Raw genomic sequence first — 70,458 nt, forward strand, 5'->3', positions numbered from 1 at the left:
GGCCGTCAATGGTAAATACCAATTACCTAGATAAAGAAGCCCAAAAGGAGCTGGCAAAGGGACCAACCTATTCCTGCAATTATAGCAGTACAAAATATCAGTTTTCTGATCACCAAACTTTCGAATTGCAGCAATGACTTCAAAACTTGAGAGGAAGTGAAGGATATTCTTTCATGTGCACTGCTTAAGAACAAACATCGAAATTCATTAAAACTTTATCAATAGCCAGGAAAACTTGGAGAATCCATGAACGAAGGGTATAGTACCCCGGTGAAACGGGGGCACCCACACATTTTATAAGGGGACCGTAGGCTTGCATTGTCGAGCCAGAATACAAAACACACACCAACAGCAACCTGTGTTCATCAATCACCAGTCTTTAATGCTACGAACATATTAACCGAGAGAAGATATTACATTTCAAACTCCTTTATGATTCACATTAAGACAAATGTATGATGTCATACTGGTACATTAAATTTCAAAAGACAAACTTCCATTACAATGACAATCGAAGAATGATGATTACCTGCAATAAAAACTTCAATGATCCTCGCATGCCGTAGTTGTGCTTCCGCAAAAGCACAAACCAATCATCTAAAAATCCAATTGCTGCAAAAGCCAGTGTTGCGACACACACTCCCCACAGCTCTGTGGACCAATATCCAGTAACCAGTCTTGCGACCCCTACACCTATCGGAACAAAATACAAACCCCCCATGGTTGGGGTGCCAACTTTGCTCTGATGAGCGGCAGGACCCTCTATCCGGAACACTTGGTGAGCTTTTAATCTTTCCAACAATGGCACACAGATGGTACCGAAATATGCTGACGCAGCTGCTGCTACACAGAAGGGAACCGTGAGAAAATAATGTGCCAGGGGCTTCCGTATAACTTTCCATATGTACGAGTCTATAATAAGCACAGTCCCAGTTAAAGCCACGGACAAAACAGTAGTTACGAGAAGTCCTTTCCCAATCCTGCAGTGGCCAAAACAGTCACCAAAACGTTGCAAATCAGAATGATGAGCACTTTACGTAGCAACCAAAATCATGCAATTAGCATGTGGAAGCTAAACGCTCCTCAATGTACAAAAATGTTACGTCATTTCATTCGCACCTTCTAGGAAAGTCGTGGTTTTTAAGAGAAGATGACTTGATTAAAGGCGCAACTACGTCAATTTTTTTTGTGTCAAATTTGTCGCTGTCATCAAATAAGTCAAAATACACATCCCGTTCCGATTCAGATCCAGATCCTGAACTGTACCCGCTGCGTGTTTCACGAGGTGATCCACCGGATGATGCCTCTCCATCGGAATACGAATACTGCTCTCCTGATGAAAAATAATCTCCGCCGTAATCCCCTCCATAATCTCCACCCTGAGAGGTAAGCATCACAGACGTGAATGAACGCTGCCAATGAAAGACCTGGTAGGTAAATCTATAATTGCTGGTTGACAAAACTATGTATCTCACTTGCATGCTTGGGAACAGTTTATTAGCTCACATCATCAGTACAGGAGACGTCGATTGACAAGCGCGTCCTCCTTTGAATACCACATTCAACAAACTTGCAGCAATGTGAAAACATCGGCAGATTTGAAGGACATCTTTTCTGCAAAATACACAGGATTAGTCCAACTTAAAGCCTACCAAGACCATGACTAATCCTGAATTATACCTGGATTACAGTATTTAAAGCCAATAGATTCAACTTGGGTTTCTATGATCTGAACAACATCGATTGCTACTGAATTGATAATCAACAGCAGGGTGGAGATTAAAATTCCATCAAAGCCAGTGGTAAGGATAAACCTTCAGTAGAGAATTTTGTGACGACCACGGCAGCAAACATTTGTAACCAGAGCTTGTAGCACTGGCTTTAGTCCTCAAAACTAGAAGATGTTTATCCATGTCACATTTGCTTCGGTCTAGTACCTGATGCATGAGAAACGAAGCCATCTTGAGCAGTGTTCACGAAGGTAATTTTTGCAAGCCTCTGTCCAACGACTAGTCGCCTACCAGCCAGAACAGCACGTAAACAAGAACACCAAAGAAAATTCGGAGAGAGTGTCAAACAAATAGTACCTGACATTGAGCTCCACCTCTTACAACTGGGCCATGACATGGCTCAACAGCGAAATCCCCATGGCTACGACCTGCGATGCACAAAACACCTTGCAAGGCATTAACAATCGTAATTCCGCAGAGAACCCAACAACCAAAACCCTATTCTTGAACGCGATTTTACAGCACACAATGAGAGCAAACAAAACTGCGCCAAGGAAATAACAAAAACAAATTGAGCAATCCGGGAAAAAAAAGAATAAGATAATTGAAAATGTTGCGAGAAATACCCACCAGGGTGAGAGCAGACAAGTTGTGGGGAGGCATGAAATTGGCCATGTCCTCTAGAGGTGGAACAGGGATCAATAGAGGTGCGAAAAACAAGCGTCTCCATCACATTTCTAGGCAATCACCCTCTCCCTTGTCTCAGAACAATATAGGTTTAGTCACTCATGGTGCGGCTCATTGAACCTCGATCTGTGCTACCATCCCAAGCCCGATTGGAGTATAAGTGAATTTAATCAACTGATGAGTGAGCACAACTCGAAGATTGTGTCAAGTCACAGTGGGCTTGTTTGTCGCTCGAGGTTGAGCGCAACACTCGTAAAAATCGAAAAAGATGCTGCTCTTTCCGTTTTTCGTTACAACTATCCCCGCTTCAACTGACCACGCTTCATCGACCTTTCTAAATTCTGAAACAAACTTCTAATCCGGAGGTGAGAATATTCCATCCTCAAGGCCGACTTCAATACACTTCATGAAGGATCAATGCTCGTTTTCTGGTTCTTTTCATTACAGAATAATAACACAAAATTACTGTTTAACTACAATTAGTGTCCGTAAGAAAAGTTTTACTCTTAGTTAAGATTTGATTACCGTCTGGAGTAGGTGAACAATCTGGCAACATTCAAACACGGGTGTCGTAATTGACCTTGGCCGCATGGCGTATTGATTGAGTCGCAGGGTGCTGTCAAATGTCCATTTAGTTTCAGCATCTTCACACAGAACTCATGACATAATTTTTTTGAGGATTGGAGCTTGTAAACTGGCCACTGTGCAAAGCTCATTAGGTCATCTGGCGTGAAGCAAACAAAGAAACGGCGAAGACGTGGTCCAATCCTGCCGTGACTGCCACTCACGTCTTTCAAGGTTGCGGCAATTCGAACTTGGAGAGAGGGAGGACCAAGGAGTTGATTTCATGACCTGGTTTGAGTAACTAATTGATGGAGACAATCCTCCTCCGCACCTCCACCTCTCTTCTTTGCCATGGCCCTTCTCTCGCCTCTCATCGATTTGCAACCTCTCACTCTTGCTGCTCTGGTTCTGGTGGGTTCTACTTAATTCTTTTGTTCTCTGCGTGTGTCTCTTCTGGGGAGGTTTTCTTTTACAATGTGGCACGGTTATGGTTTTCTCGTTTTGAAACTAATTTTTTTGTTTCAAGAAATAGGGTTATGTTACTGGGTCACTAGTTTGTTATCGAAACAGAATTGTTGGTTGTGGTGGATATGCATGCCTAGTGCTCAAAGCTTTTTTTTCATTTCGCAGGTCGTAGCTGTGGGGATCTGGCTGTTGAGCTATGTCGTGGACTGGTTGCACGAACTGGAGCTCGGCGCCGGGTATGCACTGTTGCTGTGTTATGCTTTTCTAATTTGAGTTGGTTCCGGTTTTGCTTGTAGCTCTAGCTGGGAGCAATGTAGTCGTGGGAAGAAGGCTAACAACCGATGGCTGCCTAAAGCAATTACGTAAACCTAAGCCTCGCTTCCTCATCAACTATGTATCAAGAGAAGATGTTTTATTTGGGTCCGATCGGATCCCACGAAATTCCTCTTACAAGAGCATTGGGGGATTTGAATTGCATTGCATTAGCGATCGACCTAATTGTAGGTATAGAAGATCCAAAAGCTTTTAGTCTGGCGGTAAAATTGATATGATTTAAGATAATTTGGAGTTGCTGATGTGACCCTGATACACTTGCATTGTTTGCTTTCAGCAGTATTGGATATGTTCCTTTCATGGAGGACCCATCTTCGTTAGACCGGGTAAGTTGGACAAAATGCAAGCTCATAAACAAAATCGCATTTTAATTCTAACTAATGGAATATCTTGAAATGTGCTCCCTACGACTTCACCATATCTCTTTATTGATATGTCTTCGCTGCAGGCGCAATTTCCATCGGTGTTTGATAAATCTACCAAGTACCTATCTTTGATCATGCCTGCTTTCAATGAGCAAAACAGAATTCGTAGCACGCTTGATGAAACCTTCAGGTACAGAAAATTCTGTCAATTCGAAACGAACGACAGTGTCCTCTTGAATTTTCTCATTCTTCTGTTCTGAATCTACACCCTTTATCACATCTCTTGTGGTTAATAATTTTTTTCATATGTTGAGTTCTTTGACCGGCTCTGTATGTCATCATCTTGTAATAATTCCACCATCACTTGCTCAAAGTGCAACATCCTTGATTTGTTAGCATTGATTAGTCAACTATTGACAGAGACTTGAGCTAGAGTTTGTTCTTCACCTGCTAATTTGGTCCATTTTATGAGCGTGGGACTTGCTTAATTGAATAAGCCCGAGCTTTGGTTTACCGTCGTCACACAACTACAGCTTCATGTTCATTCTGGACAGCATTTTTCCCTTGTTTTCACACCCCCCTCCCCACTTTTCTTGAACTTGAATTTATCCTCGTCGATGCAGTTATTTACAAGAGCGTGTAAAGAAAGATAAGTCCTTTACATATGAGGTGAGACTTGCTTCTCCGTGTTGGAATTTACAGGTGCAGGTGATTCTGGTTTGCAATTTGAATTGGACATGAAGTGGATGAGACCTTGGACATGATATAGAGACTGTTTAAGTTTAAGATCATTTGCTTGACAGGGGAGATCAATTTTTGGGGGATGTTTGTAGATTATAATAGTGGACGATGGCAGCAAAGACAACACTACAAAGATTGGGTTTGAGTACATTAACAAGTATGGGCTGGATGTGATTCGCATACTGAAGCAAGGTGTAAACCAGGGTAAAGGGGCTGCTGTTCGCAAGGTGATGCCTTGTGCGAGCGTTTTACTAATACTCAAAAGCCTACGGAAAAAATATAGCGTTGTCATGGTTTACCTTAGCGATTCACATTTAACGATTGGAACTGATGTTAAATTAGGACTTAGTCTGATTTATCATTCATACCCTTCAAAGATGAGAAGAAATTTTAGCGATTTCATGTGTTCATTTCAATTTTGTGTCGAATGAATCTAGCACCTTTTCGTCTCAAGCTTTCTGCCATCTACGCAACACCCTTTGGAAGTCGAGCTCGGAATGTGTAGAAAAAGCATATGACAGGGGTACAGGGCTGGTGTTACCAGCTTAACTATTTTATCTTGTTTTGTTTTATTTCATTTGGTCTTGTTGGGTGGTTGCAGGGAATGTTATGCTCGCGAGGGCAACTGCTTCTGATGCTGGACGCTGATGGGGCTAGCAGGATAACTGATCTTGAAAAGCTAGAAGCGCAAGTGAGTTGTCATGGTGATTTGTGTAATGCTTACGCCGCCGTTTGTGGAGACTGGACTCACCTGCAATTTAGCGCTTCATATGACACTGGTTGTTAGGTTGTGCGAATTGAATACCTCTCGAACCACAATGCAAACTTACTGCAAACCCTAATTTGTTGCTTGATAATGTGGAACAGATAGCGAATGGTGTGCAAAAGCATCAAGCTTCGTCGAAGCAAAACTTAACTTCCAAGCTTGATGTTGGAAGTGTTCCTGTAGTTGCCTTTGGTTCCCGCGCTCATCTGGAAAAGCAGGCCCTGGCCACTGTAAGTTATAAATATGATCATGTATGCCTCATAAGAGTGTTTTTTTTCTTAGACCATTGGGTTTCTTAAGGGTAGTCTGCTTCTGTGATGTTTTCATTTCTGAAGTTGGGTTTTCTCTGCTTCGAATGGTTGCTATTTTAGGAGTACATGAAACTCAAAATAGTGCATTCTAGCTAGGCAGCTGAATTTATGGTTCCGACTGTGTTGTTGATTAGCGCAAGTGGTATCGGAATCTGCTGATGAAGGCTTTTCACCTATGCGTACTTCTCGTTGCTGGCCCTGGGGTTAGAGATACTCAGGTTGCTCAAAACCTAATCCCACAACTTTCCGGAATTTAATATTTTTCAGCGAATGATTTTGATTATTGTTGAAGCTTGGCATTTGGTTACATCTAGTAAGCCAGGCAAGCTGAGATTATTATTTGAGTGTATATTTTGATCTGTCCTCACGGTTTGATTGGGGTGGTGTGATCAGTGTGGATTCAAGATGTTTACTCGATCTGCAGCTCAGCAGTTGTTCCCTAATCTCCGTTTGAAAAGGTGCTTGTTTGTTTCTGCTGTTATGAACGCAGGATGTTTTTACAGTTGGTCGGTAGAATATTAATATTTAGGGTTTTTTCTGATTTTCGTAACTGAAACACATCCGCTGATAGTGAGGTGTTGTTGCAGATGGTGCTTCGATGTGGAACTTGTCTACTTGTGCAAGAGGTTGCGTATTCCAGTGTCTGAAGTATCTATTACTTGGGCTGAGATTCCAGGATCAAAAGTTCGATTTTACAGCTTTGTACACATGCTTCTGGAGCTCGTTCTTGTACGTTTGGGTTATGGCTTTCACATATGGAAAATTCATACAAATTCTTCTAAATCCACGTAAAAAGAGCTTTGTCCACGTATTGCAGCCTCGATGACCAGCAGGTATTGCTATGACCTTGATAATTAATTATGTAGAGAATGATTATTCTTATTCTGGTCATGTTAATCACAAGCTGGTTATCTTGCATGTGATTATTTCTGCTTTGAGAAACTGTTGATTAGAAAATCTAGAGACAGTTTAGACTGAGCCTGCTTGCTTTTGGTTTATTCTTCTGTCATAACATGTAAGAAGGATATATCAACAGTACTTTGAAGATTTTGTAATAGAGCAACTTAGATTTGCTTGTCTAAGATTCTGGTTGCACTGGTACGGTGTTTCAGAACCACTCTTTTGACACTGCTTAGGTTGATCCAAGTTGTAGGCTCATTTGGATCAAAGCCCAGGTGCAAGTCTTAGAGTGACCTGGAGTGGTGGGTGTACATTAGAAGTTGCAGATTGGGCACGAAGTCCATCATTTTTATTTTTTTGAGATTTTTTCCTATTTGTATGTTGAACGTGATAATAAAAGGCTTGTTAAACTAAAAAAATTGAAGCATGATTCACGAGAGGATAGGTCATTGTGATCATTTGTAGATTTTGCTATTGAAATGAAATAGGTAGAAATTATATATAATGTTACAAAATTGTTATGCTAGAAAGGTAATAATATCAAAATTGTTAAATAATTGACTAAATATCGTAGATGTTTTGTGAGAAGAAATATAACCAATATTGTTTAAGAAAAGATTAGGGCAGTATAAAGTTAAATTATGTAAACAATATTTTCAAATAATTCTATTCATTTCTTAATTTATGTCATCAATGTGCAATGCCAAAAATCAAAAATTATTTGTTTATTTTAAACTTTATGAAGAAACCCTTGTAACATTTTGTTCTCCCTCTCCTTCTATTGTCCACACTTGTGCTCCTCAAAGGATTTCCATAAGCTTTTTTTTTAGTGCCTCCCATGGCTTTACAATCACAGCGGCTTTGCCGACATGGGCTCAATTTGTTCATTGATAACGCTGATCACTCTTGCTTTCTCCTCCAACTGCAGTTTATAAGATATTGAGGTGTTTGGTCATCTCACCACAATATTTTGCTACTTCCATCACAACTTATTCTTATTAACTTTTTACTTATTATATTATTAAATTCTACAATTTTTTAAGAAAAACTGTGTTAGAAATAGTATTATATATTAATTAATTTTAAAAATATGTTGAATGGGTGGTGAGTTCTTATGGCAATAACAAGAAATGTGATATGTGGTGAATGGTAAATTGTGGTAGCAATAGCAAAAAATATGGTGGCATTAGCAATACCCTATATATGTCTAAAATTCACATGACCCTTAATTCCAAAACCTATCTAGACATAACCATGATCTACCTTGAATTTGATTCCAAGTAAATGTTCTTTAGTATATAAAAGCTTTACTTTGTAATGAATCTCTGCAAAAAAATAAAAATTAATAGACATTATAATTCTTCATTTGTAGAGAAGAAATTTGGAGCAAGGAGGGAACATGACAAACCCAAAGGAGCTCCTCATTTTGCAACAAATAATACAATGAGTGTTTGTGAAATAATATATATTTGTATATATATACATGGAATTGTTAAATTGACCCAAGCATTTACAAACTGACCCACCCATCATCACTTATAGAGGATCCAACTATTTTTTCATTGATTTTTGGTCAATGCAGATCCAACAGTGGAGATTTTTTTTGTTGATGATAGACAAGATGGGTGGGTCAATTTAACAATTCTATATATATATATATATATATATATATATTATATTCATAAAATGGTATTTATGATAGTATGTATACATCATTAATGATAGAATAGCAGCCATTACATGAGCCAAAATGTAATGAACGTTGAGGTGACGTGGCACAGTGTGGGTGTGCGCGTGATGATGGAAAGGGTCGAAATGTACGAACCAGATCCAAGCACGTGTCGACCTGAGATAGAGCACACTATCTCGGCAGAATGACATGCTGGATGTCAGATGTGCCACATGGCCCACGTGGCCGCTGACTGGTCGCCACATAGGATCATTAATTTAGGGTTCCAATCAAATCACCACGTGCTTGCCGTCCAGGACTGCGTCGTCCTCGCCGACGTGGCACTTAGAATCTGGACATACTGTGGACCGAGCTGTGGGTGTGGATCTTCTTTGGTGATCCAGTCTCGACCCTGGCCCATTAACCCTACAAATTCCCATTCCACTCAACAAACTTGTCGCAATATTTCATGGATTCCGATCCCCGAATGCGCGACCCAACACCCGCCGAGGTTCTAGGAAAAAAAAAAAAAAAAAAAAAAAAAAAAACTAACTAACTAACTAACTAATTAACTAAATACAATACAAAACTAACACTTACACCCACGCGCACGGGCGCTTCGTTTGCGCGATCAGAAGTCGTGTTTATTCCGATAAACTTTAAGCTGGATCGGACAATGGTTCTTTTTTCCTCCAGGCTCGTCGCAGCAAACTGAATATACCGTAGTTAGGATTTTGAGTCTTTGCAAACCCTGGTGTTGCGGCAGCAGTGGCGCCCTCTGCTACGAAAGATTGCCGTGAGCAACGTGGCCAGCGGAACGAATAATCCACCGATCTTCGGCACCTTGTTTGACGACTGGAAGTGTACTACAGTCGTCCTGGAACCGCAGTGGAGAGAGAGAGAGAGAGAGAGAGAGAGAGGTTGCTTTGGTGGGAGTAGGCGTTTGCAAGTTGCGGTTGGAATGAGAAGCCTGTAACTTGTACAATCTTGGTCCATCGCATTTGGAAGCACCAGCTGGACTGACGGTAGAAGATTGTTCCAGCGTTTCGAGGTCGGAGAGCAGTAAATTGTAGGCTCATCGCCCGTCACTCTGGTCCAAATGTTCACCGACCATGTCATGTACTTTGTTTTAATGGCTGATTCGCAGCATGCTCATGGAAGATTGCCTTGAATTTCCGCTTCCTTTGTAAAATCCTCAATAAAGATCCTAAAAAATCACCAGATTCTAGTGCCTTAACTCTTGGTAGTTGAGGTAGAAGGTTATGGAAAAGGATTATAGATTCTGGAGAAAGGATTGTCATAGAAAGAATAAATAAACAAACAAATAATGAGCATAAGATGGAACACCAAAGTGATGCTAATCTTTACTGATTCACTATGTAAATGGAATGGAAGAGCTGGAGCGGAAGTCATGTCTAATTATTCATAAATGATTTTTTTTTGTGCCTCTTTTTTTTTAAACCCTAAATTCTTAACCTTGCGCCCCTCCTACCAATATTTTAGGGACTTCCATCAATCGGATGTCAAACAATAACTGCTCTCAAAATGTGAGGCAAGTACCCAACATTTTAGTGCAAAGATATGCATGGATGACAAATCAATGAAGTTAAAAAGGTCAGTGTGCAAGTTGGGTACATGTTTTGAAAAAAGAAAAAATTGGAATACAAGGAAGCTTAGGTATAAAAAAAACGTAGATATGGAACAAAGAGACAAAGAAGTCCTCTAATTGGCCAAACATAAAAACAAGGTAACATAAATGAACAAGAGAATAGATGGATGTTAGTGCATGATATTACACATATTTCTGCTTGTCTATGCTAAAGTTGTAAATCCATATATTGTAATATGATTCAAATTTTGCTCCACAAAAGTAACTGCAAAAACTGCATGTGCATGAGTGCATTTACATATTTTGTTTAAAAATGTTATCATTACAATTGTGAATATTTTTTTGGATGAAGTATTATGACTTTGTAGTATACCAGTTTCTCCATTGGGTGTTGTTCTGGTTTAAAATAACAGACACTGTTCACTTACACTGAAATTAGGATTGTATACTTATTTGTCAAACATGTTCAATAAATTTCAGTAATGATTTTTTAGCATGTTTTTGGGTTGAATAAGCCATTTGTAATTCACTCGTACAATAAAAACAATGTGAATGTTGCTAGTGAATGAGGAAGCAAACTGTGTTAAAACAAAATTGTAAATCTATGTGTGTTTGTAATGAAAAACAAGGTAGATGGATGTGGTTATTTATTTATTCAATTTTAGACGATACATTTAACATTTCAAAACATTTAGAATATTCTTTGTGCAAGTGAATATGTGCATGTTAACCTGACATTCATTCACTCTATTTCATTATTAGTTCATTTCCAATTTTAATAAATTTGATGATTTATTAAGACACCTTAATCCAACACTACACATTCAAATTCAAACAATAACTCATATATTTCTATCTCTCTCTCTCTCTCTCTCTCTCTATATATATATATATATATATATATATTATGCATATTGGATTTGTTCCAAGTTCACTGTCATTGCCTTAAGTTCAACAAATCGTAAAAACTTCTTGATGTTGATGTAATCAATAAAATGTTCTGACTTTTCACAATGTGCATAAACTCAGTAAGTGCTTTATATCCAACCACAAGTTTGGAATTATTTTTTTGTTGAAAATGCCACTTGCTTTTCCTTTTCTTTCTGACACCATGTATACATAAAATCCAGAGCATCTATTGTTTGATCCAATCATTGACAATAACAAGTATGATCAGTATCTCATATCATCTTCATAGTTCTATTTTTTTATATTTTATTTCTGTTGTATTATCTTCATATCATTATATTTTTATAATTTGTGTTTATTTCTGTTGTAACAAATATAACAGAAATAAAAAATAACAATTACAAAAATTGGAATTCGAATAGGTAAACTCCATAGTGTGACTTTGTTGACTTCAATAAAACAGAAACAAAACAAACATACATCTATATTAAAAAGAAAAAAGAACCCAATCATTCATGTTATTCACAATTTGATTAATGTATGGATTTAAAACATATAGTAACAATAGAAGGTGCTATCTATCTATGTATCCAAAAGGAATTTTCAAACCCACAAAGCATAAGTTCGTCCATGACTTGGAATAATCAACTAAAATAAAATAAATCAAAAAGGCATACCATCAGGTTGAGTACAAAGCAGGTCAGTCATGAAGCGAGATAGAATGTCATGGACGTTTGGGCGTGCTCCATAGGCTTCCATGGCTGCCCTCCTTGGGTTCACTTCAGGTCCCAAAGGTTCTTCATCTTCTTCCTCCATATTATAACACAGCCCTCTGCTCAACAAATTATGCAAAACCCTAATTTCTATGATATGCTCCAGTTATTATCACATGTGCTACTTCAACATTTCAATGGTTGAATAGTGCATATTTGGAGCTCAATCCTCATCACCCACTAAGGAATACTGCTTTTTTACACACAAAAAAAGCCCTATCTTAATGTAAAGAATTGGCCTTTCCCAACGGAAAGAAGTGTAACAATAAATTTGCACCGTGAATGGCACTGTCTTGGGGAAGTTGTATTTCAATGACGAGAAATCATCCACTTAAAAAGGTCTGTTCATTCATTGTTTGACACATGTAAAGCTCAGAATCTACGCTTCCTCCTCGTCGGGCACGCTTTACGTGTGCCCTAATTTATTGCCCTCTTCTTCACCACTTCAACATCGTAATGTTGTGACCGAAACTCAGAAGGCTCATGTTCTCCTGTTACCGGTTCGTTGAGTTGAGGTGAAACGGGTGTATTTCGGACACTGTTTTGCATTTGCGAATCGACTCCTGTCGCTGCGTTTGAATTTGTAAGCGGACACTTTGGGCGTTGCGTCTGGCAGGCTGTGCTTGCGTCCTTGCGAGTGTGAAGGGGTTCGTTGTCAACGAAGGGGGTTGAAAAACAGAACAGGGGCTGTCCTCTGTTGCTGCATGCGTGAACTCGCAATTGCAGAAGAGTCGAGCCAGGATTGTGGAAGTGTGACGTTGTGCTCTTGATACGCTGTGGTTTCATCTTACAGAGCATTGCTACTCTGATTTGTCTGTGTTCCTTTCGCACTCAAATTTGTGATGGCGTACATTTGAACCATCATTCTTGTGGTCGGAAATTCTCGAGTATCTGAAGCTGTGCATCGTCGACTGCAGCCCGGGGAACTTTCCATGGTAATCGTGAGGTATTCACTCTACACAAAGTCCTCGTGCCCTATCTCGTTAGATGTGTCTTAAACCACAAGAATGAGGAATTTGTGTCCGTACTTATTGCAAATTCAAAGAACCGATTGCCGAAGTACATCCCGGGATTCATCGTTTTCTGCTATAGCTCATTAAATAGTCAGCAAATGTAACCCAGTTATATTTCGCTGGACCCCGGCAAGCTTTTGGACACTGGTGGTTGCTAGAGGGGTTCGTAGAATTTTAGATGACCCCATTCTCTTTGCTAGTTAATTATATAAAGCTGTACTACCTTTGCCATTCCATGGGCACTTGGTCTAGTGGTATGATTCTCGCTTTGGGTGCGAGAGGTCGCGAGTTCGATTCTCGCAGTGCCCCTCCGGAGTTGGGAGATCGATGTGAGGACAGTCGCTTAAGAGTGTAGTACCCTGGTTTCTAACGTCCCGTCTCTCCTTCGCAGAGAACACTCTGCGCAACATGTACTTTACGGAGTCACAGCGCTCAGATGCTGTTAACAGCTGCCTTTTGCAGTGTGACTTGACTGCCTAAGATTTTTTTTCTTATGAGAGGGCTAAAACTGATCTCTTATTCGCAGTCCATATCACACACAAACAGAGTCCCAACCATGCACAATCCCAGCTACTTGGTGACAGAGTACCAGGACATGAGTGTTCATATTTTGTAAATATTGCAATTCAGTCTGGCGTGCCTGTTGAGTGTAAGTGAATTCTCTTAGTTATTTGCCTGTCATATTCTCCAATGGGTGTCAGCTTCGGTAAGTTAAATACGCCTTCATGGTTCCATTTCTGCTAGTATCTGAACAGAAATGTGGAATGGAATTTAGATCTGAGGATTTAGGGTTGGAATCACCAACTTTTGCACCTACTAGTGATGCAGCTTTGTGGTAGCTGATGACCTTCTGGTGATGCAGCTTTGTGGTAGATGATGACCCTCTGGAAGCTTAGAAAATGGTGCCTTTTGACCTAGTTTAGCTGATGTGTTGGTACCTGGTTTGGGTGCTTCATGGACCCATCACATCCTAAAGTAATGAATCCTGGTGGCAGTGTCTGCAGTGTATTGTTCTGTAAGTTATTTGTACTTGCTTGCTGACAATTGGAGGTAGTAGCCATCTTTGAACCTGGAAATTTTGTTGCACAAAATCTGTGGTGATGGAACTTGTCCACAGTACATAGATTTGTTCACATAATTCCTTCCTGAGTGGCAAATCCAATCTTCAATATAGATACTCCAGAAATGTGACAGACCCACTTGAGTCTTGTGTACTGAAAAGGTATTATATATATATATATATATATTATTATTATTATTATTATTATTTCCAAATCTACACTTTGATTGATTAGTGTGGGGATGGCAGTTTGGAGAGGAAATGATGAAATGCATAGATAAGCCTGGCAGGAAACTATTATGATCCTTACAACCAACATGGGACATAGCTTCTTCAAAATGCAATGATGTCCTGAAACAAAGTTTTACATTTAATTGGAAGGACATAAGGTTCTGTTTGAAAATTTGATCTTCATTCCAGATTGATTCATATGGTTGATGTGTTGATAAGCAAATATTGTGTGTGTGTGTGTGTGCATTTTGTCATGCAGTATTTGAATTTTATGCTGGTTAGGCACAATCACAACATTAATACAATGTGAGTTATTGTACTATTAATTCCAAATTTCTTATTTCAATTTGTGTTTCATTGATAATAGTTGACTCTATGGGAATTCAGGTCTGTGCATAACAAAATGAGTTGTTGTCTTGTATAGTAAAGAAGTAACTTTATGTTTGTCCTTTTTGACAAAATAGTCCCAATTTTGCTTGCAATATCTCAATTGCCATCTATTTTTTAAGTTCATTATGTGAATTTTTGCAATATTGCAGTAGAGAAGAAGGTATATTTCTTCCTTGCCAACAAATGTTATGATCAACTCCTACTTGATCCTTTTATGCAAATGGATAAGAAAAGTTGCAATTTTAAGGAAATGTTCAGCAATCAAATGGATCAGAATTATTATTCAAAAAAAAGAAGAACAAGGAATTCTCTTCTAATTATGGAAATAACAGTTGAAATAACTTTTCATATTGGTTTTCAGTTTACAATAACTTGTTCTAATTGTGATGGCATACTTAAATTCTTGATTATTTTTAAAAACAATTAATGAAATAATAATTCAACAAAACCTTCAGATTGAAAAATTATTATTCACATTTAAGAAATAGAAAGAATATCATAAACCAAGATATTGAGATTAATTTTTTTTTATTTTTTTATTTTTTCTTCTGCATTTTAGCACTTGCATGGGCTTGTTTGTTTATTAGTTTATTTTTCATATTTGTGTGCATGTGTTTTCCATTATTTTAAATATTTATTGTGCAGTAGTATGTTTATGTAAATCTTAGTTACACTGTGATTTATTATTACATTCTATAATATCATTTATCAATAACTGGCTTTAACATATCACACTTAGTGCAAAAATAAGAACCCAATGTTAGTTGTTCTCATTGTAAAGTGGCTATGATATTCAATTACTTAAGGTTAGGTAATGATTCAATATGTATGTATATATATACATATATATATATATATATATACATTCACACAACCACATACATACAACAATGATTCATGTACAGCATCAACTTGCAATGGTTGACAAAACTAGATATCAATATATTGCAATCAATTTCAACACCTTGTATTATTGCTGAGATCAATGCCATTCAGAGTAGGGTAGTGATGGAAAAAAAAATCCCTGCATAAAATAAATAAATAAACAACTAAAACCCAAAATCTAACCATGGTTCATTGAAACCTTCAAAACCAAATCCCAAAAAACTCCTCTCAACTACGACTCCACACACACACACACACATGCTAAATAATATAAATAAATAAATTGAGAGAGATTGAGAGAGAAAGAGGTGGTGGTGCTACTTTTTTCTTTTACTTTTTTCTTTTGTAAAGAAAGTTTGTTGCCGAAAGGGAACCTGGCCAACCACATCCACAATGACATATGGTATGACATATAGTCACCACCACACCACCCAAATGTCCACGAAGTCAAAATGCTTTAAACCATGTCATGCCCTTGAACCAACCCATAGACCTTACTAAACCTGCGCTTGCACAAACCTAAAACTGCCTGTTTTTCCTTTGAAAGATTCCAAATACATTCAAAACCCACCAGTGATCAGCAAACTTTACAAGGATGAAGGGTGTGGTCAGTGTGATGAAAGTGCATGGTTTTGCTCAATCTCTATGACTCGATTGAGAGGTAAAACACAAGAATGCAAAAATTGCTTTGATTTTTTTGATTTCTGATTTTATTTTCTTAATCAATTCAACCATTGCAGCAATTCAAATTTTCTCTTCTCAAGCACATCAGAACCTTATTTCTCCACCCTAAAGAATTTATTTCCATAAAACCCCCCCAAGATAGCTGTAAAAACCTTAAGTTGACAGTTTAAGGCATTCTGAGGTTATGAATGTCCCTAATCTCTTCTCATCTCATCTCACACTGTGCCTTGCTTTACCAGCAATACAAGTTGAAAGTAAGTATGGTGTTGTGGATGGATTAAGGAAGCTGGGGTTCTGATCTGTCCCATTCTTTTTACTCTTATTCTTATTTATTGCTATTATAATATATATATATATATATATATATATATTTGCCTCTCTTCATGGCAGTGCAGTGGTGTTTGAAGGTATTGATTGACACACATCCATCCAAATTGTGTAAAACCTGTAAGTTATACCACATGCAGCAAAAGTGGGTGAGAGATAAAATGCCATTTAATAGATGACAGGGAAGGGACTCTCACTCACTCCCATAGAGCCTGGTTGGCATTTATAGTGGATGCGGAAAGGAGTGCTTCCAAATTCTTCATTCAATTCCATGGCATTCATCCATTCAAACATTCCCAAGCAATAGTTAAATGTGTTTCTAGCATGGAAAAATGGAAAGTTAAGCCTTACTTTGAGATCATCAACGTCATTTTTTTGTGATTCTTATTAATGTTTTCAAAAACCTGTAATATAACCCAAATTTTGGGTTTGTAAATATTCAAATTCTTCAAGTATTTTGAATAAGATGTTGCACAATTTTCATCATTTTAGACTTTCTTTTCTCTGTTGTTTTTTTTTTGGGTTACAAGATTTTCATAATCCACAGTTTACAGGATGTTGCATGACAAGGTCTATATATCCTCGGAAACATATCTATGCAGCAAGAATTTAATATTGTGCCAGATTTCATTGTGGTAAAAGAAGAAATTTTTAAATTTGTAAATTTTATATCTAAAAATATCAATAAAACCATTTCAAACTCATCAGTGTTCAGAATGCTTTTACATACAATGAATTACATGTTTCATGAAGACACCAAATATCACACCCCATCAAATGCACTTAAAGGTTCTACAAGGTCCCAAATGCACTGTTATGCAAGAAATTTCATTGAAAAGAATATTTTCTATCAATTTCATTACAATGTTGTGAATGAAACAATTGACACACACACACTTATATATATACATATATATACACATACATAGAGAGAACTCTCTTCACTTAATAAAGAGGTAATGCAACAAACAAGTTGGTATATGCAGCATAAAACTTTACAGCTTTGTAATAAGAATGTTAAGATTTGTCTTCTAATAAGACCAAGTAAAATTCTGAAATGATAAAATAATTTTAATTTTGATGTATTGGGCTTCATAGAATCACAGATAATAATAGAAAAAATCATGTATTTTTTGATTAGATATATTATTCATCTTCTTATTTCATAACATTTTTTTAACATTTTAATTCTTATTTGAATCATATATTGGAAACTTGCCTTGCAAGTTAGACAGTTGTCAATGATAAATATATATATATATATATATACACACACAAAAAAAAACTTAAATATTTAAATTAACATTTCTTATATAATTATCATTTATAAAATTTTATTTCACTTAAATTATAAATATTATATAGAAAAAAAATTCTATTGTTAGATTACATTAGCATCTTAGAAATATCAATTTAAATTTTACAAGTAATAATGTCAAATTATAAAATGAGAAACAGAATTTGTTGCTAATACTATATTATTCTATTTTGATTTTCTATTATTTGAGAATTTTATTAATACTTCTTTGAATAAAAAGAATGCAATAGAGCTCGTAAAGATTAATACTATTGTCTTATGTATTGAGATTAAAAAAAGGATCATAGAATAAGACTTTTAATGTTAAAGAATTATATAAAAGAATAAAAAAACTAAATCATAGGCACAATTGGAAACAAATTAAGGTTAAAATCTAAAGTCTTATTCAATAAGTCAAACTTTTAGTGCTATAGATGTAGAGAATTGAGACATTTTAAGAATGGAATGTAATTTAAAAAGAAATAAAATCATTGATAAATCTAAATTATTATTATTTTTTATTAGTTTAAATGAAAATATTAGAAATATCTTTGCAGCAGCTGTTAAAGGTGATAAGTTTTGGAATAGATATATTCTTGATTTTAATAATTTACATTTCATGTATCTTTAAGAAAAACTTAGTTTTATACTTATATTACATATAATAATAAAATTGACCTAATGAATATGATATGTAAGATTGTAAAGATTAACACAATATGTTTAAAACATATAATTAAATTGTACAAAATTAACTTTTATTTGGAATAACTATTAAAGAAATTATATTATATCAAATATTCTGGATATAAATTGACATAAATGAATTAAAAATTTAAAGGTTTACAAGAGAATTTGTGTGGTAACAAAGAAAAAATGGAAAAAGACATTGCTCTATATTATATGAGCTTTTGAAAGACATAGTTTCAAGAAGAGTTGTTTTTGGTACTACATGGAAAGAAAATTCAGCAGACATGATTAAAGTTTAACTTACAAAATTTGATTACATAAATTAGTACAAACTTGTAGAACCATGTAAGCGTGAGTTCTTAAACAAACTTTATTCTTATAAGGTAAAATTTTGTAAACAATGGATGTTTGGAAAACAATGTAGTATGCAATTTATTATTATTACATTTGATATAAGCTACACTATGTTCAATAAAATATAAATAATTTGCATTAGTTCTTTATAAGCAGAAGTATAATATATATATATATATATATATATGTGTGTGTGTGTGTATTCTTTTATAAAGAACTATTTAGAAAAAATGTAGATCTAAGTAACACAACAAAAATCTAAGATGTTTTGCATTTTTATTAATAGAAATGGAAGAAAAGTGAGATACTGAAGATTTAATAACAAAAGATTATAAATAGGTGAAAGATAATAGAAATTACATATATAAAAATATTTTTTTATTAATATATTTTCTTAAATATTTTTTTGGTTAAATTAAACATCGTTGGAAAAAATATAAAATGCACTAAATAGTATTCAGTTAAAAATGAATTTGAAAACTAGAATTGTCAATATTGATGGGGTTTTGGTAAATCTTTCTTTGTCTATTGCTATTGACAAATATATATCTAAAAAGAAATAGTGTAGTTGATATAAAAATTATTCTAAGTTTAGAATTTCAGATGTCTAATTTAAATATCTATTTTTAAAATATCAAAGTTTTATTATATGTTATAAAATATAAATTTATAAATTATAAAAAATATATATAAATATAGAAATTGTGGATTCTAAGTATATGTTAAAATATTGTAAGTGACTATGTAAAAAATTATTAAATTTTGATGTTGATAAATTATAATGTAAAAAAAAAAAAAAAAGAAAAAAAAGAAGAAGGAGATTTATACTGTATTTATTTTATTTATTATAGCGATTTATATTTCTAAACACTCATATTATTTAAAAGGGATTTTGAAATTTAATATTTTTTGGGTAAATAATAGTAAAGATAGATCAAACTTTAAACCACAAATATAAAAAGAAGAAATATATTATTAAAACATTTAATTAATTAAGTACAATAGTAATTTTTTAAATCATATAAAATGGTGAGTTTACTATTGTTAAGTAATCTATTTAATTTTTTTACAAAAATATTTAAAAAGTTAAAAATAAGATATAAATGGATGAAGAAAACATGTTTTTAAATAAAAATTACACATAATTTAGTACAATTACTTGAAAGAAGGAAAATATAGTTATAAGTAGGCTTTTACAAGGTAAAAAATTTCCAAAAAAAATGGAATAATATGTTGGGCCAAATTGATAGCAAAAAAATTGTTAAAAAATTAAATATTTTTTTTATTAAATTAAAATTCAATAATTTAAAAACATGAATAAAACACTTTGTTATATATTTTGGCAATAAATGTTCAACATAATGTGGGATTGGAGCAATTAGTGTTGTTATTGCTTTTTACATATAGAACTAGAAAATGATATCTATATAGATTAGACTAAAAGTATAGAAAGATATCAAATAATAAACTTGTATGAAAGTTTAAAAAATTACCAAATATATTGAAAAAAATTCTATATAATAAGATAGAAAATTTGGTGTCTTTATAGTAAAGCAAGAATAAAATTGAAGTAAATTTTAATGTTGTGTGTACTTTAAAAAACTACAAAAACTAACTCATATAATTATATTATACTTATATTTTATATTAGAGATAAAATATTTCGTAATAACTAATAATAATAGTATTATTAATAAAGATATATTAAATATAATTTTGAATAAATAGAGAGATATAAAGTACATATAATCTAGTAAAAAGTTTTAGATATTGATATTTGAAGACATTTTAGAAGATAAAGATTTTAGATATCAATATATATATATATATATATATATATATATATAAGAAATAAGATATAAAAGAAATCATATTAGGAAAAAAATTTATTTGTTGAGACATAATTCAAGTCAAAATAAAACTATTGTAGTTTTGTCTCAAGTTTTTATTCAACATAATTAGAACATGGAGAGCTTGCTTACTATTGATATCTTTATTTGTAAAATTTTAATAAATAAGTAGAAATAACAACCTTGTAATAAAATTTTCATATTATTTAGTAGGTATTTAGAAATTTCTTATACTAAATATTGACAAGATTTAGTAATTCTATTATTTAACTAAATAGAAAAATAATTTATGTGTCTTTTTAAATTAAATTAAATTTATTTTTTAATTTTTTCTATTATCAAATCTTAGTAAAAAAGAAATCTTCTATATATTGAAATCTTTGCTCATTTATATACTATGGTATATTGATACAAAAATACTAATGTATATCTTTTATTTTTTTAATAATATGTAAATCTTATTTGTATACACATTGCTACTATTTTCATCAAATAGTAGCAATGTGTAATTTTTTAGTACTAGTGATTAAGGCCCTCTACCAAACATGAGAACAAACTATTTTGGTATAAGTTATTGGACTTCTAAAGTGTCACATCCCTGTGAAAACTCCATGTTTTGGACAAATAAAACTTTGATGCAACATTTCATTGAAAAAGTACCACTTACTTACTTACTATACATTTCATCTGAATGGCTAATGTATAGGAGAATGTACATCCAAAACTATAATTAAGCTATAAAATATTATTTCTGATAATGTCTACATACACATGTATATACAATTTTAAAATTACACTCCAAGCATAAGACACAAGATATTGTATTTACTACCAAGCATGCATCTGTAAATAAATAAATAAATGAATGAATGAGGTCTAGTGAATGTGAAGAAGCTTTTTGAAATTTTTGAAAGTACATTTATATATAAATATGTACACACATACACACATACATACATACATATCAACATCCAAATTGGATGATTAAGTCCAACTATGATTTGTCTTCACGCCTATTAAAAAGAAGAGTGCACTAAAGATAATATGACAATGGTGATGATATTACATTCCCCAAATCAATTCATTTTTTTTAATTGTGTACAAAAACAACATGAACAATAAAACAAGCAAACAAACAAGAAAACTTGTATATTGAAGAGCTTACCAGTAGTATTGAGGATGAAGAATGGTCTTCATACAGAGTTCACAAAGTTCAATTGCATTCCCAGAAAGAGTTTCAACTGGGTGTGAAAGAGTTTCACAAGATCCCCATCTTCCAAAATGGACCCAGAATGTTACTATCCCATCGTCAATTATTTGTTTGTTGCCCTACAAAAATCTTCTAATGTTGAATTTACATTTACACAACCCCTGGAAAATTCCTTGACAGCACATAACAAATCAGAGAACTATATTTTGGATGTGCTGGAAATCAAAGGCTCTTGAAGGCAAAAGGAAGGAGCCCATGCAACAACAAGAGGGAAGTTGGTAAGGAAAAGGATATGTCTCTGTCTGTGGTTTCCTCATCTCATCCAGATGCCAATCTCCACGTGTGTGTTTGTTTGTCTGTGTGCGAGTGAGAGTATGTGAGTGTGTGTGTGAGTGTGTATTCAGGCTCATCATGGATTCCTTCCACAGAGCCAAAGGCAAGCAGCCAAAACTCTGCATTGCACAGCACTGCCTTAAAACCAATCACATTCCCATTTCATTATGTTGTATGCATGACTACCCAGTGAGGTTGCCAGCACCCCACCTCCATCTAGACAGGAAAATAAGATGAAAAATGAATGAATCATGATTTATACTCACACAGCAAGAGAGAGAGAGAGAGAGAGAGAGAGAGAACAAAGATACAGTGTTCTGTATAGAAAATTCTCTTGCAGTGTATAGAAAGGTGTGTGGAGTATTATACTCATGAGGGTAAGAATATATATATATATATATATAAAAATGAGACATAAATAAACAAAACAAGACCTGACCAGAATTAACTGTGACAATTAGGCTGACTCCCATGCTTTGTACTCCCTTTTTCTGTTCTCCACCTGGGACAGAAAGGGGAGGGGGGGAGTGATTTTTCCATGGGGGTTGAATTTGCCTCCCTCTACACACAATGACAGCCCCCTATTAACTCCAAATCAATCAAATCCATCAGACCATCCCATCACCCTGAGGAGAGTGTGCAAACCAACTTGCCTCCATTTGTACATGAGAGAGCTCCCAACCCACCCTCTCTCTCTCACACACACACACACTCTCTTTCTGTCTGTGTGTGTGTGTGCCATTGAGTGTGGCACCTGAATGCTCCATCAAATTCGACAAAGAATTGAACACATCCATCTGTGTTAATATGCTGATTTTTTGGGCATGGCTATGGCTCTAAACCATTCACAGGTATACCTCATGGCATACCTTGGTTGCAACCTGAATGAAAAAAAAAAATATATAATAATAATATCCATACATATGTATATATATATATATATATATATATATTTGACAAGATACTTGGCAATCAGCTTTAAATAATATAGCCCACCAGGGATAATTCCATGCCTATGTAGATAATACTCTCTCCTCTTCACTCCCCTGGATGGTGACTTCACAGTTTCTTCTTTTTAAAGGAATTTATGAAGAAAATCAATTATGGTGCCAGAGTGCTCTGATTATTTATCACCAAGAAATTTCTCACCAATTTGTAATAATCCACGAATTCACTAATGAACATCCGTTTCATTCTTTCTTTCTTTAGAAATAAATAAATGAATGTGTGTATGGATACAAAATGTCAATCACTTCCTTGAAATTGCCAATAGCCCTAACTCTTGAATAGGTTACTAAACCCCTAGTCACCTTTTGCAATCACATGAATTTGAGCGACTCAACCAACAAGCAAAAAGGTTGTTCTCCCTTTGTTAAATCAAAACCTCAGCTTCTGTGCACACAATCTGGTGCCTGAGATTTTAGGCCCTATGCTGATTGCAACTGATAATCAGACACTTGGCCACAATGTCCTTGCTGTTCAAGCTCCACCAAAAGGCTACACAGCATAACAGGGGTTCTAGGGGCCATATCCAAGCAAATGCTACCAGGTAGTGTACAATCTACCCTAAAAGAAAACTCTCCACCACAACCAACGCACGGGCTGAGAATTACAGAGATGAATTCGTTTCAATGATAACACAGTGCAGTTTGTTTCATTGGATAATCCAATACAAAAAATAACCACAACAATAACAACAACAGCAACAGGCATGGATGGGATTGCACAGTCAGTAGGGCCGCCATGACACAAGGCCACTTGGAAGGCCTCCAATGGGCCAGAACAGGATTCTAGAATGCAAATTGGATCGTGATTCGACAAACGCAGCAGCTCCCTTCAAGTTGCTCCTCCACAGGGGAAGACGAAGAAGAAGTAGAAGCCAAGGTGACTAAAGCGTAAGGGGAAGCGGGGACTGGAGTGGAGAATGCAAAATGGAAGAGCCGGGGGGGGGGGGAGGTGTGAAAGTAAGAAAGTTCACTCACTCACTCGATCGTTCAGGGAGGGAGGGAGGGAGGGATTGAGGGGGGGAATATTAATAATGATAATATTTTTAAGAATAAGTAAACCGAATGGGCTAAATATCGACCGGGTATCATTCGAAGAAGCCGTAGGTCTCGCGTTGTTTCTTTGCAGGAGGAGGGCGTCTGTCTCGGGAGTCGCATCCCAAGGCGCGCATGGCCCTTCTCCCCCCCCCAACTCTCTTGGACCCAGCCCGCGCCGCTAAAACGGCGGGCCACCCGGTGAGAGCCGCCCGAGGCCGGCCCACCCCCACCCGAGGAAGCAGTGGGCGGGGGCGGGGGGGTGCGGGTGTGTCCTGGCTTTGGGAAAAGGGGGTCCCCGCCTTGGTTGGCAATGCAGTTTGGATGGTTGGGCTGGCCCCGTTGGCTGCACCGAGAGAGAGAGATGCATTTTTCCATTCCTCCTCCGGCCCCTTCGCCATAGCTCCTGCCCCTTCTCTCGCATCGCATCGCAGCACTCCACTCCACTCCACTCCGTTTCCTTACTTCCTTCCATCTCCACTCCTCTGTCGCATCCCGCCTTTTCATGTCCTCGCTTTCAATTTCTCTCTCTCTCTCTCTCTCTCTCTCCTGTAGTAGTCGTCATCTGAATTCATTCTTCTCCCTGTCTTTTCGCTTTCGGGATCCAGCGACCAGGCTTTAGACGGTTTTCGTCCCGCGTGCTTTTTCAGAATTTATTTGGGCCGTGAGGTTGTTGGATCTGGTGGTCTCTTGTTGAATGTTAGTGAATGAAGTGAAGGAAGCTGGTTTGCGAGGTTGCATTTTCGATGCAGGGTGAGTGGTGGTCGAGTGGACCTGGATTTGTTTTGTTTGTTTGTTTGTTTGTTTGTTTGTTTTTTTTTGGTGAGGGATTGAGATTTTGGGGTTGGGGCTTTGGATCCGCGCGCGGAGGTGTTTGCTTTGGTCTTGCAGTGGAGAGTGTGGAGCGCTGGGGTTCTGATGGTTTTATCGTATGCATGGGGTTTGGTTCACTGAGTTTGGTGGTCGTCGACGTGCATTCTGCTTGTCTGATCAAAGTATTGGTTGATTTCGCGCTCTCAGGATTGGCGCATTGGTTTCGGAGATGCTTGCGGTATCAGGGACTTTGGAATGAAGCTCAGTAGTGCTATTGGTGGTTCTGAGAAAGAGAAGCCCATGGACGGATTGGTGTTGATGACTTCCTATCTGCTTGTTACGCAGAATTGAAGCCTTCTGAAAATTTCGAGTACAGTGTTTTGGTTTTCAGGACCGAGAGTCTCCAGGGTCATTCAAGCTTACAGGATATATCGTCTTCTTCAGCATTTGTGATTATATAGCCGGCGTAGGCAGTGCATCGGATCGCAGTCGCAGTCCCGGACTCCTTGTCGCTTGATCGTGAGTGAAGATCGACCTTACTGGATGCGGTGAGTCAGGCAGATTCGAAGCATGGCATTCGCCCAGACGCACAAGAGTTCCCGGCCCCTTTCCGTGAACTCTCTCAAGAATCAGGCTTGCCCGTCGCCCTCTCAACCTATTTCTTCTTCCACCTCTACAACTTCTCGCCCCAAGTCCGCCTCGGTTTCTTCCACGACTTCTTCAACCTCTGTCTCTTCTACTAGGCGCCAGAGCAATGGATCGACCAGACAATCTCATGACGGCGGCGGTACGCAATTTTTAGTCTGCCATTCAATTGACAATTGTGCACCTATCATGTCATTTTCCGGTTACACCTTTTCCAGCATTTCTCCTTTTCTCTCTTCACAATCCTCGACTATGCTACGAATATCACGGGTAGATGGACATCTTGGGGTCCATGATCTCTTCTAGGAAATCATGTGGAGTGGGACTACTTCTTTCTGTCTTTTCTTGAGGATAAACTGTCTCTCAAGTCTTCTACACAAATCTTGTTGTTTCAGCTAATAATAAGGTTACTTAATTGTTGTGCCCATGCAAGCATCTTAAGGGACATGTACCAGCGAGGGGATATTAATTAGAGGCCAAATTGTAGGATTTCTGCACCCGAGGCACTTCAGTTTATCTAAGTTTTGCAACATACAACCTCCACTGCGGCCTTGATCAGTTTTTCGCCCATATTTCGGGAAAGGCCAGTTGCTACAATCTAGATCTAGCAGGCTGCTCATGTCATAACAGAGATCACTTTGAGGCTTTCAATGTGCTTCTGCCTCTTCTAGTTTCAGATTTTCTGACGGGCTTGGTGACCTTTCTTATATAGAGTACCCCGTGGTTAGTCTATAAATCTATTGCCAACCAGATATTAATGTGCACTCCAATCGTAGGTGGATTTTAAGCGCAGCATCTCGGATAGCCCATCAGATTGTTAGGGTCAGGTGTGCTGATGAAAGGATACATCTTATGCTAGTATGTGGATCAGCAACATTAAACAGTTATGTTCATTCTGTCCAATCCTGCTTCGTTCCATTAAGGAGCGGGTACACATACAGTATTTGTCTATCCACTCTCGTTTAGCTCAGATGGACAAGCTCTGAGTTCTTGTGCACCACGCATATGTTCTCTCGTAACTTATTTCTGTACGCATTTGTGAAGGGTGTGTTCGCTTAAGCATACCTATCGAAACACATCGCAGGGTATTTCTTCATAAATGTCGTAGCATCATTTCCAAATTAGGCAGAGTTGGATTTCGTTCGTAGTTCTCACTGCCTTCAATTAATCGTTACTTCAGGAAGATATTTGAAATAGGGGAATCTTATTCTTGACTAGAATTTTAGAGTTAAATTAATGTTGGAGAGGTACTTTCTTTTTTCTTTCTGGTTGTTAGGAGTACATGATGTAGCACTAGGGAACCTACAGCATTAATGAAACTGGTCTCCACTAGAACTTTCGGCAAATTCATCTTCTTTAACAGACGGTGAAAATATGATTTTTTTGCATGTGTGGTGCCTTGTTATTACTGAGACAATTTCATGGGAGGCACAGTGCGGGATTGACTCAGAAATTGTGGGATTGCAGTAGCTAATCGAGTACGAGTAACGGTACGGTTGCGACCAAGGAATGCAGAAGAGTTGGAGTCTGATCGTGATTTTGCCGATTGTGTGGAGCTTCAACCCGAGGTATAGCAACCAATCAAAATACAACTTGTCTTTTTCTAAATAAGTCGGGATTGGATTTACTTGAATTGAAGACTCTGAGCAGCTAATGAGCTTTGACCCTCCCCTTGCAGCTGAAAAGGTTGAAGCTCCGCAAAAACAACTGGGACTGTGAGACGTATCAATTTGATGAGATCCTCACGGACACCGCTTCCCAAAAACGTGTTTATGAAGTTGTTGCAAAACCTGTCGTGGAGGTCCTGAACGATTTCCTGTGTTCAGTTTGGCGTGCACTTTGCTATTTAGAGCTAGTCAGCGTTTCTATTAGATGCAGAAAGGAATCTTGGTAATTTTTGGAACATGCCTGTTGATCAGTGATTTCTAGCGGTGGTTCCCTTGTGTGAATTCTAGGTTTTTAATGTAGCTTGATTGGCGATCTAAAGTTGTAGTGTGCATCGTCTCGAGTTTTGATGTCTTATTCTGTTAACTTTCAGAGCGTCCTTGAAGGGTACAATGGTACAGTCATGGCCTATGGCCAAACAGGCACAGGAAAGACGTTTACTCTCGGTAAGCTAGGTGACGAAGACACAGCTGATCGAGGAATCATGGTCCGTGCTTTGGAGGATATCTTGGCTGTTATCAACCCTGTACATGACACAGTTACTGTGTCGTATTTACAGGTACAAATAAACTCTGCGATTTTTACTCCAGTATTAAAAATCGTTTTGCTTATATTTGTTCTCAAATGCTCCATACTCGATCTCAAATGAAAATGCTAAGTCGGGTTGCAGCTCTACATGGAATCAGTACAAGACCTGCTATCACCTGAAAAGGATAACATTGCAATTCAAGAAGACCCCAAGACAGGAGATGTGTCGGTACCTGGTGCCACTCAAATTCAAGTGACTGATCACCAGAGCTTCTGCAACCTATTAGACGTTGGTGAAGCAAATCGATTTGCTGCGAATACAAAACTTAATACAGAATCCTCGCGAAGTCATGCGATTTTATTGGTGCGTGGCGTTCTATCACCACCTGCACGCATTTACTGCTATGAAGCATCTGATATTTGACAAAATTTTGTACTTACTAATACGATTATAGTCACTTCTCAGACCTGAACAGTGCTGTGACCTCCTAAATTTGGTATCCCGTAGATTTCGGAGGAAATACTAAGATGTCCAACTTCTGTCACATTACTGCTGTAGGTACAAGTGAAGAAAGCAGTGAGAAATAAGGAGGTTGTTGTTCCTCCTGAGAATGGGAATGGAGGCTCGCATTCAGTAAAGGGGATGCGTGCACCTACGATTCGAAAAAGCAAACTCCTCATTGTAGATCTCGCTGGTTCAGAACGTGTTGATAAATCAGGTTGCTTCACAGTTTTGCTTTTCATTTTTCATGGTTATCACGCAAGTCTACGTCGCTATGCATTTTTTCGTGCAATGTGGTTAAGAGCATTGTTATTTCTAGATTTTTTTTCTTTTTAAAAGTTGTAGCAATGCTCTCTACATATTTCCTTGTTCAATATAGGGGTGACGGAAAATGAACTTTCATTAAATTCTTGTTGTGGCATGAACACAGGCAGTGAAGGCCATACATTGGAAGAAGCTAAGTCTATCAATTTATCATTGACAGCATTGGGGAAGTGTATCAATGCTTTAGCGGAAAACAGTCCTCATGTGCCCATTCGGGATTCTAAATTGACGAGACTTTTACGTGATTCATTTGGTGGTAAGATGGTTCTCCATGAGTGTCCTGTATATTTTCTGGTTTTAAATTACGACCCTTGAATCGGCCAAGGACGACAAAATAAGTTTTGAAACTGTTCCAAAAAAGCAACCCACTATAACTACGCTACAGAAATGCTTATTTGAAAGTGCTTATCTGAAATGCGTTGATAATTTCACTTGCAGGAACTGCTAGAACATCCTTGATTGTGACCATTGGACCTTCACCGAGACATAGAGGAGAAACAACCAGTACTATCATGTTTGGACAGCGAGTAAGCATTCGTGTCCCTTCATTACTATCTCAACTGAGGTATATTTATTTGAAAATCATTTTACCAGGGGAAGCAACTGTATTTTTTTTTTGATAACGTGAAGCTTTGGAAATCTGGTACAGGCCATGAAGGTCGAAAATATGGTCAAGTTAAAAGAGGAATTTGATTATAAAAGTCTTTGTCGAAGGATGGAAGCTGAACTAGACAGGCTCGTCGCCGAGAATGAGAGGCAGATAAAGATTCGACTGGAGAATGACGAAGAATTAGACCGAGTAGTGGAGGAAAGTCGTCAGCTTGTTATGGAAGCTGAGACTCGGCTTCAAACTGCAATGGATGTACGTCATCTGTGACTAGGAAGATTATGTAGGCGAACTTTTAGTTGAAGACTGAGTTATGAAGTGCTCCATTTGTCATCCTTCACAAGCTTCATGTACTTTGGAGTGCTTTAGCAGCCTTATACTGAAGTGTTCCGAAGTACAATGTCATTGCCTTCCCATTAGGTCGATTTACGGCGCTAGTTTAGGTTTAATTTTCGTTCTCAATGTGGTGGACTGCTCTTGTCTGACATATTGAAAGCATTGTGATGGTTACAGTCTATAAATGAAGAGCGAAGTATCTACGAACGGGAAGTGTCCGAATTGCGGCAAAGTTGTGAGAAAGGATGTGAGGAGGTGGAGGAACTCCGACGGAGACTGGAAGAGGTTATTCATGTTCGGGACAAGCTGCAGGAGGAAATCCAAGCGCTTGCTTCCGAACGCCAGAATGATCAACAAGAGGTGAGTGGCAGTGTTGGACATACACATGTGCATAGAACATGTACTGATTGTGACCAGATCTAATAGATTATTCGATGGTGACTGTGTTCACTGAGACATCCTTTCAGTTGTTCTAAATTTTTCCTTTCGTCGCTTTTCTGATTGTTTCATATAATTGGTAAAAATAAATCGTACACACAGTTATAGTTGCTTTGATGGTTGGGTTACCAGAAGCACACGCAATTAGAGAACCTGAAGCTGCAGAAAGAGATGACGGAAAAAATGGAGAAGCATCAGAAAGAATTAATGCAGCAAGTGGAGAAACATCAGTTAGAATTGGCAACAGCACTGGAGAACGAGAAGCGTGAGCGGGAACATCGTGAACGCTTGGAAGAAGAGCTGGCCAGCCAACTACTTAAGATTGAGGAGCTTGAGCGTGTCGAGGAGCGCCGAAGTCTTACGTCTCAAATCCAACGAGATTCAGAGGTATACTCTATGTCTTTGTAGATCTTCTAACATGTCTACAGTTTTGGAGACTCGAAGACTCACCTCAGTATCTCTTAGTCCTTTAAAACTGTTCTCATCAGATAGACAGATGGTGCGTGTGAAAAGTCTTCTCCACCTTCGTATGCATCCTCCCTTTTAGCATTAGACGAAAGCATCACACGAGTTTTTTAGTGCGCGTACCTATTTTAAACTCATTTAGGCCAAGCATAAAATAGGTTTTTAGTTTGGATACCCTAGAATTGTACAAAACTTTGCCTCATTTAGAGCCAGGAAATGTGCTGATATCCTTTGACTTATGAATTTTTATTGAAGGTGTCCAATGTCCAAAAGAAGGAAATTGAGGAACTTCGGACACTGCTAGAAAATGAACGTCAGAGGAGGCGCGAAGAATCTGTTGGTCAAAGTAAAGAGATTGCGGAGCTTAGCACCTTGCTGGAAAATGAACGCCAGAAGCGCGAGGAGTTAGAGCAAGAGCTAAAGTCTACGAAGACCCAGATGTCAAAACGGGGCGTGAATGGAAGCCTGACAAAGCAACAAGGCGACGAACTTCTCACGGTGAGGCACAGGCTTGATGAGGAGCTGAGGGAGAGGGAAAGAATGGAGGAGGAAATCCGCCATCTCAAGGAGCAAGTTGCAGTCCTTACCGAGGAGCATGAGGAAGTGGTTAGTCGTCATCGCAACTTTTTATCTTTATTTGGCTAGACTCAGGTGACAACTTCCATTTTTTATTCTTTGAATAATGGAAACGAAATAACCTTTTGTGGTAGAAACACTAATTCCAGCTGAATATGAGCAACTGTGTATTGATTAATTAAAAGGTGATCAGTTATCTTTCAACATAACTATAACTAACTTTTTGGTTCATGATCCACAGCACTCGAGGAGAATTATGACTAATGGAGGCATGGGTTCAGGCAGGAGCTCAATTGGTTCAGAAAGCCCACTTATAAGTATGAGTAAGCCTAGTCATATGCGAGACACTATCAATGGCCAAAGAGCAACCATTGCCAAGCTCTTTGAACAAGGTAATGTTGACTAGACATTCTCAACACGCTACATGTGGACGCGTCGGTGGATCGAGCAACTTCCTAGAAAATGTTCAGCTAAAATGATTGTTTCAGCCACGTCACATGTACTTGAGCCCTCTAAAATAACCATGGACCTGTAATCTGAATATTTTTATACTTACTGTTACCCGTTTCTTTCGTTTTGTATAGTTGGCCTGCACAAGATACTCTCCTTGCTGGAATCTGAGGATGTTGATGTTCGCGTCCACGCTGTAAAGGTGGTGGCAAATCTCGCAGCTGAAGGTGATTCAATCTTCTCTTCTCGTACAAAGGAATCATTAAATTTCAATCAAGTTTATCCCTTGTTGGTTTATTTCAAATTATCATTCTATTTGCCTGTTTAATTAAAAGCAAGGCAGACAATTCCTGAAGAAGGCAAATGTATGTGTATTCCAGAAGCCAACCAGGAGAAGATAGTAGAGGCTGGAGGCTTGGGATCCTTGCTCATGCTTCTACAAAGCTCAGAAGATGAAACCATTAGGCGTGTAGCTGCTGGTGCTGTGGCCAATCTTGCAATGAATGGTACGTGTCATTTACATTTTTTTGTGTTTTAGGTCTTTTTTAATCTTAATCTTCAAGATCTGTCAGTTTTTTCTTCAGAAAATTCATCGTGAGATCTAATCTTCCCAGTTCTGAGTGCAGAGACAAATCAAGAATTAATTATGTCTCAAGGAGGAATAGGTCTTTTAGCGCGAACAGCTGATGATGCTGAAGATCCTCAAACACTGCGAATGGTAGCCGGTGCTATAGCAAACCTATGTGGCAATGGTAATTCCTATTTTCATTCCTTACGTGCAAATACCAATATTTCCCCTGAACTTTTGCACTTCGTTCTTCTCTCTCATTTTCGATGTTGCTGCCGTTCTTAAGTTGGGAGTATGGTCTCTAACATTATTTTCCCTTCATGTCTTTAGTTTTCATGTGTTCTGTCTTAGCGATTCGTTCTGAGTTGAATTCAACTGAAGTTTTTAATTTGGATTGATTCCACAATCTAGTATTGAATTCTTATGTCGTGAGATATATGCAGACAAGTTGCAGGTCAAACTCAGGGAAGAAGGAGGCATTCGTGCACTCCTTGGCATGGTTCGATCACGACATCCCGACGTGCTGGCCCAAGTTGCGCGGGGAATTGCTAACTTCGCCAAGTGTGAGTCACGTGGTGCTGCTCAAGGTATCTTTTTCTACCTAATGATGCATTGTGGTTATTTTTTACTTCTTTCTGTCCAGTGTTACGCGGTTAGGATTGACATTTTATATAATAATTGCAGGTTACAAATTAGGGAGATCTTTACTTATCGATGATGGAGCCTTGCCTTGGATTGTAGCCAATGCTAACAATGAGGCATCACCGATTCGCCGTCATATCGAACTGGCTCTTTGTCACTTAGCTCAACATGGTATGGAATTAGCCGTACTTGATTTTTCAGTGTAGACAATTGTTTGTTGCATCCCCTCTACAAAACAGTTGGTGATGATCATCATTCGTCAATAAGAGAATTTCTATGGATACTAAATAGGCCAAACCTGATGAGGCATCTAATAGTTCTTTTGTGTAAACTTTGCAGAAGTGAACGCCAAAGACCTTGTTGCGGGAGGCGCTTTGTGGGAACTTGTGCGAATTTCTCGTGAATGCTCAAGAGAAGACATTCGAAATCTTGCTCAACGTACTTTAAATGCAAGTGGGACTTTTCAAGTTGAATTAAGGCGCCTCCATTTAGTCTATTAAATTCAATTAAATCAATTTTCCCTCCGATCCATCATTTAGGTGGTTCCACAATTGTTATCCTCCCTTTGTATAATTTGTTAGCACTGCCACCATCATACATTTAGTCGCAACCAGATTAGTTGTAAAATCTTTGATTTAGACTTTAAATAACTAACTTAAGAGTTTGTGTAGAATATGTTGACAACACAGAGTTTTGCTTCTATGCATCGTAAACAATCTTAGAATTATAGCCAGAAGATAACCTTGCACCTTTACCTGAAATAGTTAGTCAGAAAGATCATGCCCGAGCTGCATGAATGTGTCAGAATATTTTTTGAAACAATGCAGGTTTCAATTAGTTAGCCAATTTGCACCCTCTCATGACATGTTTAGTGACTTGTGTTTGCTGCATTGAGCATAATTTTGTTATTGGAATTTGCACACATTATGCTTGGGAAGTTTGTGGTGTGTTAGGCATGCTTTTTGATCCATGTATAGTCTTAGTAAAGCTTTGTTGTACTACATCTGGCTTATGTGCCACAAGTATCTTGTCATGTATTCAATGTGGAAGTGGCATGCCAAGGGGTGATGTACAATTTGTGGCATCATGCTGATATGATGCAGTTAAGGGTCCCTCTGCCACTTAAAAGTGAAAACCCAGTGCTTCATTTCCTGAAACATTGTGTAATTCAACTGACTAACAAATCCTTATTTTCCTCCTTAAAACCAATTCTGTAAATGGAGAAGGCCACTGTTACCCAAAAGCACATGGTACTAGATAATGAAGAAATGGATGCAGAAAAATAGGCAATGTCTGAGGGGAAGCCCATATACCTTAGCTAGAGCTACTTTTTCTTGTGTATGTATACAACACCTCCCAGCTGATGGCTTCCACTGTGAAGAGCAGGATGGATAATACTGGAAACAACATCATTACAAAAGCAAGCATTATTTGTTGCACCATACAGAATGCTGCTCCAACAATCCCTGTATTAACACAACCATCCAAAGGAGGCCTTGTACTTATGAAATTTGATCACACCCTGAAACACATGTTGTTCAGTTGTTTGCCCAGAAGCAATGACTGACAATGGGCATCATGGAAATGGAGCTGCAGTAGCTGAAGACAGCATGATGAGATCTAGGATAAAATATGGGCTAGTTTTTACTGCTCAAGCTGCTATTGACAAATATTTAGAAAAATGAATTATTTAATTTTAAAGACATGGTAGCTCCTGTTGGACATTAATTGAGGTAATATCTCCAATGCAACAGAGGCAAACTCCTTCGAATAAAAACCATACTCTTCATTCTTTCAAGTATAGGAGAGACCACATGGTGACTTGTGTTGTTCTCTTTGTGAAATTGCAAAGCTGTCTAGTTCTTAGTTTGTGTGTTTGTTTGTTTGTTTGTTTTTTTGTAAACTTTTGATCACTGCATGTGATATTTGTCTAGAGAGGAGCAAGGCTGTGTTTACCCAAATTCTGTGCAAACTTAGTATATTGGCCTCATCTCTTCTATACTCCTTGATTTTGGATTTATAAGTGCCAATCCTAATTGAAGGAATATTTTAGTTTGTTTGAAATGCATATTGTGTAACCAAGTTCAATGAACTGTCACCATGAGGTTTTTTTCAATATGTACTATATAAGGTGACTAATACAATGGCTAATATTTATTCTGAGCAAATAGGTGTATTTGAGGTATAAAGTATGTCATGAGTAAAAAAAATAAAAAATAAAATAACAGTTGTATAATAAGTAAAATAATAGTAATTTGAATCTAATATATTGAGATTTTAGAATACACACAATAAAACAAAAATTGCCACTTAAAAAATGTATGAAGTTTTTTTAACAACATGCAAAAGATATGTGACTGACCACCATTTTTGTAATACTTGATGTGTATTGTTTTTATAGAAATACACATGATATAAAACAAATACTCAATAATATTTTTAAAAATTTATTTTTAAAAATTTATTTTTAAAATTATTTTCTACATTTATGACAACACAAATAATAGTTTTTTTTTTGAATATGAAATGGATATTTTAATATTATTAAATATAAATCTTATTCAATAAAAGCCAAGGAGTAATAAAAAAGATAAAATAAAATAAAAATACAATGAGATAGCTAAATGGCTAAGCTAAGAGGGTTTCTGTACTTTGAAGACAAGATGGCAGGCCACAAATTTTAAATTCTTTGATGAGCTGAAATTGAAAATCCTCACTAAGGAGGTCTTTATATCTAGAAGTCCAATTTGAAAGGCCATGGTTCTAAAGTCTTATGCTTGGTGAAAAACAAAATCTTTCTTTAAAAGCATTGGCCTTTAGATACAATATAAATTAAAAAGAGGCAATAAAATAGATCAAATCATTACTTTATTACAAGTTTTACATATATCAACTTGTATCTTAACCTTAATGATTATAAATATATATATATATATATATATATGTATATATATAATAGTAATTTATAATATAGCTTCTATATTTTTTTCTAAAAGCCACTTCTTAAGATAGATCCAACAAAAATTTAGAAGAATAACACTATTAATGCCATGCAGCAAAAAAAATGCATTCTACATCATATTTGTTTCTTAGGGCCTTTAGACTTTTTTTAAAGTAAAAAACTCAAGGAGATTTAGAAGTGGGGGTTTCTCACCTTGTTTCCTACATACAAGGTGCACATTAATTGGTTATATACTTAATAAAATCAAACTAAAGGCCTTAAGAGGAAAATATACGGTGGAATGGACTTTTTTCCAACATAACATGAACAGTGAGGTCTCCCATAATTTTTGTTGGACTTTTCTCAAGAGGTGGTTTTCAGAAGGAAAATAAATAGAAGTTGTGTCAAAATTTGCTAAAACTTATACCACTAAAAAATAAGATTTTTTTATAATATACTTTTCTTATTCATAAATTAAATATTATTATTATAAGAATAAGAATAATAATATTTTAAAAAACTCAAATCATGAACAATGATTTTTTCACCTTTATGTATTATTTTCTAAGAACGGTTTGATAAAGATACTATTGATTCTGTAAATACTCTTAAAATATTATATTTTACAGTGCAAATATATTTTATTCAAAAAAATTAAAGGGAAAAAAACTGTAATACCTTTAAATTCCAGTTTACTAGATGCCATCTCAATTTTACCCCCTAAAATTCTTACATTTTTTCCTTTGATTTTTTAGTGTTTACTATTAAATAAATAAATAACCCTTGAATAAATATTTAGAATTTGTAAGAAATTTTATTATAAATCTCCTTAAACCACACCATAGAATCTTTTCAAGTGTTTAATAATTTTATTTTTTTCTAAATGATTAAGCTTAAGTTGAATTTTTAAAATTTTAATGTCAATTTTATGACTTGATATTAAGAAACTTTTTAAAGAAGGAGCATATCATATAATATTTATGAGAGGAAAATACTAAGGTTATTTTAAAATAAATAATAGTTTTAAAAGTGATGAAAGATATTTTTAGTTTTAAAAAATATGGTACATATGTCGTCTTAAAGTTTAAATTCTCTGTTGAACTTCAACATTTGAATTTACCAATTATTTCGAAAAATAGTTAAAACTTCTTATTGAAATTACAATGTTTAGCCACTAAAAGTTTATAAAATTCTAGCATGACAACACATTGGCTCTGTACTAATATTTGAATATTCAATATAACAACAAAGCTTATTTCAAAATTTGATTTATGTTTTAAAAGATGTTGCTTGATGTGGATAGTAAAAAATAATATATATATATATATATATATATATAATAACTGTATATTTATATAATTAATCAAAAATGCTATAATATATCAACATTATCTATTTGAGATGATGAAAACTATTTCAGTTTTTTTATTGGTGGTAGATTATCTCTTTTTCTTTTTAGATCAAATAATCTTGTTAAGATATTACCTTTGAACTGTTAGTTTTTTTTGTCCATTGCAAATCTGGCAGTGGAGAATTTTTTTGATGATGGTTATGATAGATGGATCAATTTAATAAATGCCTGGGACAATATAACAATTCCCTATATATATATATATATATATATATATATCTCTCTCTCTCTCTCTATATATATATATATTTATATACACATATACATACTTGCATACAATACAATGCATGGCATAACTTACTGCTGCATCAGTTTTTGCCTCTGATTACTACAACAGGAAACAAGCTGACAACAGAAATAGAGTAATAAAAAAGGAAGACAATGGGTGCAAATGGCACCATGTTATTAGTCATGAAAGTGGTGACCCTCTGGAAAGTAGAATGAATGTTGAGGGATGAATCCTATCACAATACTTCTTCATTCATCCACACGAACAGAATGAATCCCAGAATGGTACGACGAAAAGATTGGGCTTCTCCAAGTGTTCATCCACATGGATGAATGATCGATGGATGGCTACTCACGCCTCTGCCCACGCGCTCGCGTTTGCCAGATCCCGCCCGCCCGCGGTGCAGTCGAAACCCTAATGACACACTTTGCCTTTTCTCAGTCACCGTGCCTCGACGCCATTGTCTTTCGCTCGCTCGCTCGCTCGCTCGCTCCCACTGGGCGGATCGGATCTCGACTGGCCTTGCCTTGTACACCTTCTCCCCTGGCCATGTATCACTTACTCCTCTCCGGCCAGCACTTCCTTCGCGATTCTTCCTCTCTGCGTGCACTTCGTCACGCGTTTTTGCACTGCCGGTTGCCCTACTGAAGTGGCTCTAGCAGGGCTTGTTGGCGCTCGATCATCAGTCTCGTGAGCCTCAGTGTTTGAAAGTGCCTCCTCTCGGTCTTGGAGCCAGGTGGTGTCATAGAGGTAGTCTTGCGCGCGTGCGCATGTGTGTCGTTAGCTTTAGAGTTTGTTCATTTCTGTGGCTTTCGTATGTTGTTCGGGTGAAAGTTGAGTGCGTGTGTTTGTGTGTGGAGTGTTCGGGGTTTGGCAGGCGGCGGTGTGATAAGATGGGGTGGTGATCTGATAGGAGAGCTAGAGGCTTGAAGTGTTTGTAGGGAGGTACTATTTGGGAGTTCAAGGAGAGCTTGAGAGCGTTGACTTGGTTCTAGGGTTGAGTGAATCTGTTGTGTAGTGAGTGGATATAAGGGCTGATGGGGTAAAATTTAAGAACGGTACGCATTTTGTCAGGTATTTTTGTTAGGGCTTCACGCTTCCACGGTTATTTGGTGAGTGAAAAAAGTAGTCAAGTGTTCGCGATGGCCGCTGTTTCTTCTCTACCTCCAGGTTTCGAAGGGGCAGTTGCGGGAACACTTCCTGTTCAGCCCGTTCCGGAAACAATCGTCCCAAACCAGGCAAGAGTGAGTAAGAAAGTGTCATGGGCCTCAGAAGACAACCTGTGTCAGGTCATTCCTCCTCCTCCATCTAACGTTTCTCCCTTATGCCAAATTTTTTCTTGTTTTTGGTGTGCAAAGATTAGTATTTCCTATCTTTGTCTCAGACCTCAGGCGGTAAGTTTCAAAGTGAATGAAAGTGTGAAGACGTATTAAATCCTAACTGGTCAAATTCTAAAGAGCGAGGGTTGGAAATGGAAGAGCCATGAACGGGTAACATATATTGCAAACGATATCTCAGGAAATATTTGAGAAATCGCTACCATCTGGAAATTCAGCAGAATCCGGAACAATACATCACTTACGATTGTGTCAACACAATCTTCGTGAAATTTATGAGAAAGCATAAATACAATCTTTGTGAAATCTGTCAAGGAGCTCGAATACAGGCCATAAAAACAATACCGTTCTGAAAAAGGATAATGACGCGTAATGAATTGAATCTGTTACGTACACATCGGCTTACTTATTAAAACGTGCCGATCATCTGCATTGGTGAATCAATTAGATGTCTCCCCCGGAAGATTTAGGGGAACGAGGGTAGCTCTTTCCGAGATTCAAGAGTTGTTGTGCAAGGTCTCAGTCATGTCTTTGTAGGATAGTTTGGAGTTCCTGAAGAATTTTCAGTGGAACACCTTGTTCTTACAATGTGTTAAAGCAGGCTAACTGAGATACGTGTATGTTGAGTTACGTTATTACTTCTCTTCATTCTCCGACTTAGTTATCGTCTTTTCCACATATGAAGTTTTAAGGTGTACTTTGTGCTTCTCTTGTGAAAACGTCGGTGCTGTCCTCAATTCCCGATGTTTTGTAGATAGTTCTGATAAATTTACGCGTTACTGTTTGCTCCGTCTAGTATTCCTTGTTTTCCTGTTCACGGGAATCTGAAGAATGAAATGTTTTCCCTGTACTCTATCTTGCTTCTTTGTCTTTAGGTACGTGGTCCGGTTATTAATCAAGTCTTAACTAGGCATCGCGGTTAGGAGTAGGATTTCGAAGTAGTAAATTGGTCTATTGTCTAAGTTTAATTTATTGCGGAGAGGTGCGCGTTTTAGCTTACAAACATATCCAGAGCTCAATGGAGGGTGTTGAATAAAGAAATGTTTCTGTAAATTGAAGGCACAAGGACTTGTAACCAAATCTTGTAAATCTGGAATCCATCTGTTACGGCTGACATGCAGTCCGATCGTTTACATCACCTTCAACTTGGAAGACAGCTAGTTTTGACTGTCACACTGAAAGACATACATACAGCTTCAATACGAATAGCATTTGTGAAGGTCAGAGTATCTTTACGAGAATGACACAGCTTCCTGCTACCTCTGCAATGTTTTGAAACAGCTCATTACTGCGCAAACGGAAGGTCTCATATCAATACTGCGTTTCATGTGCATTTTTTCATGGGGCTCACCTCTTGACGAAGTATATGACGACGAAAACACGTTGAAATATCAATGTCATACTCTAAATTCCTACGTTTCCTACTAGCTCGCTGTGAGAAATTTGTCATTTCTGTCTTAATCAGGAGGCGGCTCAGGAGACAAAGAGTGTCTTGTCTCAAACGGCTGTGCTTCCTGTCTCGAAAGACATGATACCTTTGTTACTTATCTTCCATCTCTGTGTCAAGACCTGGTGTACGCAGGCGACTCTTCCTTTCTGAAATTACCAACGAAGCACTTTTACTTCTGTACTAGGCGCGCAAACTGATTTATGTGCAAATATGTGACGCAGGTGCGGCTCTTTGCAGCAGAAGATGCACCTGCCCAATCTAGTATCATGCTTCAAGATCTTCTCCAGGCCAAAAAGGCGAGGTTTATGCATGCATTGAATCCTGTGGTTCCTGTGGATCTTCCTCCAGGATTTGGACCTTCCATGTCAATGGGAACAAAGCCAGTTATAGCAGCCATCTTTCCATCTGTGCCATGGCGGGTTCCAGAACATGTAAGTTCCTTTCTGCAGTGCACAGTTCATCCCATTCATCATTTAGTTAGGTAACTTTCTTGTCACGCATTGTTCGAATCTGTGCAGATGATCCTAATTTTTAAAGGAGGTTAGAGTTTTCTCCGCGGGGATTCATTGTCACTTCCCAATCGATTACTCTTTTCGATGCATAGTGTCAGATTTAGATATCTTTCTCCGAACGTATGACAGAGGCTATTGACTCAGATTGAGGAGCTGGATGCGCGTGATCTTGCTCAAAGAAGTTCGCAGTTTATGTATCCAGTTTGCTTTGTGTTATTGCTAGGCCGCTTTCTAATCGAATGCCCTTTGAATGAACAATGTCTAATTTTGTTTCTTTTTCCGAGTACTATGCCTGTGATCGAGGTGCTGGATGTAAACAATTGCTCAACGAAGTTTGCAGTTCTTAGTTTTCAGTTTGTTTTGTTTTGACCAAGCTTTCTATGGCAATGAGTGGAGCATCTGATGTCGAATGTGTTTTGATTCAGTTCAAACTGGACCCAGCTTGGCTCGTCATGGCTGGTGGAGACAGTAAAGAAGTGTTCGCTCAAAAACAGCGAGAAAACAGGACACTTGAGGCCGTTTATCCTCGACCCTCGGCTATTCCTGAAAGGTACGTTGATAGTCGTCATTTTTGTTTCGTTGTTATTTGTATTCCATATGAAGATTCCGTGCTACTTTGGAAGTCATAAACTGATGAATTTGCTTTGGCATTGAGCATCCCCGTTACTTGCTGCAAAATGGTTGTGAGCTAGTTGGTGCAACTGCTTGCATGTGACACTTTCTAATACCACATGGCTTATTGCTTTCCAGTCCAGCAGAGCCTTCCGAAGTCCACTTGCCTTTCGATTCAGACGATTCAAACACACTCATAATCCCAGTTGTTCCATTAGAAGATGATGAGTTGCCTGATGTAGATGAAGGTTTAACACCTTCAGATAGCACATATGAACGTCTACAAGAGTCTTTTTCAGGTGAGCCTTGTTCTTGTAGTGTTTGGTATTTGTATCTATGTAAGGTAAGCCTTGACATGAGCTCATTGTTCCTGTTGTTTTTAGTCCTGGGTTGTAGGAAGAGAGCCAGTTGTCGTCGTTACCTGTCCTTCCGTTTAAGTTTGGACGCTCTCTGCGATGTTGCGACACTTCTGCAGTATTGTTCTTTGAATTCACTTCAATTAATATTGACACGGTGGTTTGAACTTCTAAACTCGACATGCAGGCCAAAAATCTGTGTCTCCTCCACCAGGGTTTCCCTCTTCAAGCACGCATGTGAAATCTCGAAATTGGTTTCCAGAAGCTCCTCAAGATAATAATAGCTTCCTATTAGCAACATCCACAGCATCAGCATACGGACCACCCATCACTATAAGTAAAAACCTAGTTCCCCCGAATGGCACTGCTGTGCAGACCATGAACACGTTCAACGGTCGCATAGGATCTATGGCCCTCCCTGCTCGCACAACGGAGGGAGGGACGGAACCAGACGTTGCCGCAGCTACCGCCGCTGCCTACGCGGCATTACAGCAATCAAATGATGCAACGATGATAGATCGAGAGTTGCTCATTAAATTCCTTACAAACCCTTCCATGCTTCAGAGTCTTTCTGAGAAGCTGGCACAGAATCCGCCAGGAAATCATGGAGTAAATCGCAGAAACCCAGACAGTGTGGATCACAATGGAATGGGAGCTCGTGGAAATGGACGAGTTTGGAATCCTACGATGACTGACCAGAATAAGGGTGGACAACGATACGCTGAAGCACCGGCAGTTGTGGAAGATCTTCACACGAGCCATGGTTATGACAGGCCGCCTGGCTTTGGAGCACCTCCAGGTACCAACGGACTTGGTCAAGCACCTCCTCAACCGGGACAAGGGTATGGACCTTCCGGGTCTATTCCCCTCTCTTCTATATCCCAACTCTCTGCTGGCTATGACCAGCCAGCTGTGTCTGGTTCAGGGCGCCCCATTTCACAGCGAGGTGAACAATATTACAAGGACCTTATTTCACAGCATGGAAGAAAAGATGAAGAGAGTGTGTTGGGAGGAGCAGGAGCAATTGATACCGGAAACAGCTATCGAGGGGTTGCGTGGCCCAAAACAATTGGTCCTGACAGGGAGAGGAGGATAGAAAGTGCAGAGCGTACGGAGAGGTCTGAGAGGCCTGATTCTAGAGCGAGATGGGCAGGGAGGGATGTTGTTGAGATGGCAGCACTTTCAGTAAGACAAGGTGACAGCGATCAACCCAGTCGGTTAGGTCAATCTCGGGGAAAATCTCGTAAGGCTTGCTTATACTTCAGCACTTCCAGGGGTTGCAGGAACGGATCTAGCTGCGCATTCTTGCACGAGGTTAACAACGCGGAAAGGGCAAAGAGGCCAAAACCGGAGGGGAAGGTTAACATTACGGGACACATATAAAATTCGGGGTTGGAGATAATTTACACTAAACAAACATCACTAACTGGCATTATGTAGACACAAGACTGTGTCTTAACAAGAAAGGGCCATGTAACTATCCTCCCGAAATGCTTGAGGAAAACATCCAGCAACGAAGAGCAGGTGTATTTCAGGTGCACGGAAGGAAAATTCCTGTACCTGTGTTAAATTAAGACCTACAAGCGGCTCAAAACCCCGCTGTCCTGGCAATTTGAGAAAGCAGGCAGTTGCGGTTGTATTATTTCCTTGAATTTGCTCGGCGTGTTGTCTGACACCAGGAATGAAACACAAACCCTGAACCAGTTGACAGTCTGCGCACCAGTGTGCCATTTGAAACATGGTCTCTGCGAAGTACCGAAAAAACTGAAGGAAAAAAGAAATCTATGATAGAAAGACTTTCTTCTCCCTTCTACTTGGTGACGAATCACTGACAGCTGTCACATGTCAAGTAATAGACTGAAGTCACCTGGCTTGAAGGGCTCGTACTCCGAGGGTTGTGTTACCCAAGTCGTCCTTCTTTTGCGAACTTTGGACGAATTCTACTTCTTATGTCTAATGGAACATGGCTAACGTGGAGGATAAATCGCCGCAGGCCTTTGTAACTCACATGGGTCAGAGTTGTCGTGGATGGCAGAGAGGAAAGAGGCCACTGTGTATAAATCTGCAAGGTAAAATGTGAATATAACCACTGCACACCAATTGTGGGATTGTGCGTGGTGTGCTCTCTCAGGTTGACTCGTTTTTTTGAGAATACATGGAAAGTCCAAACGTAAAGATGAATACAAGCAAACCTGCACATGTAGATCATGATAAACGCACTAGAGTTCTCATGAAAAGTGGCAGAGGTTGCCGAGATAATCCAGCAACTAGTGATCCAGCTGCAATTCTCTTGCATGATTTGAATCTTTTGAAGTCATCGGTAGCAGACCGTTAAGTTACTCTAATTGTCAGCCTCTCAGACAAGTGACAGCAAACAGTTAAGTTTGCACCAAACAGAGATTCCCGAATGAATGATGGCGTTGTAGTAAAACAATGTGTAAAATCCTTCGTATTTAGTTTGTAAATATAAAAAAAAACAAATTTTTTTCTTTGCACAAATCAATAATCAAATGCCTAAATCCAATCTTGGAAGTAAGACCAACAGCTTTCTATAACTTGGTTTCATAAAAAAACTTAGCCTATCTTATGCTTATGATTAAAAAAAAAAAAAAAAAAAAAAAAGGCAGAGTTTTTCCAGGTTTTTCAACATGTAATGTTTAAATGAAATGAGTGCATAAAAATAGATCGAAGAATGTGTATCAAAACTATGCAAAAAGATAATATAATTGATTTGTCTACTATATTCATCAAATACATGCAATTAAGACCAATCACTTTGCAGCTTTTCCAACAATCAATTAATTACTTGTAAGCAAAAAATTTACAATTCAATTCACAAATTCACCAAGTTTTCCATCGAACGTGAATTTGTGCTTTCTTTTTGCACGGTGGGAAGCCACAAGTTATACACACTTGATGAATTTGCCAAAGAAGCCACTCTTCCCAGCCACACAGCAAGCAGCACATACCTTTCCAGAAGGTGCTTGATAGTAGCCCCTTCGGTTTTTTCTCTTTTGTCTTTTTGTTTGCCTTTAATTTCAATCCTCTTTTTTACTTGTTAGTGACTTTATACTTTTTTGCGTTGGTCTTTCCTTGACCCAGCCCACAAGAAGTGGAGGGCAGAGGAAGTTTGGTTAGATGGTTGGTTGGATGGTTGATTGATTGATTGGTTCATTGCCTCCTTTTTATTATTATTATTATGAAATGTGTGTCCAGAATGACTAACTATCGGCCTCTCCATCTCCAGGTGCCCATCTTGAGTCAGTGTGATAATCCACTCATCCCTTTACTAATTTATTATCCATATTACATCCTGAAATTCATCCACTCATCCATTCATCCATCCATCGTTTCTACTTCTGAAATTCCTCCCTCCCGAGCTTCTTTGAGTGATCTCTGTTAAGGACAGATCAGGAAGAAGCCTCCGTTGAATGAGAAGGACCTCTGTGTCTGTTTGTTTGTCTTAAGTACATATATGTACTTGTGTACATACAATTGAATAAGTGTGTGTGTATATATGTATATATATATATATTAGTGGAAACCCATGCCATTGGCCATGTACCAATATTTGCATTTGGTTGGTGCTATCTTTGTAATGAAAATAAGACATATGTACTAGAATCATTAATTTAAGTAGCAAATCAAAATTTTTGAATAACTTCTAATGTCTAATACCACCAAAAAAAATTAGTTCTTAACTAGCAATTCAACAATGCCATGCAAGAAGACAAAGGCAAGAAATTGAAGACCGCATGGAATCCACCACAGCTGCAGAAGCAACATTGTTTTTCATAACCTTGATTGGGAGTTTTTGAGCTCCACACTTGGTGAGCTTGCAATGCTACTTTCGACAATCTGCACCAATAGCATGCAGAATTTGATCTCTAATTGATCCTAAGTTGAGTTATTGCTTCACTTTTGATGAAAACTATGAGATATGCAACCAATTAGAGATGGTTTTTGTCTCCTCTAGTTTATCTTGTTGATTTATCCCCCCTAAGTTGTTTTATTTAAGAAACATATTTATTTATTTTTCTGCTTTGTTTCCTAGAGCAAAACATTGCATTCTACATCTATTACAAAAAAACACATCTACATCATGTTGAAATCCAAAAGCATTGGCAAATCCACCCCCACACATCCATCACTAAAGACACATACTCTCACACACTTGCTCATTTACTTACCCACCCATTGTCCCCCAAGTCTCTATCTCACTCTCTCTTGCTTACATTTGTCATCCACAGAACCTATTTCCACATCCACATCTTCTTTACAAGGGGGAGGAACACATGCCTTTACTTTCACACACATATTCTTTATTTCATGCCTTCACTATTTGTTTCTTTATCTATCCCTACATTGGATTGTCTTTTAAATGATGTTTTTTTTTCATTAAACTACTATAAAAGTGATATTTCTTTTTTCTTTTTTCAAAATTGTTCCTTAACCTTCAAACTTTATCTAAGATGAATAGGGTGTTGCTAATGGCACCATGGTTTTTTGCTATTGTCACCACAATTTTCCATCCACTGCATGTTATTATAGTTTTTTTTTTGTTGTCATAATAATTTTTTTCTATTGTCACTACTTCTTATTTTTATTAAAATTTTAAATTATATTTTATTAAAATTAAATTTACTTTCTATATATTTTTAGAAAAAAACATATTAAAAATATTGATAATCTTTTTCATAGTACAAAAATTTAATAATAGAAAAAAATTGAATGGATGGGATGTTGTGGTGGCAATAGAAAAAATTGTGGTGACATTAATGATACCCTAAAAATAACAATCACATTTATAATTATTCATTACCATATTATCCATATCAAGATACTTCAAAAACCCAACATAACTAGTCAAGTTTAAAAAATGATTATTCAAAGTTTTAAAATGGAAAAAATATTATATATATATATATATATATATATATATTCATATATAGGCACACACAAAAATCAACCAAGATTCCTTCCTATTCATTGAATGATGAGAGAGGTTACTTATGGCATTACCCATGAGAAACAATATGAACATCAAGTGGGTATCCATCCCCTTCCCCTCAAACACCTTCTCACTAATGTGCTGCTGCTACCACAACTACTTCGTGCATTCTCACACTTGTGATAACAGATGGTGTATTCTCATGATGTAACCCCACTGCTGGCTGGCACCATCCATCTCTCCTTCTCATCACTGATTCCCTTGAAACCCTAAAAAGTTATATATGTATACATATATATATATATATATATACATATATATGTACACATATGTATACATATATATATATATATATATATATATATGTGCATACACCCTTTTGTATCCACCACATTTGTATGAGGCATTAGTTTTGATATGAAAAAAATAATGTATTTTCCAAAGGGCAGTGAATGAATTTATGTCATGACATCACAGTATCACTTATTCCAGAGGGACCAAGATTTTATGCAGATGGAATATATGAAGAGGGAGAGAGAGTGTGTGTGTGTGTAACAAAGTACTTTGTTCATTGTCTCTAATTTATATCATAAATATTCAAATAGAATGGATTTAATGAAAATTGATTGGTTGATTTTTTTGTATATAAATCAAATGTAGTTTTTTATATTTAATAGTGTCTTTAGGTCTTTTGTTGCAGCAATTAAAAAACATGCTCACTTGTGTTCAGAACTTCTACAAGTAAAATAATAATCATGCAACTAATCAAGCATGTGAAAGACAACTTTAACATTCTTAGTACTTGCAAAACTTTGTTTATCATCACTTAAGGCAAAATTATCCCATTTGAACTAGAGGTGCTGACAATTCAAAGGGAACAATGTGCTGCATACCAGAATTTCCACCTGCTCAGGCAATAAGATTTAATGTGAAGAAAGTTCAAAGTAAAGAAACTGTCTGAGGGATCTCTCAATGAGGCCACCAGAAACCACAGTGCACCAACACATCACAGCAAGTAATGCAGCATAGCTGACTGAAGGTATAACATATATTGATTGAAGGTATAATGCATATTAGGTCTTTAACTGCCAAAGGATGGCAGGTTGGTACCATGAGGTGTTTGGTTCAAATTCCAGCTTTTAGTTGTCTAACATTGCTTCATGTATGCTACCATGGAGATAATGATTCTATTATGTTCCAAAAATATATACAGTGTCATAAAATACATATTCTGAAAAGAAGGGATAAAGAAGAAATAAAAGCAAACAAACAGACAAACTTAATAATGTTTATGCCCCACAGCCACTAACCAGTACTGATTGTTAAGAAGATGAATGGCAGGCTCTAAATACCACTCCAACATAGATGATATTATAGGTACTTCTATGAACTCAACAGAAATACACTGGTACTGGCCAGAAAGTGAGAAAAACAGTCTCAAGAGTGTAGAACTTCATTATCAACTCCTATTCCATAAAAGATGCTGAACCAATCGTACCAGCAATAGGTCCAACCTTGCAATGAATGATTGGAGGGTTACTGCACATGCTATTAGAAGAAGAAAAAGGGAACAGTAACCTTCATAACACAGCTAATGTCTTTCTAAAAGTGGACGCACCAGCACAGTACTATCTGATGGTCTAAAGACGCACTATTCCATGGACTCTTAATTTATACACAACCTCAGATTGTCCACCGCCGAAGGAGATGTAGAGCGATTAGAATACCACAATGGCCATTTCTTCCAAATTCATTTACGTGTAATTCAAGCAGTGGAAGAGTTGAATTTCACTCGAAGAGATGTAATACACAAGGACTCATTTGGCAAGTGAAATTTCAAAAAAACTCTTGCGAGCATGGTAACATTCTTTAAACTTCGTGCCGAATTCGATAAAATGTGAAAGTGAACGTAGAGGACAAAATACACAACTTCGCAATTGGTAAAGTGCAGCGTCTATTGGGTAGAATGAATGTGTAGAATTGGGCGAGAAACAATAATCTCCGAACACCATGGACACTGTCAATCCCACGGTGAATGCAAAGCCCATGCCTAAATCTGTATAACTGGACAGCGAAACTTAAAAACCTAAAAGAAAAAATTAATATATTTTTTAAAAAAAGGAGCTTATGAGAAGGCACGATAACTGGTGCCTTAAGAGTAAATGAACTTGTTCTGATGGAAAGCACGGCTGTGCTTATCTGGAGCAAGATATGTGTATGAACTGAAACTGGACATCAGTATCACTTCGGCGTTCTCCTTCTCCAAGGTACCCTCCCGCAAATAATTGTCAACTCGTTCTTTCAGGTTCTCATACATCAATTGCGGCGCATGATTCATTGCGCACAACACATTCGCCAGATTCTGACCAGGAAGAAACTTTGTTATGCGGACTCCGCCAGCACTCTTCGATGGCACTACGTGAACGACATGAGGATTACCAAAGAGGTTATGCAAACTTCCAAGAACCTCCTGATAAGCTCCTCCTAGGAACATTCCCATGTAATAGGGCTTGTCATCTTCAAGCTCATGAAGGGGCAGATGATTCGCAGTCTCCGCTCCGAACTTGTCATTCCCTATGAAAGTCACAACCTTTCCGTCACTGTCGCATGTGAGATCAGAGAGGATGACTCTCTCAGTCGGCTGACTCTCCAATCGATGCAGAGGTACAAATGGAAAGAGCTGACCGATGGCCCAACTATCCGGAATGGACTTGAAGATGGATAAATTGATATGATAAGTTGCGGAACTGTCGCTTCCTGCTTCACGAGGTCTACATTGGTCATCACAACCATTCTGATTCACGAGGTTCATGGAACTATCATTTTTCTGCTGGCCAACGTAGACAGAGACCGTTTCAAACAACTCGTCAATGGCTGCACGAACCTCGAGGCCAAGCAATCCTTGCTTAAACAGACGGGTGCTCTCGTTCTTGAGCTTCTTCGCACACATCAAGATACACTCAGGGTCCCCATTGTCAAGACTCCTCGCAAAATCATCCCTCAGATACTTCAACTCTTCAGGAAGACCGTCTATGTTGTAGGAAATGCCGCGGTCGGACCCAGTCCCACCATTCTTGTGTGCCGAAAAAACGTCGAATACAAGCACCGAGTGGTGAGAAACGAGCGCACGCCCGCTCTCGCAGCATAGAATAGGCTGCTTCACATTCTTCTGGACGGTTGCATCCTTAATGGCCTCGACAACCGTTTCCGCATATTCCTCCATATTATAGCCGATAGACATATCAGAGGATGAAGAGTGCGTCCCGTCATAGTCCACGCCTAGACCACCTCCAATGTCAATGACATTCATGTTGGCACCCATGAGCGCTAGCTCGCAAAAGATGTGCGCAGCCTCGCTAACGCCCTCTCTAACAATGGAAAGTGATGGGATCTGAGAACCGATGTGAAAGTGCAGGAGCTGCAGGCAATCCGACATATCCACCTTCCGCAATCGTTTAACAACCTGTACAATTTCGGAAGTAGACAGGCCAAATTTTCCTTTTTCACCCGAGGTCTCGCCCCAATGACCTGCATGTTTGGTACTCAGCTTCGCCCGCACACCGATGACAGGCCGAATTTGCAACTGGTTACTAACCTTAATGACAATGTCGAGCTCTTCCAACTGCTCCAAAACAATCATAGTATTCAGACCCATGGTCCGGGCTACCAGCGCCATTTCCACGTATTCGACATCCTTGTATCCGTTACAGATCAGGAAAGCGTCGTTGCTGGCCCTGCACATGGCGGCCATGACCAGTAGAAGTTCGGGCTTGGATCCGGCTTCAAGGCCGAAGTTAATATAGCGACCATGGGAGACAATCTCCTCTATTAGGTACCGATCAGGATTGCATTTCACAGGGAAAACCCCCTGGAATCGTCCAGAATACCTGTGACGTGCGATGCCTCTGTCGAAAGCTGACTGCAAAGTGTCCATCCGATTCTTCACAATGTCGGGGAACCTGATTATCAGCGGCATGGTTATATTGTCCTGGCTCGCCACCACCTCCCGGATGGTATCCATTAGATCGATCTCGTCATTGGGGGCAGTTTTTGCACCGAAGGGTCGTACGGCCATGTTGCCGCGAGAATTGATCTTGTAGTACGGGGCACCCCATCCACCAACACGGTAGAGGTCGGATGATTTCTGTACAGACCATGATTTTGTAGACTTCACACAGAGAGCACTAGTGAGCTCAAAAGAAGGATCAAAGAGCATGGGGTCTGCTAGCGGGGGCATTTTTTCCGTCGGGCAGATAGAAGTAAAATACGGCGCAGCACGCTCCTGGCTAGCAGCCGAGGCCGCAGCCTCGGCTCGTCCGCTACTGAATCAATTTTCTAAAAGCTGAGAAGAACCAGAGAGAATGAGGACACGGTCGTAGCGAACTTCGGAACGCTTGAGGTCGCCAGCAGGGCTTCCTGGGGCTTCAGATAGGAGAAGAGAAAGCAGCAGGCACGAACCTACTTACGCTCCTCGCAATCTACGATTCTGAAAAAGAGGGGACTCGGAACTGAAAACGTAAATTGACGGATAGATCAAAACAATGCAACCCCCGAAGACAGGAAAGCACGGACGCTAACTTCGATGAAGTGCGACCGCAGAGAGAATATGGTTCCCAAAGCCTTATTAACGGTAAGGAAAAAATTCTCTACACCAGCAGCATTGAGAAGAGGATGAGATTTTCCGAACTATTTAAATTCCGGAGCGCGAAAAAAATTGACCCTGAGATTGATAGCCGAACAGTAGACAACACGGATACAGGATTAAAGACGCACCCCAATTCCTCAATACCGCTAGCGAAGACCGTAGAAAGAATGCAGCAACTAAGAAAAACCCACAGCACCCCCGGAAAAAGAGTGATATTCCTAACCTTCCTCCAAAACGGAAAAGAAGTAAATGATCGTAACACGCTCGCAACGACCGAACTCTGCTTTCGAAGCAAGAAAGAAACCGGACGGATCTCTTTCACAAGGAGCCTCAACAAATACCAATCACCTACTTATCCAACTACACCACGAAACCAGCACGCCCTTCTTCCCAATCAATCACCGTATTCAACCTCGTCCCTTGTCACAAAAGGGAAAGCCAAATTCCCGCTCCAATCAGAGACAAAGCTCACCTCTCACGAGGCGGCGCGCCTGCTCTCACACACCGTTATTAACGCTGTCTCGCGTCTCTCAAGGAGGCAGAGGAACTCGGAACGCGAACAAAGACCAGCAGAGCAGTCAAGGGCTGGCTTGGTTGCAGTGAGGCAGAAACCCAACGCGGTTATGAGAACAGCAGAGAAAGGAGATGGAGAATTATAATGGGGGGGGAGGGGGGAGGGGGGAGGGGCTTCGTGGGAAGGAAGGATGGCGGCAAACAGTTGGAAGGCGAAAGGGGGAAAGGGCCTTGTGGGTGGTACACGACGACGACGCAGACGAGGGCGAGCTGGGCATTCAAGTCCAGTCTAATAGAAGAGGTAGAGTAGTAGTGTCTTTAAGTAAGTAAGTAAGAACAAGGGTGGAGATGGCACAAGCCAGCCGATGGACATCCCAGTTAAGTGCAACCACTGTGGAAATATCAGAAGGGTGGGAAGTATATAAGCAAGAGAGCAAGGGGACCCTTCTGACACTTCCCCTCCCTAATTACACCTTGGCCTTCCAGGTCTCACACCCCCACCCCGAAGCCTGCCTCTCTGCCTGCCACGCTTGCACACCCACCCGCTCGCTCGCTGCCAGGACCCTCAACCAACACGACCACCACCGTTTCCCCGAGCCCTCTCCTCCATGGCCACCACACACGCGTTGTTGCGCCAAATAATAATAGCCTCCTGTAAAAACAACCGAGGCACTGTAGATAAAGCAGGTCACTGTAAAAGAATGACACCCCCTTGCCCGCACGTTGGGCGAATGAATACCTAACTGGGCTTGAAGGAAGGAATGATGGCCCATTCCAAAATCCGCCATCGCACGGTTATACGCCCTCCACTAAATTGCGGGTGGTGGTGCCTGTTCCCGAGCTACGCTCCCATTGCCCTTGCGCTTGCAATGTCGTGGAAGTTTCCAATCTCCCCCCCCCGGGCATTATAATTGTTTTTTTTCTTTTTTGCCCCCAATTTTTATTTCAATGGCGTAATCCTTCCTGCTTTTCCCAGGCTACGGGTTGCCATACTGTACTGCCCTGGAACCTTGGAGTAACTTACATTCAGTCCCAGTTAATGCGGCAGACAAACCAGCAGTTGCTGCCGCTGTTGCCCCGGCTTTCCGACTCCCCCCCTCTTCCCTCTGCTGACCTGGCGCCACCTCAGCTTTTAGAACCGACCCCCCCAGCTCCTGTTCACATTGACTTGAATTTTCTGGATGTAAGTTATGGGTATCTGTCTATCTATCCCTTCGGGTTGCTTAGGTTCTACTTCACGGCTGCTGCTGATGTGGATCATGCTTGCGCCACACCCTGGTTGTTGGACTGGTCAGCCGGATTCATCCACTTCCTGGATGATTTTATTTTAAAAAAATAAAAATTGGTAAGAAAGCTTGCTCATCTTCACCATTCAGCTACTTCATTATCAATATCTCAGCAGAAAATAGTGTGATAATTTGTTTTGTCTGAATTTAATATACCTCAGTTCCACCTTCTTTTTTTCAGACATTGATTTCATCTCCCTATTCTTAATACCCATTCTTTGTAAGAAAACATGAAATGAAGTAAATAAATTTAAAAAAAATTTAAAAAAACATCAACTGAATTCAATTTTCCTGGTGCCAGTCCAGTGTCAAACAGGCAGAGGATGGGCAAGGGACTGACAAGGCAATGTCTAGAAGCCTGACTTTATCCCCATTTTAAATGTAGCAGCCTGAGAAAATAACTACGAGTGTAGTGTTTGGCCTTTAAGTGGAAGCCACCCCCAGTTGCATTGCTTTCTGTTTCTTTTTTTCTTTTCTTTTCTTTTCGTTTTTTTTTTGGTTCTGCTGGGTTTTGTTTTGTTGACTGGCGAACTGTGTGACCTAATTCCTCACCCTACAACCTTGGCACAAGAGATAACAAGGTGGCATGATACCACCCCATGTGTTTCCATGTTGTCCTTATTCCTTTTCATGAATGTAACTGAAGAATAGGAAACCTTCCTCCTTCCCTCCTGCCCTGGCCACTGCACAACCTCATGTGTAGTCAGTGTACTTTAGTCCACCTTGCTACTCATGGCTAATTTTCATTGCTCAAACTAGCATAGATGAATGAACCAATGACAAATGTCACTGGATCTGAGAACTCAGCTCTATGTTGACAGAAGGGGTAAGGGTGTTCTGGAGGCTCCAAAGGGTATTATGTGTGTAGATACATTGTCAGACAAAACAACCCCCCCTCCCAACCTTTTTTTTTTGAGTAAAGTCACTGCCCACCTTCCTCATCACTTGTGCAGTCTGGGGTTTGGTCACTAACTAACAAACAGCCAACATGAGATTTTTTACAAAGGTGGGTGGCAATGGTGTGGCTTGCCAAGCTTTGCTGGCTTCATCTTTGTGTGGCAACAAGGCAGAGAAAAATAGAGGTTTTGATGTATGCTAAAGATACACACACTTACACACAGGTTGTCATGAGCTCAAAGCTTATCAGAGCTGCCAACACAATGGAGAAGAAGAAGAAGAAAGAAAGAAAGAGGCAAATAGGGTGGACCTTTCATGAGGGAAAGAGATATAGTAAGCAAACTTTGTTTGGCTGTTGATTGGTGTGTCTGTCTGGGTGAGAGCTCACAAATGGAGACCAGTGGGTTGTGGTTTGATGGTGGTGAGAGATTATTTGGGGTAGAGGACATCTACTGCACAAGCTCTCTCTATTACTCTCTATTAGGAGTAGATGTACTGCAACTATTACCACCAGCAGCAGAGTATTTTGATTTCATATGTGATCATTGCTTTCAAGCATCCTTCACTTTTCTGTGATTCTGCATTCTAGAATCTTGATAATTAAACATGTAGAAAATGAGAAACCTGGGTGATCCATCTCAGCTCAGGGTTCCTTGTAGGCAGGAAAAAGGGAATGTGGTGGTGAAGTGGCATTTTATAAAAAGAATCCCAATCGGGAGAAACCTTCAAAATCTGAATCACTCGCTCACTCACTCTTCTGCACTCACTGGGTACTTACTTTTCCTGTTACTTAAGGGTTGAAGTTGGGGGGGGGGACATTTGACCTAATTTTACTCCGATGTTCCTGTTGGTGTTCCTTTTTTCCTCTCCTCCTTTTTCCTTCTCTCCGAGCTTAGGGCTGGGTCTGTGGGCCTCCCTTACCCCAAGTTGCTCCAGGTAGGCACTGCTGGCAGGCTGTCCGTGCTTTTTAACCTATCGGGGGCTGCCCTTGCCCTTCCCCTTCTCTCTCCTGCTCTCACTTCCTTGTAGGAGGGGTATGAAAAGGTCTCCTTGCACCTGCGAAGAGCCATTTCCCCCCCTCCCCACATTCATTCAATTACAGGATTAGGGTTTGGGTTTCACCGTTCCCATTGGAATAGTTTTAAAATAAAATAAAAACCACATGCACCCACACAAAACTTCACATATGCTCTCTCTCACTCTCACACACGCAACAAGAGTTGATTAAATTACTAAAAAGTCTTATTGAATTATCACAATTAGTGTAATGAAAGGATGCGGAAACGTCAAGATAATATCAAGACGGAAAACATGTATGGGTGAATTCAAAAAACGAGATGCTTTTTGTTGTCTATTTTTGCGTGATACATCTTCAATTTGATTATACTCTGATTCAAGCGATCCTACATGCTTAACTTTATTATAAATTTAAATTGCATAAATATTTTAATTGCAATATTAATATAGATGTGAATAGAATTACTAGGCATACATTAACACGAAAAAATCAAGTCAAAACTAACTTAAACCAAATTTAGACCTTGATTTTAGGCACGTAATCTTATCAAAATATTATCTGAATCTAATCAAAAGCTGTCTGTATTTTAATTCGGTGAGGTACTTTGTAAACCAATGCCCTGAAAACCATCAACTGAATAAACCTTCGTCATCAAAATTAATCAATGCATCAAATGTAAAAATACATGAGCATCTTAAAAAAAATTGAGTCTAAAAAATCATGTATATATCGAATTACAAAATAAATCAAAGGAATGGTTTTTCCCATAATAAAGCTCAAATTATTGTTGTTGATAAGATGAAACTCATGTGAAAATTAACAAATAAATTATTTTAAAAACTTCTCTTGCTCAAGCCAAGACTTTAATACTTTTGGGAACTTGTTCACTGCCGTCCTTTGCAATATTCTTGTAAAAGGTTCTCAATAAATCCTTATCACAAAAAACTACTAAAAGAAATCTTTGCCGAAAAGCTTTTACACAACATGTAGATAAACAATGTGGGAAAAGAATGTAAAAATTAAAGATGAGGATATTTATAAGACATGAAAAGTATTTCTTAAAACTCGATTTGAACTATTTCTCATGAGCACCTATTATTTTATTAACTTAAGATTATACACAACAAAAAAAAAAAAAAAAAAAAAAAAGGCTGTGAAGATTACGAGTATACTGATGTTTTTGGATAACATTTCACAAAACAACATTATCCACAACCTACAATTACTCATGCTTGCATTAAGCTAATGAAAGCGAAACAAAACCGAGTCGAAATTTTAGAAAAACCAAGCATACTAACAAGACATGATAGAATGTTTAATGCTTAATTTTTAACTTTATATTTTTTTCAGTGTGGTCAACTCTCTTTGACCTCCATGCCCATCTACTTCATTATCAAATTCAATGCCAACTCTTGTCTGAATTTGAATTCAAAAAAGAGGGGATCATGGCAACATCGTGGGCGGCAGTTCAACTTCCACGAGAACAGCGTATGGGAACGTAGATAACGTCGAGAACGGGCTAAAAGCTCTGCATTGTTTGTAGCACAACACCTGCCATGTGGGCAGCTGATTATTGGGCCACTTAGCGTGCGGAGGGAGAGTCACAGACACACATCCCTTTTCGGCGAGGGCACTCCTCCGCTGCATGCCCTCCCGGGGACCAAAAAAGGCACTATTCACACGCAAGCGCTAAGATAGAACTTGCTCTTAAATGAACGCCACGTGTCGAAATCGTATTTGATGAAGAGGTCATGCATGTGCGTGCGGGAGGGGTACGTGTGCTGAGCTGGCGCATGGAGGAGGAAGCTGGGGAAGAAACCAGGTCATGGCACCGCATCACTCTCTCTTTTGCCCTTGTATTCCTCATTTTCCCACCTTTTTATTATTTTTATTTTCATTCTATATACTCCCATGACCAAGGTATTAAACTTTATGACATTCGTGTACATTCTTCAGGCAAAGAATGAAAAGAAGGTCAATATATCAATGTTTATGATTAAATGAAAATGTTGATATAACCCATATGCTAGTTATAGTGAACGGAAATCATTACGAATGTGGGTATTGGTTGATTTTCATTACATATCAATTAGTATCAAGTAGGCTTTTCGGTTCAGATCTAGAACAAGGTAAGAATGAGGCATCACTTTTTCTTAGCATGTGAATTTACAAATCTTATGAACAAAAAAACTTAGAAACTCATATGAATGTTATTCTTTTAATGTCCAACTTTAATTTCTCAGCGAAGTAGAAAGTAAATCCAATTCTCTTCCCATTATTATTATTATTATTATTATTTTATTTTTATTATTATTTTTCAGCAATTCACAAAACATATTAAAACTCAAGGTTTGAAAGTAACCAAAACCGTAACCGAAAATGATTAAATACTCATTTAACTCATTTTCGGTTGATTAAATACCAACACTAACAGTATTTGAAAGAGTCTAGACAGTGGCAAATGCATTAAATAAGCTACCGTAGTCATGCTGCAACCATTACGATTCGACAAATTCAAAAATCATACCTCTGTGTCATGTTCATATATAATTTCAAAATCTGTAATTATCATGCGTATATAAAATATATACTTATATATATATGTATACGTATGTATACATACTGAAGGCATGGATTTGGAAGTTTTTTCCATTCAAAACGCCACCAAATTTCATTCGTTGATGGCGATGAATCACATCCCCAAGTCAACAGACCCATAGCTACAGCCAGTTGATTCCACGGCCGAGCTGGATGTCGGTGGCGCTTCTCTCGGAAGCACCGAGAATGCAACTGCGGTTTTAAAGTGGGATTCGTTGTTGACACGGCATAACGTTGAACACGGGCGGAGAATCGCTGGAGGAGGGGGGGGAGGGGGTGTCATGCTTGAGGCGCCAACAAAGGTGGAGTTTGGTGGGCCACAGCTGCACACGGAATCAGCACAAGGAATCAGGAGTGTCAACAGATCGAACAGTCTCGATTGTGGAAGGGAGAAGGTCGCTACACGTCAATTGGTTGAGCGCCCCTGGTGACAGAGGCGTGGGACGTGACGAGCTACTGGCTGTCCAGGGTTACTTGATATATATATATATATATATATATAATATTGATGAATGGGGTTGGAGAATAATTGTAATGATTGAAGACATTAAGCATGTTATTTGGTAAATCCAAAACAATATTGTTGCACATCAATGAAAAATAAATTCATATATATATTTATTATATATATAAATTCATATATATATGTGTGTGTGTGTGTGATTTTGCAGTAACAACATCAACAATTTTCAAAACATTACATAACTTCCACTAACCTTAAACTAGTTAGGTTGGTTCTTGTCCTCCTAAGTTGGAGTTAATTTCTTTTACAGTATGTGATTTTCTTATTTTTATATGTTGGTTCAAGCCAGTTAGAACTTAATCAAATTATTCACAATTTTTGACTTCCATCAGCACTATCATAGAAAATAATAAACTGCTGAAAATGAAGCTCCCAGTTTTCAAAACAGCAATAAAGACAAAACTACTGTGCATGTACAACCATATAGAAATATGGACTAGTCACCTTTGCTTGAATTATTAAACTATCCTACCCAAATACACATACTTACCTTCACCACATGAATCCGAAACATTACTTTTATTTTTACCTTCCAAAAACACAATACTTAAAAGCCAATAATACCATGGTGAAACCTCCTTTCAAAGCTAACTAGTTCAACACAATCATGAACATCACCACCCAATGTGATGCAAGTCTAAGTGTGAGAAAGCTCACCAATCAACTGTTCTTTTTCCATGTCAACTCTCAACCTTGGGGCCATGCCAAAGTCAACTCTTGTTTGACCCATCAGCTACAAAATTTTGATTCACCTTAACTCCCACTCTAAAAACAATGTTCAGATGTATGGAATTTGATGCAGATGGGTTGTGTGTGCACAATAGTATGCTCTCCTCGAATGAAGTATACTAACCGGTATGCTATACATTTTGTATGTATGTATGTATGTTGTTTGTTTGTTTTGTAACCATCAAAAGAAAATTGTTGATTATACTCAGTCAAGACTTTGTAATACCATAAACACATATACAAAATGATGCATGTATACATATAGTAATTACATAAGACTTGGTTTCCAAGTTATAAAGAATATAAAAATAATTAGGTTGTTGAAATCATTGAAACATGGAGTTTTTTTTTTTGAAAAATAAGTGAATTTTGGAAAATAAAACATCTGTAAGGTATATCAATGTATCAAGAGTATAAAATAGCATGTATACTTAGATATACATGAGACTTGGTAAATATTATTCTAAACTACAAAGATGTAATCAACAAACAAAAATATTTGTTTTATACACAGAACCAGAACATCCACATAATCATTTCAGATGATTTTTTTTTTGTTTGATTATTGGGGGGAGGGGGTGTATGGTTATGAGATCGTATGTATATATATATATATATATTTATTTATATGCGTCTGGAGAGAGAGAGAGAGCATCAAACAAAAAAATTATAGAATTATACCAAAACAAACTTTATGTTCCAGATGTTGGTTTTAGCAAAATAAGTTCGTAATAAAAAAGTACCACATGTATGTTCTACAATTCATTTGCTTGCTTTGAAAATTACTCCCAAGAAGTTTAGAAGAACAAGGCAACATGCTTTCAAATGAAAAATGCTAGTAGTATTTACACTTACCCCACTACACAAAGAGGAGAACACAACCACTGGTGAAAAGAAAAGAAAAGAAACTCACACATGAGTCCCATGTATTTTCCAGCACCCACCAGAAGGAGCCACCTGGTTGAATGATTGAATACTTGTAAACGGAGTTCATCCACAATGGGAACTGAATCGGGGCTGGGAATAATGAATGGCCTCGGAGAGTAGGTGCAACAGACGCTCAACATGTGTAGTCGACTGGGTAAGGGCACGCTCTCGACCACCGAAGAATAACAGAAGAAGGAAACAGAAACAAAAAGGAATAGGAAGGAAGGGCTCGCTCTCGCATCTGGGTGTGGCAATGCAACCGGCGGCAAAGGGAAGTAAGTAGATGAAAGCGGAGACGGAGGAGAACGAGGGTGGCGAGCCATTGAATGCGGTGGAATGGCGGCACCCCACGTTTAGAAAGAGGCAAGCCTACGGAGGCGGAGGAGGCCTGCCAGGGGAGAGGGGACGCCATTCTGGGTTGCGGTGCTGGGGCGTGGACCATCCTTTCCCCACCCGCGGAGGCCCTGCTTTGCGGCAGATCAATAGCAGTACTAGTATTTATATATAATTTTCTCCTAGCCGTCTTTTATACGCCTGGAAAAGGCCACAGGCAGGCCCCGTTTATTGGAGGGGATGGGGTCTAGTGCAGGAGAATGAGAAGGGGTTGGGTGTCCGTTGTAGGTCTATATCCGGAAAGCCGTTGGTGGCTTCCAAAACCCGGAGCCTCTTCCTCCTCCGCGTCGTCTGCTGCCCCTTGGGCCCCGCATGAGCCCCTCTACGACCTTCCTGCTCTCTCTCTGCCGGATGGATAGATGAATGTGTAAATATGTCATCCAAATTGTAACTATCATTCGTCGTCCACGCCGGGTGCTCCACGCTTTCCGCGTGGGTGTCAATATCAACACCCAAGGGAAGTGCCTTCCTTCACTCAGCAGTGCTCCCCTTTGTGTTAGGGGCTTTCTATGGGTTGGCTTCCACGGTGACCGGCTATTACAGGTCAAAAAGGAGTTTTAATTTTTTTAATTTTTTTAATTTTAAACTTTTAGAGACGTGGTTCGTGATGATTTATTTTCGTTATGTAACTAGAACTTATGTGACCCTATTTTCAGCAGGTTTGTAGAAACGTACAATGTAATCTTTAAAGTGCTCTGACTGTGTTCTTAGTAACCTTTTCCTCAAGAATGATTACATTCTTTTTATTATACTTTTTTTTATTTACTTTCACTTTTATCAACTGAGATTTCATACCTAATTCAACACTTCAAGAAAGTCAACCATTCTTTTTATAGCACCATCCTTTAACATTGGACTGATCCTAAAGTGTCCTTTTGAGTTAGTTGAGGGTTATGGACTGTAGTAAATTGAAGTTGGATTGAACCCCACAGTACGTTTGGATTTATTGTCATTTGATCTCCTTAAATGAATCCGTTATTTAATACCATTGTTTTATAATAGAGGAAGGAAATGTTGAAGGATGGCCAGACAAGGACTGTGACTCCAATGAAATAAAGGTGGGGTGACACTTTGGGGAGAATCTGACATGAGGGGGAAAGACAGATCCATTCAACTTCCCCATTCTGAGAGGGCACATTTTGTTGTTGCCCATTGAGCAAAGGGGTCCATGATTTCTCAACATCCCAAACCCTAAAATTGTGAAACTCTAAAATCATTGCCCTGTTCAGACCCACTTCTAGTGGTCTGTTTTATGTTCTCAGTTTTAGCTATTCACCCTTTTCATATAGTTTCAATTGAAGGTGGACAAAACAGTGGCTTTTGATTAGTTGATGCACTGCTCCTTGTCAATTAATAAATGTGGAGAAAAAGAAAAAAAAAGGTATTTTTGATAGTGGGTTGGATACGAATTCAAAAAAATTTGTAGTGATTTTGGAATTGTTTGTGAATAAATGAATGACTAAATAAATAATCATGTAATGTTGTAAAGGCTTTTTCTCTCTGTATACAAGGAAAATGAAAGCTTCATTTAACATGTGTTTTGTAAAATCTTGTGTTTGTTGATTCATATCCCTGTCACCAAGAATTACAATTAACAAAGTGGTTTTGTATGCCTTTCAATTAAGGTAGCAAGTTCTGATTTTGAATGGGATGCAAATCAATCTGTTGTAAGATTGAGTTTTATTTGAAAAATGTTGTGTTTTAAAAATTATTAGAATATGTACAAAAATGTGGCTTGCTGCAATCAGAATAACTATATGCCTCCTACACTATGCAAATTGCACCATTAATGACAATCAATCTAACGAATTATTTGGCTCAAACTCAATATCAACATAAACACTGGAAGATACATATGCCATGACAGTTATCTTTGTTATTTTAAAAATCATAGTATTGTATTTACATATTAATTGGAATGTTGAAGATTTGTTTCTGTGCATTTAATGTCATAGACAGGAATATTTTATGAGTAAATTGTATAGTTCCTAAAGCTCAGAATATTCACGTATATCCTTGATCTGCAAAACATATATATATATATATATATATATATATATATAATGGTTTTAATTATTATTACAGAAGCACTGGGTGTATCAATTAAAATTACAGCAAAAATGATAGCTTGCATGGGCTGGATGTTTTGTGAGTGAATAAATAAGATGTTTCTATTAAGTGTAAAATACACTTGGTACACTGAAAAGAACTAAAACATGATGTTGTGCATAATATTCCATATATACATATATATATATACACATATGAATAATTGCTAATTTTTACCACGGTCAACTCTATTATTTCTCCTTAAAAAATATTCATTGAAAAGTCTTCACCTAAATACTCTCTAAAAAAGAGTCTTCAAGACATCAATTTTGAAGACACAAACTGATTTCAAAACCAGTAAAAATTGTTACAATTGTCAATGATACAAATGTGCATCCCATCTACCAAGCACTGTACATGATTTCATACCATGACCTGATTCCTGTCAATGTACCAATGTGGGGTTCTGAAGGTATGGAGGATCAGATACAGGCACAACAACTGGCCCAGTTATCAACTAATCTTAACCCAAATTTTGACCCACAAGGGTGCCAGAGAGTCAAGACTGACATATTCCTGTCTCTGATGTAGTGGTGCCAGTAGGAATGTCCTTCGCAGCCCCTTCAACTCCTTCTGAGTGAAGGTACCACAACAAAACAGCTCCCCCCCCCCATATCATTGCAGCTGCTGCTGTCTGCAGTGTTGGGTCCTGGCAGTTAATGAGCAGGAAACGTTAAAAAAAAAACAAAAAATATAAAGCAGTGGCAGATAATTGGAGAAAAAGCAAAACCTTGTGTCTTTGAACCCCAAAACTGCAGAATGGCATGGGGTTCATGTGAAGCTGGTTTGCATCACGTGCCTGTACAGGAAGAGAATAATAACAATACTCCATGTAAATGGATGTGTTACCTATTCCTTCATTCCAATGGAAGCTTCTTGAGAGACGATTGCAATGTTCTCCTTACCTTCTTTGAGTTAGATCTTAACAAGCAAACAATACAAAATTATAAAACCAAAAACAAATATATTTAAACAATGGACTTAGTCTATAAAAAGGATAGTGATGTTGTTTTTGTTGCTGTGTTCCATAGAAGTTGGCATTGCCACTAGATGCATGGGGGCTGTTCCTAGCATAAGTAGAGGCCTCTTCTTTGGGCAAAGTACATAGTTTTGAATTCTAACATCCATGTGCATCATTCTCTGTAGAAGCAAACCACATCAGAAGCTTGTTGAACCAAGATCCCAGGAGTCCTGTGGTTGCCTATTTGTGGTACTACACAAGCAAGTTAAGTTGAATTTGTGGTTAGCTATTTTTGCAATCAATTCTTTTTTTTTATATGTCAACCTTTTTATTTTAAAATAATATTCACCATATTATTTGAAAGATGTATACTGAAATTTTAACATTCATTTTTTCATATGAACATACCCATTGATAATAGAGAATGAATGATTCCAATTCTTTATGCACTTGCAATTCATTTAATAATGCAATTATAATATCATCATCACATTGAAGAACATTTCATGTGTGAAATTCAAGCCAATATGGACTTTTGAATGTAATAATGATTGTGGCAATGTCCCTCATGGGTGGAGGTGTATGAGGCAGTGGATGTCTACTAGTACTTTATTAATGCTATGCTACAAAATAAAATAAGATAAAAAAAACGAGAAATATATTTGTGTGCCATAGAATATAACAAAAGTTCATTGAAGAAATAAAATTAATATGATTTGAATATGGTAGAAGAAGAGGAGGAGGAGGAGGAGTAGTAGTAGTAGCAGAATAAATCCATTTGAGTAGTTTCTAGCATCAATCCATGGGCATCCAACGTCCCCACTTGGCACCAACATCCTAAATCCTAAATCCTACATGCAATGTCATGGTAGTGTCATGTTGTGGTTTGGCAATCATATGAAAATAATATACATGTATATCTAATATATAATTTATTATACAATGTGGTCAAAGTTATGTTATTAGATTTTAGTTGATTACAAAATTTGATTAGATTACTACTTTGAAGTGGTTAATTTAAAAAGGCTATTGTTAAAATTGATTTTATGTTGATAATAGTTTTATATATTTAGAGCCACATATATTAGATATTGGTAACTTTTGAAATTTTGTTTTGTTTATTTTATTTGGTATTTAGGACATATATTATGTAAATCTTATAAAAAAAAAGGATTTGAGAGGGGTTTTGGTAGCAAAGGTAATTAGGACATCCATATAGATGAATGAAGATGGATGATGAAAATTTCCATTGCTATTGGCTAAAAGGCATGCCCAATGGACTTCAAGGAGGCTGCACGAGGTTTTATTAGGGATTAGAGTTTCTATTTCTAGGCATTTAAACTTGGGAGATTAAGATCAAGAAGTTTAGATTTTTGGCTTTGGTTTTGGTACAAATTTTGTATGATTTGGAATTTTTGTGAAAGAGATATAGGCATTTAAAATTAAGATGTTGGTTTTGTACCTACCATTCTTCTTTTGGATATAATGCACGCATACAAAAAACAATGAAAGATTGGCAATCAGGATTAGAGAGAACACTTTTTTTACTATACTTTTTATATACTATTTAATGAATTCTAAGCTACAATAAAGGAAATATAGGAAGTTGAAGTCAATGCTTGCAATCTAAGGGTAGTAAGTGACCCGATTTACTAGTGGTTGTATTTTGAGCTATAACTTGAGCAATTTGATAAGATTTTGGCTAAAAATTTCTAAAAATGTGTATTATCATGTAACTAAACTCTATACACAAATTTTATAGCATTTAAGGTTTGGGTTTTTGAGATATGGAGAAAATAGAGCTCAGGTACTTGTAAATTAGAATTTAAAGTACATATTAGGATTTCTAAGATGCCAAATGATCTATCATAGATTTATGGTTCATTTTTTTGTAGTAAAGCTTAAAGATAAAGTCTACACTATCTAAAAATTTGAGAAAAACTTAACGGTTGGATCAAGAGATATAAAGTTTTGAAGTTTAGAGAAAAATATCCTTTATGGTAGAAAAATATTTTGAAAAGATTTTTCTACAATTTGTGCATTTTATACAAAATAAAAGAGTTTTTGGAAGCCAATATTTTATATATATGTTAAAGATGGAGATATGGAGCTATAAAAAAATTATGATACAAAGATGGATTTTTGTAAGAGGACTATGGATTTTCTTTGAACTTATGGAAAATCGAACTTATTGACAAATAGTTAGTTATGATTTGGTATAACAAAGGATGTTAGGGCATTTCTAGATGCTTCAGAAAGCCTTATGTATAAAGCTTATTAAATATAAAAGGTTTTATCAATAGAATATCTTTTGATACTATTGTATTTATTTGACCTCTATAATAAGAACTTGTTCAATAAGTTTAAGCTAAACTCTCTATAGCTAGGTACTCGATATATTCCTAGATAAAAAATCATGCCATACAACAGTGGTGCACAATCTTTAGTATTGGTCAACCTCCTCTTCCTCCTCATAGTGGTCTCCAACCCCCCTAATTCTTTATTCTTTAGTCACCATTTTATCATTTGCCACATCCCCTTTTACTTTTTCTTCATCCTCTCTTGTAATCCACCATCTAAGCCTTTCAAATAGGATTCTTCATGTCATGCTTGCTTCATGTACTCTCTCCCTTCTTCTCCACCCTTTCATTAAACAAACGCCTTTGAATTATTGGTGGACAACAGCAGTTAAGCTCCATGCAGAGACATCTCTACAATACATAGATGATTGGTGTTCAAGTATCCACATGACTACTCTAAACATAACCTCCTCTTTTTTTCACACACATACATACACTACTGCCAGCTCTACTATTAGGCACAGTTAGTTGTGGATCTATTGCTTTGGGCTGTGATTCAGGTACATGTAATTTGCAATGTTTGTTTATTTTGGAGTTACCACTATTAAAATGAATATTTGTCTACTTTGCTTCTAGAGGATATCTCTATGTCATCTTATAAAATAAAATAAAATAAATAAATAAATGATATTTATTTTTTAATATATATATATATATATATGTATGTGTGTGTCTCTTTTAAATCAAGGTTTGAAGGTGTTATCAATTCTATTGTTTTAGTGAGTAATGGCTTTCTATGTGTTGAAGTCCAACAAATGAAAATTCTTATAAATGTGGATATATGTTTGTATATATATATATATATATATATTAACCTATTATATTTGATTAACATTATATTTGATTAGCCTATTTTTTATATAAACATTAACCTATTATATTTGATTTTATTGTTGTTATCATCAAAATAATTACATGAGCTAGATTGATTCATCACCAAACCAAATGTAGAGCAACTGAACAAATAAGGATGATCCAAATTTTAAAAATAATGCTTTGTATTTTTCTTGTATGGTTTGTTTCTACATATATTTTGATACTTCAAATATGATTCATTCATGATTTTATAAACTTTATGCACTACATCCATACACTGAAACAGTTCACGAAATGCAAACAGAAAAAGTAGAAAGAAGGAAAGAGAGAAAGAAAGGAGGTATTGAAAAGAAAAAGAAGAAGAAAAGGAAAAAGAGACAGTTTTACTGGAGAACCTCAACAGGATCCAACACCCATCCACCAGCTCCTCTAAAGAAAATCAACACAAAGCTTCACAAATTCTAAAATGGACACACACACACTCACTCACTCGCACAAAAACACTCAATATTGGCCGCTTCTGTGTTGGGCTGCCGACCCTTTTGTGTGAGTGCAAACCCTGATTCAGCTCCTACAAACAGTATTTGCACTCAGTCAAGTGTTACGATGGATGTGGTGAGCCGATGGCAACCATATTTGCTGCAGTCACATGCGGGAAAATGTCGAAATAAAAGCAAATATAGCAAAGTCCATTTCCATGTTGTTGTCGTTGTTGTTTTCTAGCTCTTGTTGGGAGAAGAGAGATAGAGAGAGAGCGAGCTGAATTTGGCAGCAGAACAGACAACCCAGTTCGGGAACAGTGGTGGAATGGAGCCGGTCCTCGAGGCTCTGACCATTCTCGATGCGAGAGGTTTATGCTTGGAATACCCATGTCGAAGAAATCCGCATCCCACAGGGTCCTATTTGGAAATAGCTCGGAGGCACGGTGCCACTGCGCTGGGGGTTTGCTATAATTTTTTTTCTGCTACGGCGGGCGCTCTCGGTGGCGCACAAGTGGAGCTTGTTTATCTGAGTTAGATAATAAGCCCATGTGAAGGTGTGAAGTGCCAGGTCACGGGTGCCGCTCCCACTCTGGCACGGTGGTTTTTGTTGGAGTCGGCTGTTCGAATTCGAACCAGTTGTTGACCCGGCGCTGGCATGCATTCCCTTTTGTGTGGATGTGGGGAGGGGAGGGGGTGGGGAATCTCCGCCTCGACCAGGATTTAGAATCAGTTCCAGGTGCCGAGCTAGCTATTCGAGATGGTGAAGGACCGTTCATGTGCGCTGTTGTTTCCGAAAATATTGGTTTCCCGATGCACAATCTTACAGGAAGCTGCTTGACGTGGGATGGGGTCGCAGACACACGTGGATAGATGGGGGCGGACAGAAAGACCGGAGGAGCTCTCTCGACGTCGAAGAGTGGATTCTGGAATTCTGATGTAAATTGAGGCAGTCAAACCTAGTGCATCCGCAGTTTGCAGTTCTGGGCGGAGAAGGATATTCCAGTGCATGACAGCTCTGTCGATCACGGGATAACAAATGTGTAAATATAAACAACAACCAAACAGAAGTTCTACAGAATTGGTCATATAACTGCATACCATACACGGAGCGGGAGAATCATAACTGACAACAAAAAAGAACCTCCCGAAAACCATCGATGGCTCTTCTGATCAGGCGTTTGTTTGTTTGTTTGTTTTTGTTTTTGTTTTTTGTTTTTTTATCATTCGTACCGAGCCGTTTAGTTGCACTTCACCGTGCGACACCCGTCTTGCGCTAAATATGCAACAGTTTCTCACCCATCTGCATCGCCATTCGGGCTCATTTGGCGAATCTCGTGATCTTCTGCCCGAATTCTAGCTGAGAATACAATCAGTTCCCGGAATTCAGATTAGATAATGAGCCCCGGGGAAATTTTTGTAGGTATTTGTCCAAAAACTCCCTGGAAATATCGTCGTTGGTTTGGAATCAGAAGCTCACGGAATGGTGCTTATAGTCTATTCCGAGGAGTTACATTGATAAACCACAAAATATACAACTGCGTCGGAGATTGTGTGAGTAGTATGGTGGCGGTTTGAGCATTTTGAGGCCATGTAATGCAGGAGAAATGTAGGAGTCTTGTTTGGAAATAAAATCATTAAAAATTTGTATATATATATATATATATATATATATGCATTTCTTGAATAACTATTCAAAGATAGTTATTCAAAGAATAACTGTTCAGAGGTCATGACATTGATAAGAGCATATAGATGAAGACATTTAGAAAAAGCATACGAACAAATTCCAAAATTTTAAGACTAGTTTACCTTGAAACAGTTAAAACTGCATTTCCAACTTCTCAAGGTGGTGTTTGGGTGAGCATTTATACTTGCAAAATAAATTATTCCGTAAACAGTATACTATGCACATATTAAATATGCTTTTCATGCACGACGGTGAACTTCAACAACAATCTCAAACCATTGCGTGATTCAAACTCACACTGGAAATAATATCTGCGTAAAAAAAATAAAATAAATATATATATATAATACTTAATTCACATGCACATAGAAGCCCAATGGTTGATAATGCCATATCAATGAAAGAAACCTCCATGTACACCAATATGCACCACAACACCATGTTCATCACCATCAAATCATGCAGCCTTTTTGGCAAGCGCACACACACAGAGTGCCATCTCGTCGTTCCACAAATGACGACCCTCGAGGTGGCGAAGCCATAGCACGGCAACTTGTGGGGGCTGCCGTCACAACCCAAAAGCATGGCGGAAGGGGGGGGTCGGTCCTCATGGGCTTGCTTTTATTTGGTCTTGGGGGTGACGAACTTCCCGTCGCGACGAGAGATTTTTAGCGCAAGGGACTCGCTTTCTTTCTCATACTGCTGCATGAGTGCGGCGCGGCAACTGGAGCTCCGATGCATGATGTGGTGGGGCCATCCACTTCACTCCACTCCACCCCACCCCACCTCACCCCCACCCTCCTCGCACACATCCAGGGTGGTCAAGCCCCTCGTCGCTGAGGGCGACCCGAACGTTCCGAGCAAGCGGGCGCGCGGCCTAGTGACGGCCCCTATAACTCGCACGCCACAGAACGCCAATCATGAAGTATAGCGAAGAATAGAGTAGCAAAAGAGGTCGTGACCTCTTCAGTCTCTTACAGGAAAATCTCACCCTTCGCGACGACGGTCCTGCAGCCACGGATAGCGTGGCCTTCTTAACCTCGTCCTCGCAGCTCTGCCCTTCCTGCTATGAATATAGTAAACCTAGGCAACCGACCCAAACAGCAGCAACAGCTCGTGGCTGAGCTCCAATTCCAGACTCTGGGAATGCGCCCCATTTCCTGTCTTCGTGCGTGCGAGGTGGAGCACTGGATGACGCTCCAATTTAGCCCTCCAGTCCCCTTCCCGGTGGATGCACCCATCCGTGAATTCCTTCCACTTTTCTACATTTGGCAGCTAATGGAGGTCAAATTTGTATGACCATTCATTGCTTCCCCCTTGTTAACAACCTCCCCCTCCACCCAGAATTTGGCTCTTGCGCATTAGAATCCCACACTTCCCTCATTCTCACTTGCCTTGTTTTAGTAATGCGACTCCGTTTGTTGTAATAGAGGCACCATGCTTGAACTGGATGGTGCTACTGAAAAAAGAGTGAGGGTAACAGGCAGCCATGGGTGTCACATGCTCTCAGGGCACTACAGACAAGCATTTCATGGTGTTGGAATCCCTCTCATTTGTCGTTACTGTGTTGCCACCACCACCACCACACCACCATCCCTTCTTTGCTTCACTCCTCCTCTCTCACCCATTTGTTGCCCCTTGCACTTTTGCTTAATACTCCGCTTTCCGAATAATGCAATTTGTTTGTCAATATAACTATTTTTTTCCTTACTCAGCACGGGTCTACCATGTGCAAGTCAGATACGGTTGAGATTTTATAGTTGGGATTTGAACAGGTAATCTTCTTTTAAACAGCTAATTTGCATTTGTTTTTAGGTGAATCTGCCATTCTCTGGTAGTTTCGGGTCATTCCCAACTGCCACAATCATGATTTAGAATTCATTGTCAGAAGCCAAAAATGTTTTGGAATGACTTTTGCCGTGAAGATTGTTGTAATACATAGTTTTTCTTCTGTTTTTCATTTTTTACTCC

At 38.2% G+C, this 70,458-nt stretch overlaps 5 protein-coding genes, 5 long non-coding RNA genes and 1 other non-coding gene across 21 annotated transcripts in view; 6 read left to right on the forward strand and 5 right to left on the reverse strand.

Moving 5' to 3' along the window:
• The window catches only part of LOC112283784 (phospho-N-acetylmuramoyl-pentapeptide-transferase homolog), a 3,790-nt gene extending 1,291 nt beyond the window's left edge, over positions 1-2,499 (reverse strand). For 2 of the 6 annotated variants that reach the window (XM_024522918.3, XM_090251361.1), the window contains exons 1-8: positions 2,361-2,499; positions 2,088-2,158; positions 1,815-1,937; positions 1,507-1,614; positions 1,267-1,379; positions 530-980; positions 292-356; positions 1-73 (exon numbers count right to left, since the gene is read on the reverse strand). The exon at positions 1-73 is cut by the window's left edge and continues 121 nt beyond it. In XM_024522918.3, coding sequence (XP_024378686.1) covers positions 1-73; positions 292-356; positions 530-980; positions 1,267-1,379; positions 1,507-1,614; positions 1,815-1,937; positions 2,088-2,158; positions 2,361-2,460 — 1,104 coding nt within the window. In that variant the 5' untranslated portion in view covers positions 2,461-2,499. Of the gene's footprint in view, positions 74-291; positions 357-529; positions 981-1,119; positions 1,380-1,506; positions 1,615-1,814; positions 1,938-2,087; positions 2,159-2,360 lie in introns of those variants that run through there. The other 4 variants (XM_024522916.3, XM_024522917.3, XM_024522919.2 and 1 more) reach the window with 2 other exon arrangements.
• Positions 2,500-3,251: 752 nt separating this feature from the next.
• LOC112283785 (uncharacterized) lies at positions 3,252-7,281 on the forward strand. Of its 3 annotated transcripts, none has more exons than XM_090251363.1 (11): positions 3,252-3,392; positions 3,612-3,950; positions 4,057-4,105; positions 4,228-4,334; positions 4,768-4,813; positions 4,978-5,112; positions 5,487-5,576; positions 5,753-5,881; positions 6,097-6,180; positions 6,356-6,420; positions 6,550-7,281. In XM_090251363.1, the coding sequence occupies exons 3-11, from the start codon at positions 4,079-4,081 to the stop codon at positions 6,752-6,754; spliced, it is 888 nt and encodes a 295-aa protein (XP_090107489.1). In that variant the 5' UTR covers positions 3,252-3,392; positions 3,612-3,950; positions 4,057-4,078; the 3' UTR covers positions 6,755-7,281. The 3 variants fall into 3 exon arrangements, with proteins under 3 accessions (XP_090107489.1, XP_024378688.1, XP_024378689.1); XM_024522920.2 differs by having other exon boundaries at positions 3,612-3,682; XM_024522921.2 differs by having other exon boundaries at positions 3,612-3,682; positions 4,060-4,105.
• Positions 7,282-7,344: 63 nt separating this feature from the next.
• Positions 7,345-9,095, reverse strand: LOC141045506 (uncharacterized). Its single transcript, XR_012217680.2, has 3 exons — positions 8,688-9,095; positions 8,126-8,187; positions 7,345-7,784 (listed from the first exon to the last, which is right to left on the reverse strand). It is a non-coding gene; the product is annotated as an uncharacterized LOC141045506 (long non-coding RNA).
• Positions 9,096-10,945: 1,850 nt separating this feature from the next.
• Positions 10,946-12,122, reverse strand: LOC112283383 (uncharacterized). The gene is made up of 2 exons (XR_002970088.3): positions 11,727-12,122; positions 10,946-11,275 (listed from the first exon to the last, which is right to left on the reverse strand). It is a non-coding gene; the product is annotated as an uncharacterized LOC112283383 (long non-coding RNA).
• A 195-nt stretch (positions 12,123-12,317) lies between these two features.
• On the forward strand, positions 12,318-15,231 carry LOC141045505 (uncharacterized). Of its 2 annotated transcripts, XR_012217679.2 has the most exons (5): positions 12,318-12,757; positions 13,362-13,484; positions 13,698-13,850; positions 14,145-14,284; positions 14,666-15,231. It is a non-coding gene; the product is annotated as an uncharacterized LOC141045505 (long non-coding RNA). The 2 variants fall into 2 exon arrangements; XR_012217678.2 differs by lacking the exon at positions 13,362-13,484 and having other exon boundaries at positions 12,318-12,768.
• TRNAP-UGG (transfer RNA proline (anticodon UGG)) lies at positions 13,073-13,144 on the forward strand. The gene has a single exon. It is a non-coding gene; the product is annotated as a tRNA-Pro (tRNA).
• A 9,279-nt stretch (positions 15,232-24,510) lies between the features above and the next one.
• On the forward strand, positions 24,511-33,590 carry LOC112284047 (kinesin-like protein KIN-UB). The gene is made up of 20 exons (XM_024523551.3): positions 24,511-24,938; positions 25,206-25,785; positions 27,111-27,211; positions 27,322-27,444; positions 27,682-27,867; positions 27,979-28,200; positions 28,396-28,555; positions 28,769-28,918; positions 29,101-29,189; positions 29,312-29,524; positions 29,783-29,965; positions 30,176-30,430; positions 30,764-31,114; positions 31,326-31,476; positions 31,669-31,761; positions 31,915-32,040; positions 32,161-32,286; positions 32,546-32,689; positions 32,787-32,915; positions 33,084-33,590. The coding sequence occupies exons 2-20, from the start codon at positions 25,569-25,571 to the stop codon at positions 33,242-33,244; spliced, it is 3,180 nt and encodes a 1,059-aa protein (XP_024379319.1). The 5' UTR covers positions 24,511-24,938; positions 25,206-25,568; the 3' UTR covers positions 33,245-33,590.
• Positions 33,591-37,788: 4,198 nt separating this feature from the next.
• On the forward strand, positions 37,789-43,722 carry LOC112283949 (zinc finger CCCH domain-containing protein 6). Its single transcript, XM_024523365.3, has 5 exons — positions 37,789-38,614; positions 40,334-40,543; positions 41,050-41,174; positions 41,375-41,535; positions 41,780-43,722. The coding sequence occupies exons 1-5, from the start codon at positions 38,468-38,470 to the stop codon at positions 42,973-42,975; spliced, it is 1,839 nt and encodes a 612-aa protein (XP_024379133.1). The 5' UTR covers positions 37,789-38,467; the 3' UTR covers positions 42,976-43,722.
• A 4,686-nt stretch (positions 43,723-48,408) lies between these two features.
• Positions 48,409-52,112, reverse strand: LOC112283380 (arginine decarboxylase). Its single transcript, XM_024521996.3, has one exon. It carries the CDS (start codon positions 50,778-50,780, stop codon positions 48,696-48,698), a length of 2,085 nt encoding a protein of 694 aa, XP_024377764.1. The 5' UTR covers positions 50,781-52,112; the 3' UTR covers positions 48,409-48,695.
• A 960-nt stretch (positions 52,113-53,072) lies between these two features.
• LOC149989174 (uncharacterized) lies at positions 53,073-56,043 on the reverse strand. Of its 3 annotated transcripts, XR_016503406.1 has the most exons (3): positions 55,773-56,043; positions 54,806-55,521; positions 53,073-53,670 (listed from the first exon to the last, which is right to left on the reverse strand). It is a non-coding gene; the product is annotated as an uncharacterized LOC149989174 (long non-coding RNA). The 3 variants fall into 3 exon arrangements; XR_016503405.1 differs by having other exon boundaries at positions 54,806-55,860; XR_016503407.1 differs by having other exon boundaries at positions 54,709-55,860.
• Positions 56,044-68,803: 12,760 nt separating this feature from the next.
• The window catches only part of LOC149989175 (uncharacterized), a 3,581-nt gene continuing 1,926 nt past the window's right edge, over positions 68,804-70,458 (forward strand). The window contains exon 1 of the long non-coding RNA XR_016503408.1: positions 68,804-70,458. This exon is cut by the window's right edge and continues 326 nt beyond it. This is a non-coding gene — a long non-coding RNA (uncharacterized LOC149989175).

Source organism: Physcomitrium patens, chromosome 6 (assembly GCF_059467195.1).
Source record: "Physcomitrium patens ecotype Gransden chromosome 6, ASM5946719v1, whole genome shotgun sequence".
In the NCBI taxonomy this organism is placed as follows: Eukaryota; Viridiplantae; Streptophyta; class Bryopsida; order Funariales; family Funariaceae; genus Physcomitrium; species Physcomitrium patens.

Bases quoted from the DNA above. Each gene is read 5' to 3' on its own strand.
- LOC112283380 (XM_024521996.3), bottom strand. From the start codon at position 50,780: ATGCCCCCGCTAGCAGACCCCATGCTCTTTGATCCTTCTTTTGAGCTC.
- LOC112284047 (XM_024523551.3), top strand. From the start codon at position 25,569: ATGGCATTCGCCCAGACGCACAAGAGTTCCCGGCCCCTTTCCGTGAAC. The intron at 27,868-27,978 runs GTACAAATAAAC...GTCGGGTTGCAG, and splicing joins TTACTGTGTCGTATTTACAG to CTCTACATGGAATCAGTACA. The intron at 32,287-32,545 runs GTAATTCCTATT...AGATATATGCAG, and splicing joins AGCAAACCTATGTGGCAATG to ACAAGTTGCAGGTCAAACTC.
- LOC112283949 (XM_024523365.3), top strand. From the start codon at position 38,468: ATGGCCGCTGTTTCTTCTCTACCTCCAGGTTTCGAAGGGGCAGTTGCG. The intron at 40,544-41,049 runs GTAAGTTCCTTT...GTTTTGATTCAG, and splicing joins CATGGCGGGTTCCAGAACAT to TTCAAACTGGACCCAGCTTG. The intron at 41,175-41,374 runs GTACGTTGATAG...ATTGCTTTCCAG, and splicing joins CCCTCGGCTATTCCTGAAAG to TCCAGCAGAGCCTTCCGAAG.
- LOC112283785 (XM_024522920.2), top strand. From the start codon at position 3,333: ATGGCCCTTCTCTCGCCTCTCATCGATTTGCAACCTCTCACTCTTGCT. The intron at 3,683-4,056 runs GTATGCACTGTT...GTTTGCTTTCAG, and splicing joins GAACTGGAGCTCGGCGCCGG to CAGTATTGGATATGTTCCTT. The intron at 6,181-6,355 runs GTTGCTCAAAAC...TGGTGTGATCAG, and splicing joins CTGGGGTTAGAGATACTCAG to TGTGGATTCAAGATGTTTAC.